This window comes from Nicotiana sylvestris, chromosome 1 (genome assembly GCF_000393655.2).
Source record: "Nicotiana sylvestris chromosome 1, ASM39365v2, whole genome shotgun sequence".
In the NCBI taxonomy this organism is placed as follows: domain Eukaryota; kingdom Viridiplantae; phylum Streptophyta; class Magnoliopsida; order Solanales; family Solanaceae; genus Nicotiana; species Nicotiana sylvestris.
This window is the reverse complement of record NC_091057.1, coordinates 148704092-148776180: the sequence shown is the minus strand read 5'-3', so window position 1 is coordinate 148776180 and position 72089 is coordinate 148704092. Positions and strand designations below refer to the sequence as shown.

The 72089-nt window shown below is 37.9% G+C and overlaps 3 protein-coding genes, 3 long non-coding RNA genes and 1 other non-coding gene across 7 annotated transcripts; 2 read left to right on the top strand and 5 right to left on the bottom strand.

Annotated features, from left to right (window-relative positions):
• Positions 1-17522: 17522 nt before the first annotated feature.
• LOC138882008 (small nucleolar RNA R71) lies at positions 17523-17629 on the bottom strand. Its single transcript, XR_011403465.1, has one exon. It is a non-coding gene; the product is annotated as a small nucleolar RNA R71 (small nucleolar RNA).
• A 10481-nt stretch (positions 17630-28110) lies between these two features.
• LOC104229173 (proline-rich receptor-like protein kinase PERK1) lies at positions 28111-30354 on the bottom strand. Its single transcript, XM_009781757.2, has 5 exons — positions 29955-30354; positions 29679-29827; positions 29174-29395; positions 28788-28937; positions 28111-28440 (listed from the first exon to the last, which is right to left on the bottom strand). The coding sequence occupies exons 1-5, from the start codon at positions 30352-30354 to the stop codon at positions 28111-28113; spliced, it is 1251 nt and encodes a 416-aa protein (XP_009780059.2).
• A 1347-nt stretch (positions 30355-31701) lies between these two features.
• LOC138880459 (uncharacterized) lies at positions 31702-35567 on the bottom strand. Its single transcript, XR_011403121.1, has 3 exons — positions 35490-35567; positions 35254-35372; positions 31702-31845 (listed from the first exon to the last, which is right to left on the bottom strand). It is a non-coding gene; the product is annotated as an uncharacterized lncRNA (long non-coding RNA).
• A 2353-nt stretch (positions 35568-37920) lies between these two features.
• On the bottom strand, positions 37921-42170 carry LOC104229171 (uncharacterized). Its single transcript, XM_009781755.2, has 2 exons — positions 42017-42170; positions 37921-40226 (listed from the first exon to the last, which is right to left on the bottom strand). Exon 2 carries the CDS (start codon positions 40123-40125, stop codon positions 38176-38178), a length of 1950 nt encoding a protein of 649 aa, XP_009780057.1. The 5' UTR covers positions 40126-40226; positions 42017-42170; the 3' UTR covers positions 37921-38175.
• A 3463-nt stretch (positions 42171-45633) lies between these two features.
• LOC138880456 (uncharacterized) lies at positions 45634-47510 on the top strand. Its single transcript, XR_011403117.1, has 3 exons — positions 45634-45743; positions 46677-46735; positions 47181-47510. It is a non-coding gene; the product is annotated as an uncharacterized lncRNA (long non-coding RNA).
• A 4796-nt stretch (positions 47511-52306) lies between these two features.
• LOC138880455 (uncharacterized) lies at positions 52307-54493 on the top strand. Its single transcript, XR_011403114.1, has 2 exons — positions 52307-52415; positions 54074-54493. It is a non-coding gene; the product is annotated as an uncharacterized lncRNA (long non-coding RNA).
• A 1835-nt stretch (positions 54494-56328) lies between these two features.
• On the bottom strand, positions 56329-64459 carry LOC104229170 (uncharacterized). Its single transcript, XM_009781754.2, has 6 exons — positions 64230-64459; positions 61867-61939; positions 61689-61782; positions 59462-59569; positions 59281-59338; positions 56329-57072 (listed from the first exon to the last, which is right to left on the bottom strand). Exons 1-6 carry the CDS (start codon positions 64260-64262, stop codon positions 56605-56607), a joined length of 834 nt encoding a protein of 277 aa, XP_009780056.1. The 5' UTR covers positions 64263-64459; the 3' UTR covers positions 56329-56604.
• Between the last annotated feature and the right edge of the window lie 7630 nt (positions 64460-72089).

Sequence of the window (72089 nt, the reverse complement as noted above, 5' to 3'; positions counted from 1 at the left end):
TAAAAAAAAAAGTCACTATTATTTAGTGAACTGCGTTTGACCTGATTCCTCAAAGAAGGATACGTAGGCGCCTCACGACTCGGTCATAGGGTGCACAATATGATTAATGTGTACAAAAGAAACATCAAGAGACCCCAATCAAGAAAACTGGGGCAGGAGTTGTATTGGAAATAAGAAAAAGATTCCAAGAGTTGTAATTTTAAACCCATACCAAAACTGTTTAGTTTTTGATACCTTTCCATTTCCCACCACATACCAAAAAGACCTTTCGACCAATCTTAGAAAAATGCTGAGTCAAACAAATGAAGATGGTTCATAACACTCTGGTACAAACAAGAAAAGAAAGTAAAAATGAGAGATTCTTATAGGTGAAAACCCACACGGGCACCATAAGGCGATGGAAGTTGAGAGAAAGTAAAAATGAGAGAGTCTTATAGGTGAAAACCCACACGGGCACCATAAGGCGATGGAAGTTGAGAGAAAGTAAAATGAGAGAGTCTTATTGGTGAAAACCTTCGTAGGCACCATAAGGCGAAAAAGAAGTAAGAAATGAACAAATGAGGAAGGTTTATCAGTGAAAACTCTTTGAGATATTGCAAGTCCAACAGGTCTGTAAAATGAAAAATGAAGTTGGATTACAGAAATTTTGGGGAAAACAAAAATGAGACAATTGAAAGGAGATTGATTAAAAGACTGGGTTGATTAATCCAAATTGAATACCATGATCATTGGCGTCAGTGACGCCAATCAGATAAGTCCTTTATTCCTTCGTCAACGATCATCCAAATTTGGATTTTTCTTTTTCATTCTATAATTGTCGAAATCAGCGTGTTTCGTCACTAATAATCTTACTTTTCTAAAGCTTTGAGATAAGTTTTATTCCAAACAAATAAGAAGGAAAGTCAAGGTATACTACCAAGATTCAAGGTTACATGATGCAAAATACGGCCATGAAAGGCGGGAGATAAAAATAATAAGATATGGGTGTAAGAAAAATGGAATCAAAAGCGGATCAGCAATGTCAGGAGAACATATGATTACGGTTAAAAGGGTTTGAAGGAAAACATACAGAGGGGAATCCTATAGTTAAGGAATCAATTACAAGGACAAACAGTCTTTCAACCATTTCAAGGCAACAAAACAAGACAGAGAAGCCCCACCGTCGGCGAGAATGCCCAGTTAACCCTCCTGTTTTAAAACTAACAAAGTTTTCTTTGATTTTAAAACAGGGGCAAAAACAACATTTGTGTCAGGAAAAACCCTATGAGAAGAATTAAAGAAGTCAGGCGTCCACCTGGAGAATGAGGACAAAGAGTTGAAGAAGTCAGGTGTCCACCTGGAGAATGAGGATAAGAATTGAAGAAATCAGGCGTCCACCTGGAGAATGAGGACAAAGAATTGAAGAAATCAGGTGTCCACCTGGAGAATGAGGATATAAAGAAGATATCAGGCGTCCACCTGGAGAATGAGGACAAAGAATTGAAGAAGTCAGGCGTCCACCTGGAGAATGAGGATGAAGAAGTTAAAAAGAAATCAGGCGTCCACCTGGAGAATGAGGATGAGAGTTAAAGAAATCAGGCGTCCACCTGGAGAATGAGGATGATAATTAAAGAAGTCAGGCGTCCACCTGGAGAATGAGGATGAGAATTGAAGAAGTCAGGCGTCCACCTGGAGAATGAGGATGAGAATTAAAGAAGTCAGGCGTCCACCTGGAGAATGAGGATGAGAATTGAAGAAGTCAGGCGTCCACCTGGAGAATGAGGACAAAGAGTTGAAGAAGCCAGGCGTCCACCTGGAGAATGAGGATAAGAATTGAAGAAATCAGGCGTCCACATGGAGAATGAGGACAAAGAATTGAAGAAATCAGGCGTCCACCTGGAGAATGAGGATATAAAGAAGAAATCAGGCGTCCACCTGGAGAATGAGGACAAAGAATTGAAGAAGTCAGGCGTCCACCTGGAGAATGAGGATGAAGAAGTTAAAAAGAAATCAGGCGTCCACCTGGAGAATGAGGATGAGAGTTAAAGAAATCAGGCGTTCACCTGGAGAATGAGGATGAGAATTAAAGAAGTCAGGCGTCCACCTGGAGAATGAGGATAAGAATTGAAGAAGTCAGGCGTCCACCTGGAGAATGAGGATGAGAATTAAATAAGTCAGGCGTCAACCTGGAGAATGAGGATGAGAATTGAAGAAGTCAGGCGTCCACCTGGAGAATGAGGATGAGAATTAAAAAAGTCAGGCATCCACCTGGAGAATGAGAATGAGAATTAAAGAAATCAGGCGTCCACCTGGAGAATGAGGACAAAGAATTGAAGGAATCAGGCGTCCACCTGGAGAATGAGGATGAAGAATTAAAGAAGGAATCGGGCGTCCACCTGGAGAATGAGGATGAGAATTAAAGAAGTCAGGCGTCCACCTGAAAAATGAGGATGAGAATTAAAGAAGTCAGGCGTCTACCTGGAGAATGAGGACAAAGAATTAAAGAAATCAGGCATCCACCTGGAGAATGAGGACAAAGAATTGAAGGAATCAGACGTCCACCTGGAGAATGAGGATAAGAATTGAAGAAATCAGGCGTCCACCTGGAGAATAAGGATGAAGAAGTTAAGAAGAAATCAGGCGTCCACCTGGAGAATGAGGATGAAAAAAATTAAAGAAGAAATCAGGCGTCCACCTGGAGAATGAGGACAAAGAATTGAAGAAATCAGGCGTCCACCTGGAGAATGAGGACAAAGAATTGAAGAAGTCAGGCGTCCACCTGGAGAATGAGGACAAAGAAAAGAAGCAGTCAGGCGCCCACCTGGAGAACAAGGGAATACAATTGAAGTGTTGAAATCAAAAACCCGCTCATATGAGAAAGGAGCACATTTAGAGTCAATAAAGCAGAGGAGTCCAACAAAGTCCCCAGCAGGAAACAACAAGAATCCCAAACAGATAAAGAAAATACGGGACACAATGAAAAGGAATACGGAATAAGCCAAATGCCCAAGAGTCACCAAGATATCAAGACAACAAGAAACGCAAGGGCATGATCTAGATAAGATTTTATAATTCATGTACCATAGTCTAGTTTAGCTTTTTGTATTACCTTTGAAGTAAGGTGTAATAAGGAGGTCAGCAAGCAGTAAAAACAGCACGAAGCAGCAGTAACATCACAGTCCCATGGTAGTCCCAGCTACCCAAAACTTCCCGAACTACATTGACCTGATTCCTTTATAGCCAAGGATATGTAGGAAACCTTTGAAGCAGAGGTTCGGTCAAATCTTTCAAAAAATGCTTCCCACGGAGTATTTGAACGGGCAAAAATCGCTCGTATCCGCTCACTTTATCTTTGCACGAAAACTCTTCGAGTTTCCGCACAAAGAGGGGCAGCTGTGAGCACGTGATTTTTGCCTTACGAAAACTACTCCAAAATAAATCAAAAATAAAATAAATTTCTTTTACTGTGCAATTTTTGAATTTGCGTGGTGTTTGTTAAATATTTGTCTTATATCCGTAAATGTTTACTTTGTCATAACAAAATGAAAATAAAAATAAAAATATATGTTTCATGCATATCTAGGATTTAATTATGCATTTAATAATTGATTCAAAATAAAATCACAAAATATGCATTTGTTCTATTTCACTGTGTGATAATGTTTGGTCTGTGTGTTAAATAATTGTTAAAAGGTAATTAATATCTTTGGAAGGGTAATTTTTGTTTTTATAATTTTAATTAAGATTTTAATGATTAATAATAAAATTAGAAAATAAAAAATATAAGTTGTAAAAAGAAAATCGGACCTGGACCTAAATCCAGGCCCAAACAAAATGAGCCCCATAAGCCCAGTCCAAACAAGCCTGTCCGGTCCAATTTACATGAGCCAAAACGACAGCGTTTGGTCACGCTTCATCAAGGACCGTTGGATTGAATCAATCCAACGGCGGAGATCTCACCCCCTTACCCGTAACCCTTTACCCGACCCTTTGACCCGATCCAGCCTGACCCCGAATTTCAACCAAACGACAACGTTTGGTTAAGTGGATTGATCTCAACCGTGCATCTTAATTGATCCAACGGATGAGATCAATCCACCCCACCCCTATATAAGGCCCAAACCCCTACCCCGGCCCCTAACTGAACACCCCCCCTCCTCTCTACTGTTCATCATCCCTTCCGAAACCAAACCCCTAACCCTAGCCGCCCTTATTCCCCACTGCCTGAAACCCGGCGGCATCAACGCCGCCGGTCACCACCTTAACACCCCAGAACCCCCTGAACACCCTCTATCCGAATATGTTAGCCGCTTGTCTCGAATCTTCCTGAGGGTTCTCGAATCTTCATTTGAAGATTCGAGCCAAACTCAGATCTAAACCAAACAGCCCCTAGTTAACACCATAGCACCCCCTAGCATGCCTCGTTATGGATCCGGTGTTTGTTTGGCTCGAATCACTTCAGAGCTTCTCGAATCTTCATTTGAAGATTCGAGCCAAACATGAACTCACCCAGATCTATTCTAAACTAACACCAAATCACCCCTAGGCTTCCCTCACCCTTGTGTCGTCTTTGGTTCCCTTCGAATCTACCCAGAAATGTTCGGATTTAAAATCCAAGATCTGAAACCCTAAATTTCCAATCTTGGAATCTTTTTCAATACAAATGAAGGATTGAGGTTTAATCGACCTTAGTCAAAGTATTTTCAGTTGAAAATATTTCGACTAAGGTCTGTTTGATTTCAAAAAGTCAAGTAGAATTCTAGTCTGAATAAATTTGAAGGATTCAGAGGTATTTTTCTATTTTTTTGGTGTATTCTACGTGTATTTTTGTTTGTTTTAATAACCTGTTAATTTTTCATATTTTTGTTTGATTAATTCTGTCATTTCTGTCTCTTACCAGTCTACTTAATCAAATAAATGAATTGTTTCTGTTGGTTATGTTTGTTCACAATGTGTGTAATCGACTCGATTAAATTCGTCGATTAGTTATATTATGAATTCCCATTTGTGATAATACTGATTGAAATAATCTGTTTCTATAGACTGTTTGTTGACAATTGTTGTAAATAATCAGCTTAAGTTAATACTCGTCAGTGAAATCACCCTTGTTTGTAAATCAATAAGTCTGTCAGAATAATTGTTGTATGTATATTGTTTCCTGAACATTAAGTTTCAGGGCATTGTCAGCATATTGACAATGCTCCTGTTTGTTTGATCTTAGTTCAAAAGCTGAAGTTCAGTTTGAATTATTGTACTGAGTTCAGTGTAATGTTATTGTGATGCTAGGTTTAAACTCCGTTTCACAAGTGTTGATTAGATACCATTGTATTAGAAAGAGTATATTCTCAGTTAAGATTCAATTCAGAACTTAAGAGAATTAGTTGTAGCTGTCTTAAATCAGATTAATAATCAGGTTTGAACAGATTTTAAAATCTGTATTGTTAGTTTCTGATTTTAAGTTTGAAAGCAGTAATAACAGTAATTACAGTAGGATTTCTGGGGGCATTTCTGGGACAGAACAGTAAGGGTAATGTGATAGTATAGTGGTTTGAAAGTGGAATGTTAATGGCTATAGTTTAATATGATAATGGGAAACAAAGGGTAATGGGGCTGCTTAAAATCAGGATAAGATCATTTAAAGTATTCAAAAGCAGTTTTTAATGGAACTTTCTGATTTTTAAAAAGAAGAAGGGGGTCCAAGAAGCACAAAAAGGAAATAGGGCAGACCTGTATAAATACAGGGACTGGAATTTTGAAGGGGAGGCAGTTTTTCAGAGAGTTTTTAAGAGAGGCTGATTTTTAAAGCATTAGGGAATACACACAGAAATACATATACATTTGAGAAAAACAGAAAGAATGAAATAGAAATAGAATCAGAAACAGAAATCTGAGAGGAAGGAAGAAAAATAGCAAAAGAAACAGAAAATAGAACACTCGTATACACACAGAATCTGAAACAGATAATAGAAAAGAAAGAAGGAAAAGCTGAAACAGTGTTTCTGGAATCTGTCCTGGTTTGTTTGTCAACATTGTTTGGTTTAAATTTGGAATTCTTCTTAAATTTCTGTTACTGCTCGTCTGGTTTCACGGGTTTTATTATTGCTCAAATCTGGGGAAATACTGCTATTCTGCTGATTTGGTTATTGCTGCTACTGCTAAAATCTACTTCTTCTACCTTCATTTCCAGGTACATATTTTTAAGATTCATTTTGTGAAAAGAACATTGGAAGGAAAAATGAAGTTTGGGATGATAATTATGTTTTCTTTTTTACTCATTCAAAGTTCAGTCTAAATTTCAGCTTTGTTTTATGTTGATTAACTAGTAGTAAGTTCAATACGATGGCTATAAGTTAATTGTCTTATTTTTGAAATTCGTATAAAAGTTTTGTAATACTGTTATCCATTTTGAAATCTCATTAGTATAGTTATATTTGAATTGCCAAGATAGGAAAATATGGCATAAAGATTGGCCATTAACTAAGCCTTGTGGCGTTGTTAGTTGAATAAAGAGTAGTATGAAAATGTCAAAAACCATATTGCTAGTTTATTCTAATACCTGATTTAGTTGTGGATTGAATGATGTAAGTTGTACGTTCATATATGGCATGATAACAGGTATATATAGAACCATTAATGGATGGTGAGTTGATATATCTCATTACGATGTTAAAGTGCTATGAATGTTTCAGACGTACAACTATGTTGCATGTAAGGCAATATTATTAATCGATTTGTATAATAATTCCCTTTCTTATCAATTTGATGCCTATTTACCATCGTAAATAAATTAATTTAATTCCGCCTATTAGATTAAAAACAAGTATATGAGAATGAGATGAGATGTATAAGCACGAATCGCAACATTTTATATCAAGGGTAAGTAGAAATAGAATTTGCATTAAATAAAATAATGAAAATTCTTCAAAAATATCTCTTCCCTTTATAAATCATTTTTTTAGTTTCACATGCAATTCATTTTTGGGTATACACATATATATATTGTATTTACGAGAAAATGGTATTCTTAATCACACTTTGTTTATTTTACTCCTAAAATTTGAATGGCTCGAAAGAATATAATTCATATGTGGAAATATAATCAGCTGTAAACATTTAATAAATTGTGAATTCTTTTCAAGAATTCAAGGGTATCTTAAATGGAGATTTCTCATGATATAATAAACAATTGGGGGAAAATCCATAATACCATTAAAAATATTCCACGTAATTAGGGATACGTTCGCGTAACCTGATTATATCTCTAAAAGAATATTCGGATTATGCGTCCGCGCAACTTCGAACAACACTTGATAAAAATGAATTTCTTCGAAAAATATTAAATTAATTTCATAAAACCCGAGATGTGCGGTTCACTATTTAAGAAATACGAATATTCTTGATTCGGCACAATTTCGAAATAATTGTTTTAATAAATATATTATCAAGATTATCGTGTACACGTGCGCGTGACACAATTCCGCATTTTTTAATTTATAACACGAATATACGTACGCGTGATTCGATTCAAAGAAGGGCCCTTAATCACAAGCAGTATAAATAAAAGCGGTAATAAAATTGGGCAATAAATATGCATTTAGATCAAAGTCAAATATATGACGGTTAAGTGACCGTGCTAGAACCACGGAATTCGGAAATGCCTAACACCTTCTTCCGGATTAACAGAATTCCTTACTCAGGATTTTTGGTTCGCAGAATAACAAATAGAGTCATATTCTCCTCGATTCAGGGATTAAAATTGGTGACTTGGGACGCCTTAAAATTCCCAGGTGGCGACTCTGAAACAAAAAATAAATAAATCCCGTTTCGACTGTCCTTAAATTGGAGAAAACTCCCTACTTCACACTTGAATTCTTTATCTCCTTGAAGGCTCATACCATTGTGCTGCTTTACAGCAACTCTTTGCCCATTCTTTAAAACTCCTCTATAAACAGAACTAAATCCACCTTCCGATAGAAAGTTCTCATTGGAAAACCATTATGTTGCTTTTTCAAGCTCCATATAGCTGAAGTCTTTATGTCATCCCATCTTTGGCCTTTTGTTCCCATAAATTGAACATTCAAGTGTTTTGAATATTGCACCACAAAAATATTGATCAGTAATCATCTCCACTTTCTTTGTCAACGGTTTGATGCTTTTCGGTTTGGTCATTGGAGACGTGGGAAGGTGACTTTTCAGTTATTTTTGCTTTTTGTTGAGAAGAACTTGAGGAACTACTAGGATTTTCCAAGCTTGAACTTGAATTTACTAGGTCACTTGCTGAAGATTTTTTTACCAAGTTTTCACAAAACTCTGAGGAGGGCTTTCCTAGAATACTGCTTGATTGTTCTTTGCTTGAGGTTGTTACACGAGAAATTACTTCCGAGTCTACAATTCATCAACAAAAAAATGGTGTTAGAGCACCGTCAAACATAAGTAAAAATGTATTGACAGAAGAATATATTACTTTGATAGAAATTTCAGTTATATAGAGGTAATTATACGTATTACTTACCTTGCTGAGGAGAAGTAAGTTCATATGATGAGTCATCGTCGCCTGGAATCATTTTATCATAAGAAAATTTATTTCTGGTAAGGGAGACATTGGTGTTCTCCATTAATGTTAGTGACCCTCTTACATCTTCTATGGAGTTGTCACTTTTCAATTTTGATATTCCACATGATAGCTTATCCATAAAGTACCTATTCTCCTTTTTCATTTCCCTACAAACATTAAATACCAAGTTATAAGATCTAAAGTCAGTTAAAAAAGAAAGAAATCCTCAAAGCAATAATGTTTTATCCTATGAGCTTCACGTAGGTTCAAGCAGTGGTGAAAACAAGAATTTCGTCAAGGGATTCAAACAAATGGGCTTTTGTGTCTACAGGATTCAACAATTTATACATATACAAACATTAGAAAAACTACCTATATGCATAGTACAATTTTTCGATGAAGATGATTTAGTTGAACCACTTTTGCAAGCGTGGCTCTGCCACTAGGTTCAAGCTGACGATACCTTAGCCATTAACCCAACAATACAGATAGTAATGCTCCTTCCGCCATTTACACAACCCTTTTTTCTATTTTCGGATGTTTTAAAATATTTGACTCATTTTGATCGATACTATTAGTTTGTACAACTTTCAGTAAGTTCAATAATTCAAGATTTAACTATTCAAATTCGACTTTGCTGTTGTTTCTCATCAAACTAACTTTTCAATTATTACTTTATATTCCATTCTACTCCCTCTAACACTTGCATTAGAGTAAACTACCTACATAACACCTAAGAATATGGCACTACTCCGGACCTTGCGTGAACGCGAGATGCTTTGTGCACCGTTCTGCTCATTCAATTACAGGTGTAGTCAAACAGAGTTATACAAAACGGGATATAGGAGTAATAAATATCAAATTCTGTAAAACTCTAAATGGTAGTACTAATTGGAATCGTGCATTTCAACTACCTAATTTGGGTTTCGGTGAATTTTGTAAACTTCCTGATGTTATCACTAACCTATCTAGAATGATCCAAGTTGCGTCCAACTTCTTGATTGCAATCACATCTACCACCTTTCGTGAATTTCCAGCTTGAACTTCTATGTGAAACTTCACCTGCAACACCAAAAATATTCAAAGAATTAAGATCCCAATTTTCCACACTTGAAATTATTTTGAGACTATCAATTCCAAGACTTAAGATTCTATGTGTGAAACTTTCTTAATTTACTTCTTCTTAGGTACAGTTTCCTGTGCAGAAATTCTGGCTTCCATTGATCAGAAACAAAATGCTTTCTCTTCTTTTCCCACCATTAAAACAAATTGGTTTTGTCAAGAAGATGTATAGCTTTCCATTCGACTCGATAGTCTGTGTACGGAATTCTCTCACTGGGTAAGAGTGAAGAAGCTCTACAGGGAAAAATGTTTAAATATGTCAATGTATTATCCCGCAATTGCTCAATTTTGTTCTTTCTTACATTTTTTTTGTCCATTCATATTTTTGAACAAATTGACCAAATTCACCCATCAATTTTGTTTTACAGTTTATTGGTATTTAGTTAGTTATTGATCACGTAGCTCAATGGCTGCTATGTTACCCTTAAGTAAAAATATCCTAACTTTTCGTAAGGATATTTAGATGACAAACGGTTTAATTACTTAAGGTGTCATAATTTTCTTCTTAATGATAAAAAAATTTTTGGACCAAAAGCTTAACAGAAGACAAAAATTATTTAATTTCAATAATAAAAAGAGCATAACTATGATTATGGTTAGTTTGATGTCCGCATTCACCTCATATTTCCATTTACAAATCCTAAGTAATAAAAGAGCGAATGGAAAATGGACAATGAAAAGTATGGACTATTCTTACAATAGTAATCATTTGCCGTATGACCTTTTAGGCGACTCTTTAAGTTATACATCCATAATAGGTTAACTTCCGCCCTTAAGAGTAGTTGGATGGATTCTTTTTTTTTTCATTTGTAGAAATGACACCAGATAGCCATTCTAAAGGACTTCTATTTAAAAATTAGACAGTGCTTCCTGAATTTTAATTTTTGAATCCTCTAACGGTCAAGCCGAATCCTCTAACAAAATAATATTGAATATATTGAAGAAAAAGCTCGAGGACACCAAAGGATTATGGCCATAATTTCTACCAGAGGTACTATGGGCCTATCGCACTACGCCAAAAACGAGCACAGGTGAAACGTCATATTCACTAGTCTACAGGACTAACGCCATGATACCTGTCGATGTCGGGGAACCTAGCCTAAGATACTCCAATGAAAGCAGACAAAACAATGCCGAGAACAGAAAACAAGACCTCGACGAGGCAGAAGAATGAAGAGATATGACTTACGTAAGAATGGTAGCCCAAAAACAACAAGCAGAATGGTACTACAACAAAAAAGCCAAAATACGACCACTCAAAGTTGGAGAATATGTTCTCAAGGCCAAAACACAAGCGAGCAAAGACCCGAAAGAAGGTAAACTAGGAAACAATTGGGACGGGCCATACAAAATCACAACAGCAGCAAGCAAATGATCATTCCAACTAGAAACATTGGAAGGAAAACTACTACAAAACAATTGTAATGTCGCTCACCTCAAATACTTCAACTTCTGAAAAAGGACGCCCCTCAAGTCGTATTCTTTTTCCCTCACATGGGTTTTGTCCCAACTGGGTTTTCTCGGGGAGGTTTTTAACGAGGCAACGAAGGGGTCGTATCGAAGTTCAAGTATGGTTTAACGCTCCGCCTACTGATTTCTTCTCTGGGCCGAACGATAAAGGGACTAGGTACACTAGAACTTCTCTAGTATGTGTATGGAACAAACAAAAACATGTAACACTCTCCAATGAATGAAATAAAGCAACATCTTCGCACATCTCCACCAAAGTCGTTCTACATTTTACATTCGACCTTGCTCGAATTACTTTACATTCGACCTCGCTTGAATTACTCGACATTCGACCTCGTTCGAATTAATTTATATTCGACCTCTTCCGAATTACTTTAGATTCGACCTCATCCAAATTACTTTACATTTGACCTCGCTCGAATTACTCTACATTCGACCTCGCTCGAATTACTGTACATTCGAACTCGCTCGAATTACTTTACATTCGACCTCGCTCGAATTACTCTACATTCGACCTCGCTCGAATTACTCTACATTCGACCTCGCTCCAATTACTGTACACTCGACCTCACTCGAATTACTTTGCATTCGACCTCGCTCGAATTACTTTACATCGACCTCGCTCAAATTACTTTACATCTGACCTCGCTCGAATTACTTTACATTCGACCTCGCTCGAATTACTTTACATTAGACCTCGCTCGAACTACTTTATATTCAAACTCGTTCAAATTACTTTACATTTGACCTCGTTCGAATTACTTTACATTCGACCTTGCTCGAATTACTTTACATTCGACCCGTTCGATTCACTTTACATTCAACTTAGCTCAAACTACTTTATGATCTACGACCGACTACGCCAAAACATTACTCGCAAGCAGCCAAAAAAGTCAGGAACTTAACCGTATAGCAAACAAAAAGATAACGACAACCCGAAAATATACAATAAAAAGGCAATCATTCCATTTCAACTGTTCAAACTACATTTACAAAGGGGTTCGAGAACTCCCTCACAAAAATAGTAAAACAAAACATAAACAACTAAGTATGATGTCTTTATGCTGCGTCATCACCATCAACGTACTCGTCATCATACCAAGAATCGCAGGTGAACATGTTCGCATCATCATCAACCTCATCCCCGCCAGGCGTACTAGGGGGTAACCACAAGATTCACGGGTCGCATGTGCTTTAATACGGACACCCTCGAGTCTCGCTTCAGAAACTTTCCCATCGACCTTCAGGGACTTATACACATCAAGCTGAGCCTCAGCATAAACCCAGATCTCATACAATTCCCGTGGCACCACGGGGTTGGCAACATTATGAGATGTAGATGGGTGCGAGTATCGTCGCACTTCCTCAGCCTTAAAGCCACAACCTGCTCGTTCAATCTGGACAACTCCGCCTCCAGATCTTAGATCCACTCTTTTAACCTCGCCACCTTGAGCGCCGACGTCTCCACCTCATTATCCCGCTCGAACCTACAAACACGGAAGACATCATCTAAGGCCGCTACTTTAGACAGGGCAACCATTCTACTTTTCTCAGCACGAGTCAATTCCTCGACCTTAATGCTCAACTCGCCCCTTAGATTGATAGCATCCGCTTCTCTCCTCCCAAGCTCGGTAGTTAAAGAGGCCACAATGCTTAAAGGTCGGCATTCTCAACCATCTTCCCCTTGCTTACCTCGAGCTCATCTTCCTTGTCCTTAAAAGTTACCTCAAGCTCGCTGCACCGACTAATGGTTTTCACTAGCTCATCGTCCCACTCCTTTAGCTCATCAACCTTTCTCATCAACTCCTCCTCCTTCTGTTTGAGCCCGTCACGAAAAAGTTAAAATTCGCTATCTTGGTTAAAGATGTCGGCAACCGTTCAGTGCTTGGTACGGTACTCTCTTTACTTAGAGGACACCTTCGTTAAAATGGCCATCCTTCGCTCCTTACGCCGATCACGCCCCATCCCTATGATGAGAGTCTGACAGCCAAAAAAATTCAGAATAAGCATATTACGCATGCAAAACAAATCCTAACATTAAAAACACTTACTCGCAAAGCCATGCCAGAAATACTAAGCGATAACTTCGCATTGATCATCGCTTATAGCACCGTGTTCTCAGAAGTTGTGCACAAGGGAGCGAAAGATGGCACCGCTCGTTCAGAGTTAGCCAAAAGGTCATAACCCACGAGAATGATCACGTTCCGGTTAGGACCCTCCTTCCTCACCTCCACGCGAGTATTCCTCTCTAAGAATACAATTACCTCTTCAGGGTCGATGTTCGAGCCAAAGACATCATCCCCTGCAGGTACCGCCCTATCCGTCTTCGCCGCTGATGATGCGCCACCTTCTGTTGTCCGTACAAGCTCCTCGCCATCATGCACCCCCTCGGCCCCAGAGGACCTCCCCTTCACAATAGTATCCATCGTGAACATGGCCCCTACGTCTGGCGTACGTGCAGACGCCACTTCCGGAATAGTGAGTTTCTCCGGTTCAATATCAGTGACGATGGCCTTTCTGAGTTCCAACCTTCCCATTTTACTCGATGGTGACTCCTCTCCATTGGACGACTCATATACAAGATGGTAGACCGGCCAGGAAGAGATCTCATTCCGCATAACAGCCTGAGGGGCGGAATCCCCTATCGATGGAGTTTGAGCACGACCTCCACAAATGGATTCGGCCAAAGTAAACTGCATCACAGCCGATGCGACAGCTTGGCGAAATGCCGGCACTGAAGCCTTCTTCTTGGAGACTCATCGACCTAGCATCAAAAGGAGATCGCGTCAACGAATAATGGTAAACGACGGAAGGATGAAGCAAAATAATACTTAATAGATAGGACCTTAGGCCCGAAATGCTTTTAGAAATCCACCCAGTCACGAATCCCTACCATGTGAGCCAGCACACGAGACACCCAATCTTCAATATCTAGGACAGGAGAGGGCGCGCGCCTTTCAGCTGAAGAAATAAAAAACCACAATTGAGCTAAAAATGAAAGGACAATAGAAGACAACAAGCGCATAACAGAAATATTTACGATTGTGATTCCACTGCTTAGGAAACCAAGTCGGGTCCGTCACCAAATGCTCGATCTTGATAAAGAAGTATTTGTGCCAGAACTTTTGATTCATTCTATCATCCATTCCAACCACCAACCCTCTGGTCCCACGATGCCACAGGTGTATCATGGTGCCTCTATAAAAACTAGGCGTAAATAATTGCAGCAAGCGACGAATATTAACCTCACAACCAGCTAATTCCGCATACTTCGTCAACATCTAGAAAGCTTTATACAAGAAAGGAGAGAGTTGCGCCGGGCAGACGCTGTAAAATCAGCAAAATTCCTCCGCTATAGGAAGGAGAGGAAAAGTATAACCGATCAAGAGCGAGTAGACATAAAGGCAAAATACCCGAGTCGATGAAACTCCACGATGTCGCCATCGGCTGGAATTATCTCAACATGTGGGGAATGCGGTATTTGGACCGAAGCTCGGCTTTATAAGATGGTCCAGTTTCTGAGAGCATATGAGTGGGGAAAGGAGCAGGCTCCTTTATTAAATCGTTCCTAGCCAAAGGATTTCTAGGAACTACCTCCTCCGCAGTAGGAAAGCTATCATCTTCTTCAGCCACGAATTCCTCACCACCGAGAGGAGCGGCCACCGATAACGAAGTGGTATCAAAAACGTCATCATAAATGTGAGAGGACTGTGACATATTTTTATAGTAAGATGTACGCTACCAAACCCAGAGAAGAATATAATGGTTGGGTAAGGAGGAAAAGATGAAATCGGAGTAGCAGAATTTTAGTACAGGGATCGGGGAAGAAGATCGAAGAACAATGTTCATGCAAAGTAGAGAATAGTGGAAACTTCCGAAAAATTAAGCCTCCATCTATTTATAAGGCTCGCTGGCACCAAAATTGAAGAAACAAACTGACGCTGGCACCAAAATCGAAACGACAGAAGCACAGGCATTGCCTCGGGAAGACATGTAATGATGACGCGCGTGGCTGTGATGTCATCCCGCACGAGTCACACCAATTGCAGCCTTGCCGGTTACGCCTCCTCTCCTAGACCTCGGTTGCTTCAACCTTATCTTGACGACCAAATTTCTTCTTAAACAAACAACAATCAAGTCCGCTTCTCGAGGGTGTGCAAGATCACGACCCCAACAAGCAGAGGAACTAACTGTATTGGTCAAAATTTGGCAACTTGGTAACTGAAGATAAGTCTTGCCAAGAACGGGGTCGACCACGACATTATAGTGAAGCGTTCACTCTCGTAAGGGTCATTGCCAAGGATGAGTAATCGGAGTTGTAATTGTAACGGTAAGATTGGCTTAGAAAAGGATACCAGGAATATTCCCTTGAATATTCCTTATATTGTACTTTTTAGGGTTTCTTGGGAACACCCCTGATAATAGGTGAATTGGACTATAATTAGGCCCTAAAGAACCACCTTCTTGTATAGTTTTGTGGTAAAAAGTAATAACAAAATGCTCTGATTAGTGTTTTTCATGCTTTGCAGGCTATATACAATAAAAGAAGTCTATGTAGTACTTTTGGGATCAATTATGGAGAAAAAGAGGCCAATCGTACAATATCCGCTAAGTGCACCACGCAAAGACAGCAAAACCAGAACTGGAGATGGACTACCGCGATCCCGGCGTAACCGTGGTCGGACCGCGACAGAAGGCTATTGTGGATTCTGAGAGGCTAGTTGGCCGCGGTCCTGGCATAACCGCGGTAGGACTATGATAAGAAGCGAAAAATTGAGGGACTGAAGTGCAAAACACGGGATTTTTAGCCCAAAACCCTATATTAAACAATAGAACTCTTCCAAAGGAGGCAAGGGAATGTTTTATAAAGTACTTTGGCAAGAGAAACAAGTGTGAGAGATCACCCAAAACATCATATTTTCTTCTTCTCTTTATTGTTTCTTGCAATTTTGATCATGAATATTTTCATAGTTTATTTACCCATTGTCATGAGTAGCTAAATCCTTTGTCTAGGGTTTTGATGGAACCTATTGAAGGATGAACTTCTTGATTATGTTAATATAGTTTGCCAGTTTAATCTCTATTTGTTCAACTACGTGTTTGTTGTAGTTAATTGACATGATCCTCAATTAGCTGTGCCTATTTAGTATGCATAACTCGGGAGAGAGTGCATATTTAGGTAATTGTTGAACAACATCACTCCCAAAGTATAAGTGGGATCTATAACTGCGGGTTTAAAGGCGAGATTAGGGATAACAAAGTCTTGGGTGCAATCTAAAGTGAACTGTAATAAACAAAGCCAGCTAGCGTATCTCGGGAGAGTGCGTCTAGTAAATTATCGTGATTACTCTGGAGAGATTCACGGTAAAAAGAGTACTCATGGTTGATAGAGATGTGTTGGTAAATCTATATGAAACATAAACAGAAGGGACATCAATAGGGGAAATCACTACCTTAGAACCTTCTCATTATTGTTCACAACTCAAGCTTATTTAGTTTACAACTGTTTATTGACTTTCAATCTTAGTTATTAAATATACCATCAACTGTTATTCATAACGTTTGGGGATGTTGATTCTAAAGAATTTAGTAAGTCCAACGAAAGTAACTGATAGGTTAATTCTCTATGGATTCGACTCCGGGCATAAATACTCAGGTTATATTTGCAACGTCCGCATTGTCCTTTTATAAGGCATAGTTGGGCGTGATCAAATTTTGGCGTCGTTGCCGGGGAATTAACGGTGTTATCAATTACAATTGAAAGAAGTACAAAAATTCTCATTGTAGTCATATTTTCTCTATACCCAATTTTTACATTGAAATTTTAACGTTTGTTGACTTGGTTGCACAGGTGCATGCCTAGAAACTCATCGAGATCTGGTGAAGTATTTGAAGCATTATCAGATCCCGAGAAAGTTTTCAAGGCCTTGAATCAGGCTAATCGAATAAAAAACAACAACCAATAACTGCACAATTCGAAATAGTCATGGGGGATCACGAGGAAAACCCAGCGGTACCAATAGTGCCAGAGGCTGCTCTCTATGACTGGGCATAACCCACAGCTGAAAATCTGTCCACAACCATTATAGTTCCGCAGATACAGGCTGAGTCATTCCAAATTACGAATAACATGTTGCACTTGTTGCAGAATAAGGGACTATTTTTGGGGTCGCAAGTCGAAGAACCTCAGCAGCACTTGAAGAACTTCCTCTCTATATGCAAAACCCAAAGGCAGACCAACGTAACTCCTGAAGCAATCAAGCTGTTATTTTTTTCATTCTCAGTGACAGGAGCTGCCCAGACTTAGCTCAACTCACTTCCCATAAATTCTATAACAATATGGGATGAGTTAGTCAGACAATTCCATAACAAGTTCCACCCACCCAATAAGACTGTTCAACAAATTGATGAAATTTTGAGTTTTAAGCAGAGACCAATGGAGACACTGCATGAAACATGGGAGAGCTTTAAAGGGATGCTGGTTATATGCCCGCACCATGGTATTCCAAATCTGATGTTGGGGCAGCGGTTTTAAATAGGATTGTCAGATAGCGTGAAGAACATTGTTGATGCTTCAGCTGGTGGAGCATTTTTGAGCAAAACATGGAGAGAAGGCCAGAGTCTGCTTGACAAGATGGCACAAAATTCGGGATGGACAACCAGGAATGCACCTATTACTCCAGTGGTTCACTCAGTGCCCTTAGATCCATCTAACTCTATGGCTGAAAATATGGCCACCTTATTGGCACAAATGAGTATACTCACCAAAAGGTGGAAGAGTCAGGGCAGAAGCAGCAGGTACACATCGTAGATACTACCAATGGGGGCTTGTGCGCATCTTGTATTAGTCAGCTAATCGGTAACCAATGGAATGTAGAACATGATCATCACCACTACCCTAAAGACATGAATTATGTATCTAATTATGGAGGCCAGAGACAGGGTGGTCAGAATTGGGGCCAGCAAAATCAGCAATACAGGCCAGTCCATCCACAGTTCAACAATGGAAACATGGGAGGTATGAGACCCCCTAACAATATGGCACCTTACCCAAGGCCACATGGATATAATAATCAGAATAAGTAGCAGGGGTATCACCCTCCTCAGCAGCAGCATGGTGGAAGGCAGGAAGATGGATTTGCTAGACTTGAGGCAATGATGTAGCAGGTTATTGGGTCTAATGCAAAGATTAATGAGAGAGTGGATGCACATGATGCAGCAATCAAGAATATTGAAGTGCAGGTGGGCCAAATTTCTATGTCTCTGAACAATCGTCCTCATGGGATACTACCTGCAGACACCCAGATAAATCCAAAAGATCAAGGCCCAAAGCAGCTGATGGCGGTAAGTCTACGTAATGGCAGAGATCTGGATGTAGAGCAAGAGAGGGCTCGAGAATCTAGACAAGCTGAGGCACTTATACCAGTGCCCATTGAGTTGGATGAGTCAACGAAACTGATGGAGGCGCCAGTCTAGCGTGCCCAGGAAGAAAATAACATCCAGAATGCGACCGAAAAAGAAGCTGAGACAGTCCAGGAACCAGTAGTTGATGTAGCAGATGATAAGGATCAATCCTAGTTGATTGGGAAGAAGAGAACTCCTGCACCTTTCCCTTAGAGTCTGGCTAAGTATCAAAAGGAGGAACAATACAAGAAGTTCTTCGAAATGCTGAAACAAATCCAGGTAAACATACCATTGATTGAAGCTTTGAAGGAGATGCCTGGGTATGCAAAAATGATGAAGGACTTGATGTCCCGAAAGTTTGATTTCCAAGACTTGGCCACAGTTACTCTTACTCAGACATGTAGTGCAGTGGTGACTAGACCAATTGCAGAAAAGCTGTCTGACCCAGGGAGCTTTACAAATCCATGCACTATTGGTAATTTTGCTTTTGCTAAAGCACTGTGTGATCTAGGGGCCAGCATCAATCTTATGCCCCTGGCGATTTATAAGAGGCTGGGCATTGGAAGAGCTAGACCCACCTCTATGTTGTTGCAGCTGGCTGACAGGACAGTGAAACGATCCTCTAGTATACTGGATGATGTGCTAGTTCAGGTAGGGAAATTTGTGTTACCTGTAGATTTTGTGATCTTAGACTGCAGAGTGGATGAAGAGATTCCCATAATTTTGGGAAGACCATTATTGGCCACAGGGAGAGCTCTCATTGATTGTGAAACCAGGGAGCTCAAGATGAGATTGAACGATGAGGAGATAACATTCAATGTGCAGAAATCTATGAGGTGACCAAGTGAATTCGCCAATTGTTCTCTTATTGATGTTGTGGATGTAATCGTGGAGACTGATGATGAGGTGCTAACCATTGAGGACCCCCTTGCTACATGTTTAATGAATTTGGATGAGGTGAATGGAGAGGAACTGGCGGAATGGGTGTTGGCATTAGAGGGTAGAGGGTTTTGGGATAGAACTCTAGAATTTGAGCCCTTACACTTGGAAAATCGAGAGACTCCTCCAGCCAAGCCATCTATCGAAGAACCACCAAAGCTGGAGTTAAAGCCATTGCTCAACCATCTCAGGTATGAATTCCTTGGACCTAACTCCACATTACCTGTTATTATCTCATCTAGTTTGTTAGATGCTCATGCGCAACAACTCTTGTAGGTACTTAAGGAGTGCAAGACTGCCATTGGGTGGACCATGGCAGACATAAAGGGGATCAGCCTCGCCTACTGTATGCACAAAATTCTACTAGAAAAGGGACACAAACCTTCCAGGGAACACCAAAGAAGGCTGAACCCTAACATGAAGGAAGTGGTGAAGAAGGAAGTAATAAAATGGTTAGACGCGGGAATTATCTTCCCAATCTCTGACAGCAGCTGGGTTAGCCCAGTTCAATGTGTACCTAAAAAGGGTGGCATGACGGTAGTTAAGAATGATAACAATTAATTGATCTCTACAAGAACAGTCACGAGCTGGAGAATTTGCATGGATTATAGAAAGCTAAATCTAGCCACCCAGAAAGACCACTTCCCACTTCCCTTCATTGATTAAATGTTAGACATACTGGCAGGGAGGTCACACTTCTATTTTCTGGACGGGTACTCAGGATACAACCAGATTTCCATTGCACCAGAGGACAGAGAGAAGACCTCTTTCACTTGTCCTTATGGCACTTATGCCTTTCGGAGGATGCCCTTTGGCCTATGCAACGCACCCGCCACATTCCAACGATGCATGATAGCCATATTCACTGACATGGTAGAGGACATAATGGAGGTGTTCATGGATGACTTCTCAGTGGTGGGGAATTCATTTGATGAGTGCCTGATAAATCTGACGCGTGTGCTGAAACGGTGTATCGAGACTAACCTGTTTCTGAACTGGGAGAAGTGCCACTTCATGATACAAAAAGGCATAGTCTTGGGGCACCGGGTGTCAAGCAAAGGAATTGAGGTAGATCGTGCTAAAGTGGATGTAATAGCAAAGCTACCTCCTCCAACTTCAATCAAAGCAATCAGAATCTTCCTTGGGCATGCCGGTTTCTACCGGAGATTCATAAAAGACTTCTCAAAAATTGCCAACCCTCTCTGTAAGTTGTTAGAAAAAGATCACCCTTTCTTATTTTCTGATAATTGCAGGGTAGCATTCGAGGAGCTGAAAAAGAGACTGGTCATAGCACCTATCATTGTTGCCCCCAATTGGGAGCAGCCATTCGAACTCATGTGTGATGCCAGTGACTACGCAGTGGGGGCAGTACTAGGACAGCGGAAGGACAAGCTAATGCATTCAATCTACTATGCTAGTAGAACGCTAAGTGGAGCCCAGCTGAACTATACTGTGACTGAGAAGGAGATGTTGGTTGTGGTGTTTGCTTTCGACAAGTTCAGATCATATCTGATTGGTTCTAAGGTAATTGTATACGCTGATCATGCAGCTCTCAGGTACTTGATTGAGAAGAAGGAGTCTAAGCAGCACCTGATTCATTGGGTGTTGCTGCTGCAAGAATTCGACCTTGAAATTCACGACCATAAGGGCATAGAGAACCAAGTCGCTGATCATCTATCACGACTAGAGGGAGCTGAAAATGCAGTTGAGGTTGAAGATATTCTAGAAACCTTTCCAGACGAGCAGTTGCTCGCTACTAATCTTGAGAAAGTGCCATGGTATGCAGATTTTGCAAATTACTTGGCCTGCGGTATAGTTCCCTATGACCTTTCATCTGTACAAAAGAAAAAGTTTTATCGTGACTGTCGCATGTATTATTAGGATGAGCCTTACTTGTTTAGAATTTGTGTTGACAATATGATCCGGAGGTGTGTCCCCGAGATAGAACAATCTTTTGTTTTGCAGGCTTGTCACGCATCGGCTTATGGAGGACATTTTGGAAGGGTCAGGACAGCTGCGAAAGTGCTTGAGGCCGGATTCTTTTGGCCAACAGTGTTTAAAGATACACACCAATGGGTGAAGGGCTGCAATGAATGTCAGCGGACCGGGAACATTTCCCGTCGCCATGAGATGCCCATGAACCCAATTCAAGAGGTGGAAGCGTTTGATGTCTGGGGGATTAACTTCATGGGTCCCTTCGTCAGCTCCTATGGCAAGTACATACTTGTTGTTGTGGATTACGTGTCCAAATGGGTAGAAGCTGCAGCGTTGCCCACTAATGATGCAAGAGTGGTGGTGGGATTTTTGAAGAAGGACATATTCACCAGATTTGGGACACCAAGAGAAATTATAAGTGACGAAGACACTCACTTCTGTAATACAGCTTTCGAGAAGTTGCTTGCAAAGAATGATGTACGCCACAAGGTGGCTACCCCTTATCACCCGCAAACTAGTGGGCAGGTTGAAGTGTCCAACAGAGAGATAAAGAGTGTACTAACCAAGACTGTGAACGCTACAAGAACTGATTGGGCGAAAAAGTTAGATGATGCACTTTGGGCCTATAGAACTGCTTTTAAAACACCGATTGGTATGTCACCATATAAGTTGGTGTTCGGGAAGGCCTGCCATTTGCTAGTGGAACTTGAACATAGAGCGTGGTGGGCATTGAAATAGCTGAATCTAGACATCGAGGCTGCGGGCATAACGAGGATCACAGAATTGCATGAGCTCGACGAGTTTAGACATCTTGCTTTTGAGAGCACAAGGTTGTACAAGGAAAGAATGAAGAGGTTGCACGACAAGAACATTGTGGAGCAAAATTTCAATCCTGGAGATATGGTGTTGCTTTATAACTCACAATTAAGGCTATTTCCGGGTAAACTCAGGTCACGATGGTCTGGACCATTTAGAGTGGTTGTGATTTTCCCTTCAGGTGCTGTCGAGATTGCCACAGAGAAAGACTCTCATACATTTAGAGTCAATGGGCAGAGATTGAAACTATATGTGGGCATGAACGAACAAAAGGAAGTGTCTGAGCTACACATGACTGAACCAAAGAGGTCGAGCGAGACTTAAATGCACTCATCTGCGTCGTGTCGCGACGTTAAATTAGGCGCTGCATGGGAGGCAACCCACGAATGTGTTGTAAGTGTAATGCATAACTTCATAAATAAATAAAAAAGTAAAAAAAAGTAGCAGGAACACGCCCAGACCGCGGTCCCAGTGTAATCGCGGTCGGACCGCGGTCAAGGCCCTGTTCTAAAAGAAGTCTACCACGGTCCCAGCGTAACCGCGGTCGGACCGCGTTCAAATACCCCCTCTGAAAGAGGTCTACCGCGGTCCCAGCGTAACCGCGGTAGGACCGCGGCAGCCCAGCGCGGGCCAGGTAAGTGCAGATTTACATATATATATATATATATTTTCCTTTTTCCCCCCTTTTAATAAACCTAACCCCCCACTATTCCCCCGAACCCTTCTTTTCTTCAAACCACCCACATCCCCCATCCCATTCTCTCTTCTCTTCTCTCTTTCACACCATCTCCCATCCTTCAAACCCCCATTGTTGCCCCTTCTTTCTTCTCCATCTCTCTCTTTCCACAACCTATCCCTTCCATTCCTTCTCAAGGTAAGCTTCTCTATTCTTTTCTCTTTCTTTTACATAACTTAGTGTAGTGTTTTAGTGTAATTTTTTTTTCTTTCTTTCTTTCCTTTCCTTTTATCCATTATTTGCTTCTTTTGGCCATGATTGATGTTTAAATGGTTGGATTTTCATTGTGCTGAACTTGGGGGCGATTTTTAGAAGGTTTTGAGGCCTAAGCAAATTTGTTAGGGTGAAGCTTGGTAGAGGGGTCTAAATGGCCGAAAATTGGGGGGTGTTGTAAAATTTTGGACCACTTTGTGCCCTTCTTAGTTTGTGGTGGTGGTAGCATTTGACATGATTCACTTGTGGGAGATTATGTGGGGTATTATATGGCAGAATTGTAGAATTAATAGTGGTATGAGGGCAATAGTGGAGGTTGTCAACTTTGGGCACCTTACTAATTGGGTATATTGGCATTGTTTGACAAAAGGAAACTGTTTGGTACCATCGGGTGGCGAAGTTTGAGTACCCATCCGACTGGCACATGTTAGGATGCATCTGATTGTTACCCTGAATTGTCTGCAGGTAATATGGCCCGAAAAAGGCGAAAGAGCTCGGCAAGCACTTCCCAAAGGCCAACATATGATGCCACCAGGTTCCAGTCGCAGGAGGCCGAGGACGCGTTTCATGCTAAGGCCACCAAAAGCTTTATCCCTGAGATTCTTATTGACAGGGATGCCCTCCGTATGGAAAAAGCAGACATGTATGAGGAAATCAGACGGAGGGAGATGGAGTTCTTGTTTGATGAACCTGAGACGACAAACCCGATGATAGTCCGGGAGTTCTATGCGAACTGCCGGGAAAATTTGTGCCGGTCTGTGATTGTGCGGGGCAGGGTGGTGGATGCCTCAATTCTGAAGATTCGCCAGGTCTTGCAGCTGCCCCAGTTCACTGGTGACATTGATCATTACCACGACGTCCAAGGGGTCACTTGGGACACCATGATTGCGACAATCTGCGTAGGGGGTCGACCAATCTGGCTACAGGAAAACATTACCCTTCACTCCAAGTCATTCACACATGAGGCTAAGTGCTGGTTCACCATTATTTGCAGCCGGTTATTGCTCACGGGCAACACGACAGATGTGAACCACTTACGGGCTTTATTGGTATGGTGCTTCGTCACTATGAAAGACTTTGATGTGGAGAGAATTATTGGAGATGAAATGATCCTTCGGTCACCTCTGCTATCTAAGGAGTTTTACTTCCCCTCACTTGTGATGAGGTTGTGTCTGCTGGATGGTGTCCCCACCAATCCTACAGATGGAGCTTTGCCCACAAAAGCGGCATTCAGAGCTTCAAAGATCACAGTGGGCAGAGATGCACCCACAACCATTGAGCTTGATGATGAGGATGATGCCCCAGCACCCATGGCACTATCCAGGAGATCCTATGATGGAGCCGGATCCTCTCGACGACCCCATACTGGGGCAGGGTTCTCTAGATCACAGTCCAGCCGACCCATGTTGCATTCTTTGGAGGAAGAGGTGGCAGATCTTCGCTCCTCGGTGGATGGCCTGCATGTGCGTATAGATGCCATGTCCCAACGGCATGCCAAGTCTGAGAGCCAGATGATAGCTTGGTTCCGTGCTTTGGGGAGGGCTTTTCATGTGGATCCCAGCACCGTCTCCGACTCCGAGTGACGCTCAGGGAAGTCTTCTTACCCTTCTGCACTTTATTTGTGTTATGACATGGGGACATGCCATATTCTTTTTGTGTGGGGTGGGAGACTTGCTTTAGTGGTGTATTGTTAGTGTACATATACATTGATTGTAAAATAAATAAATGTAGGAGACTCTTCTTGAGGACGGACCACTTGGACAATACTCTTGAGGGAAGTAGTCCATTCAGATTTTTTTCTTTTTAGGTAGTGTAGTAATTCCTCCTTGGTTTTTCTTTTGACCACGGTTCTTTTCCAAGGGCTTTTCTTGAACCGGGTTAGGTAGATTTTTCTTTAATAATTTTAGGACCCTTAGGACTCTATTGGACCAAGATGGGTGAAGGCAAGAATGCAACCCGTAATGTACACACCTGCAAATAACTAAAACGAACTTGAGGGTGCGACGTCTAGGCTCGTTTGTAGACTCGTAATTTTATGCCTTAATTCTGCACACCTTGTCTTTCTTGAACGCTCACGTGAGTGTGTTGACAAACTAATTCGGAATGAGTTACATGCCAAGTGTGTGTGAGATAATACTTGTATTCTGTGCTTGCATGCGATACCTAGAACTTGCCCTGTGTGTTTGCAAAACGAAATAGAAGTTGTTTGGTCTTAGAGATGATTGAGGCATTTCCTTGTGTAGCATGTATAATTATGAATCCACATGTACGTATTGCCATAGTTAACCCCTTCGAGCCTGAAGCCTGTTCTTTGATAACCTTACAACAACCTACATCCTTGTGTTTGAATAGTTTGACTATTTGAACATGTACCTCCTAGAAGCACTTGAATCGTTAAAGAGCATATAAAAGTCAAAGTGTGGGGTAGTAATGGAGTGGGAAAAGGAAAATCAGAAAAATACTTGAATGGTGCAATGGCTATGAAAAAAAAAAGGCTAGTTGCACCTAAAGAAAAGTAGGGGTAGCCTATGAAACAAGTGTGGAAAAATGATTGGGTTGAACAGGGAAATTGGAATAAAGGGAACGATTGTATTAAAAGTGCTTAGGGAGGTTAGTCACTATATCCAAATATATCATACCCGTCCCTTAGCCTACATTATAACCAAATAAAGACCTCTTGATCTTGGACTGAACAACTCGATTAGTAGAGTATTACACTAAGGGCAAGCTTATGGTGTATCTGTGTGGCATTTGAATGTTCTTTGCTGAGAGTGAGTGGATTCGTTCTATCTATAGTTCCTTGTTGCTTGATTTTATGTGTGGAACTTCTCTCAGAAATGTTATGTGAGGGCATGTGACTCAGGAACAAAAAGCAAGTTTTCACCTCTGTTTAGAGTAACTAGAGTAAGCACGAGTATGGCATGGCATTAGAGTCTTCATCTGAGGTGTGGTTGTTGCACTGCTTAGGTTATTCTTTCATAATGGCGGGTGTGACATAAACTGGGTAATGCATCGAACGATTAGGCCTAGAAGTGTAGTTCAACTTGCTCGAGGACGAGCAAAGATTTAAGTGTGGGGTATTGATAATAGGTGAATTGGACTATAATTAGGCCCTAAAGAACCACCTTCTTGTATAGTTTTTGTGGTAAAAAGTGATAACAAAATGCTCTAATTAGTTCTTTTCATGTTTTGCAGGCTATATACAATAAAAGAAGTCTATAGAGTATTTTTGGGATCAATCACGGAGAAAAAGAGGCCAATTGTACAATATCCGCTAAGTGCACCACGCGAAGGCAGCAAAACCAGAACTGGAGATGGACTGCCGCGGTCCCGGCGTAACCGCGGTCGGACCACGGCAGAAGGCTGTTGCAGATTCTGAGAGGCTAGTTGGCCGCGGTCCTGGCGTAACTGTGGTAGGACCGCGATATGAAGCGAAAAATTGAGGGACTGAAGTGCAAAACACGAGATTTTTAGCCCAAAACCCTATATTAAACAATAGAACTCTTCCAAGGGAGGCAAGGGAATGTTTTAGAAAATACTTTGGATGAGAAACAAGTGTGAGAGATCACCCAAAACATCATATTTTCTTCTTCTCTTTATTTTTCTTGCAATTTTGATCATGAATATTTTCATAGTTTATTTACCCATTGTCATGAGTAGCTAAATCCTTTGTCTAGGGTTTTGATGGAACCTATTGAAGGATGAACTTCTTGATTATGTTAATATAGTTTGCCAGTTTAATCTCTATTTGTTCAACTACGTGTTTGTTGTAGTTAATTGACAGGATCCTCAATTAGTTGTGCCTATTTAGTATGCATAACTTGGGAGAGAGTGCATATTTAGGTAATTGTTGAACAACATCACTCCCAAAGTATAAGAGGGATCTATAACTGCGGGTTTAAAGGTGTGATTAGGGATAACGAAGTCTTGGGTGCAATCTAAAGTGAACTGTAATAAACAAAGCCAGCTAGCCTGTCTCGGGAGAGCGCGTCTAGTAAATTATCGTGATTACTCGAGAGAGATTCACAGTAAAAAGAGTACTCATGGTTGATAGAGATGTGTTGGTAAATCTATATGAAACATAAACAGAAGGGATTCCATCAATAGGGGAAATCACTACCTTAGAACCTTCTCATTATTGTTCATAACTTAAGCTTATTTAGTTTACAACTGTTTATTGACTTTCAATCTTAGTTATTAAATATACCATCAACTGTTATTCACAATGTTTGGGGAAGTTGATTCTAAAGAATTTAGTAAGTCCAACGAAATGAACTGATAGGTTAATTCTCTGTGGATTCGACTCCGGGCATAAATACTCAGGTTATATTTGCAACGTCCGCATTGTCTTTTTATAAGGCATAGTTGGGCGTGATCAACCCCTTATAAGTAGCAAGAGATAGAGAGCAAGGGGGAACTAGATTTTTCTGAGAAAAAATACATTGTAAAAGTTGACTTAAGAGAATATACAAAAGTTGTCTTGTTCACTGATTATATTATTCACGCACACATTGTTCAATCTTTATTCATAAGATCCAAAGATTCCTTATCCATCTTCACTTCTCACTTTCCGCATCGCTGGCAGAAGAAGGGAATATTCCAATCATACAATAATTGGGTGGTAGATCCTTTCTTATTACACTTATTGCCATTATATACATTTACTACATATTCATGTTATCATATTCATTATCAATCATTGAGTATTAAATCTATTATTTAATGCTCTTACGCACTATTTATCTCGCAAGTATCATATTATATTTAATTTAGAATTTATTAAGTTCAACTAAAACTCGCCCTTTAATTCATCATTAATTGGTTTAAGTAAAAAGATTAACACTTTTTTGCTCAAACAGGTGTCACTTAAGCAGATAACTTAATCAGAAAATAATAGTAAGTAAATAACTTTACACATGTAACAAAACACATCAAAACAAAGTTAATGAATCATCTCTTCATAAAGTAGTTTCCCTTTGTTTGGAGATGGTCCTTTATGTTTGAGATGAATCTTCTTTCTTTCATATCCTTCTTGAGTATTGGATGATGAAGGACTCCAACTTTTTGATGAAGATGTTCTGTAAGTTGAACATGAAGATGTTGCTTCTGTTCCAAGGATTTTATCATCTTCTTTACCTTTGACATCCTCTTGTTTACTGTAGTTACTATTATTATTGTCACCTATATTAACATATGAACTCGATTCTATCGGGTTGAAATCTATAGAATTATCAGTACTTCCTTCCATTATATGGCCCAAAGTTTTAGCTACCTGCATTAACAAAATATATCGATCAGTAAGTTAAGAAACTACAATACCAACAAAAAAAATGAGTCAACAGTGCGGGAAAAACCATAAAGTAAAGAGTGTCATATATGATGGACGAAGGGAGTACCTTACAAACAACAACATACCACATGTAATCCCACAAGGGGTCCGGGGAGGGTAGTGTGTCGGGATACTCAAATTAAATGACGGGATTTTAAGATCATATTAATGAAGATTATAATAGTTTAAGAAAAAAGAATGATGGATCTACTAATCATATCTTATAGAATCAGAAAAATTCAAGAGAAAAATAAGTCTCATTTTAGTCTGACGCTACAAGCAAAACTTACCCATTCCATAGTATGCCTCTTATTAGGATCCTTTTTGAGACATTTTTCTGCTATTTCAACCATCCAAAATAGCTGATGGAAATCATGGGAATCCCCAATCCTCTTGTCCACTAGACGAGGATAATTTCTTTGCTCCAAAAGAGGCATTGCCTGCACTTAAAAGGGATGTTCTATTATGTAATACATTTTACATTTTCGTAACTAAATGACTTTGGGGATTTTCATTTCACACCTAGCTACTTTATATATTCCTTGTAATTTTGCTTAATAGAAACAGAAGGAGAAAAGAGTAAATACTTCTCTCACGAGCTATACAGTATCATTTTTCAGAACGAAACAAGCACGCGTTATATGGTAAAATGTAAGAGACGGTCTTTTAAATTTACCCATTCAACAAGACTTTTATCTTCAGGATGATTATTTGTGGTCTTCAGCCCAGTGATCAGCTGCAGTAGGACAACCCCAAAAGCATAAACATCTGTTTTAGTTGAGAACTTCCCATTTGCTGCATATTCTGGTGCCATATATCCAAGAGTGCCAACCACATCGTTACCAGAAGAATTTTGTGATTCATCATACCCAGCTTTTGCAAGTCCAAAATCTCCTAGCTACGTGATCGATGTTATATAGTTAGATAAAAATATATGTCTAGTTAACACCTAAGCTAAATGAATGTCAATTATCTATGCATTTTATGATCATGTCCATTTTAATCGCTCCACATTTCACAGAGCGTTTCACCTTAATTTACTTGAACCAAACTAAGGTTATAACTAAGCTTACTAATTAGTGCATCTTACATAATCATGAATAGCAGCGTATGTTAACATTCTGAGGTAACATAGTATTTGTTAATATACTATGGATATAATTAATCCATGGAAAACATACCAGTGATTCATGATCATGTGTGATGAGGATGTTATTAGGTCTGATATCTCTGTGGATGATGTTATGTTTGTGAAGATATTCTAATCCTCTGGCAGCACCCAAAGCTATTTTCATCCTCCTCTCCCAATTGCGAGGCATTCTTATATCTCCTGCAAAGTATAAAACAATTATGTGTCAGCATATATAGATGTTCCAACTTGGACGGATTAGGTGTATTAGTGGGTCATTCGATCCTCCGAGTTTTACTATTCTGATACTAATGCATTATCAATTTACCTGACAAGAATTGGTCTAGTGAACCATTGCAAACATACTCATAGACAAGCAACTTTTGGTTTCCTTCAGAGCAAGACCCTAACAACATTACCAAATTTGGATGCCGAGCCTTGCTAAGAACCTCAACTTCACACTTGAATTCTTTATCTCCTTGAAGGCTCATACCATTGTGCTGCTTTACAGCAACTCTTTGCCCATTCTTTAAAACTCCTCTATAAACAGAACCAAATCCACCTTTCGATAGAAAGTTCTCATTGGAAAACCATTCTGTTGCTTTTTCAAGCTCCATATAACTGAAGTCTTTATGCCATCCCATCTTTGGCCTTTTGTTCCCACAAATTGAACATTCAGGTGTTTTGAATATTGCACCACAAAAATATTGATCAATAATCATCTCCATTTTTTCTTTGTCAATAGTTTGATGCTTTTCGGTTTGGTTGTTGGAGATGTGGGAAAGTGACTTTTCAGTTATTTTTGCTTTCTGTTGAGAAGAACTTGAGGAACTACTAGGATTTTCCAAGCTTGAACTTGAATTTACTAGGTCACTTGCTGAAGATTTTTTTACCAAGTTTTCACAAAACTCTGAGGAGGGCTTTCCTAGAATACTGCTTGCTTGTTCTTTGCTTGAGGTTGTCACACGAGAAATAACTTCCGAGTCTACAATTCATCAATAAAGAAATGGTGTTAGAGCACCGTTAAACATAAGTAAAAATGTATTGACAGGAGAATATATTACTTTGATATAAATTTCAGTTATATAGAGGTAATTATACATATTACTTACCTTGCTGAGGAGAAGTAAGTTCATCTGATGAGTCATCGTCGCCTGGAATCATTTCATCATAAGAAAATTTATTTATGGTAAGGGAGACATCAGTGTTCTCCATTAATATTAGTGACCCTCTTACATCTTCTATGGAGTTGTCACTTTTCAATTTTGATATTCCACATGATAGCTTCTCCATAAAGTACCTCTTCTCCTTTTTCATTTCCCTACAAACATTAAATACCAAGTTATAAGATCTAAAGTTAGTTAAAAAAGAAAGAAATCCTCAAAGCAATAATGTTTTATCCTATGAGCTTCACGTAGGTTCAAGCAGTGGTGAAACAAAAATTTCGTCAAAGGGATTCAAACAAATGGGATTTTGTGTCTATAGGATTCAACAATTTATACATATACAAACATTAGAAAAACTACCTATATGCCTAGTACAATTTTTCGATGAAGATGATTTAGTTGAACCACTTTGGCAAGCGTGGCTCCGCCACTAGGTTCAAACTGACGATACCTTAACCAGTAACCCAACAATACAGATAGTAATACTCCTTCCGCCATTTACACAACCCTTTTTTCTATTTTCGGACGTTTTAAAATATTTGACTCATTTTGATAGATACTATTAGTTTGTACAACTTCTTCAGTAAGTTCAATCATTCAAGATTTAACTATTCAAATTCTACTTTGCTGTTGTTTCTCATCAAACTAACTTTTCAATTATTACTTTATATTCCATTCTACTCCCACTAACACTTGCATTAGAGTAAACTGCCTACATAACACCTAAGAATGTGGCCCTACTCCGGACCTTGCGTGAACGCGAGATGCTTTGTGCACCGTTCTGCTCAATTCAATTACAGGTGTAGTCAAACAGAGTTATACAAAACGGGATATAGGAGTAATAAATATCAAATTTTGTAAAACTCTAAATGGTAGTACTAATTAGAATCGTGCATTTCAGCTACCTAATTTGGGTTTCGGTGAATTTTGTAAACTTCCTGATGTTATCACTAACCTATCTAGAATGATCCAAGTTGCGTCCAACCTCTTGATTGCAATCACAGCTACCACCTTTCGTGAATTTCCAGCTTGAACTTCTATGTGAAACTTCACCTGCAACACCAAAAATATTCAAAGAATTAAGATCCCAATTTTCCACACTTGAAATTATTTTGAGACTATCAATTCCAAGACTTAAGATTCTATGTGTGAAACTTTCTTAATTTACTTCTTCGTAGGTACAATTTCCTGTGCAGAAATTTTGGCTTCCATTGATCAGAGACAAAATGCTTTCTCTTCTTTTCCCACCATTAAAACAGATTGGTTTTGTCAAGAAGATGTATAGCTTTCCATTCGACTCGATAGTCTGTGTACGAAATTCTTTCACTGGGTAAGAGTGAAGAAGCTCTACAGGGAAAAATGTTTAAATATGTCAATGTATTATCCCGCAATTGCTCAATTTAGTTCTTTCTTACATTTTTTTTGTCCATTCATATTGTCGAACAAATTGATCCAAATTCACCCATTAATTTTTTTTTACAGTTTATTGGTATTTAGTTAGTTATTGATCACGTAGCTCAATGGCTACTATGTTACCCTTAAGTAAAAATATCATAACTTTTCGTAAGGATATTTAGATGACAAACGGTTTAATTAATTAAGGTGTCATAATTTTCTTCTTAACGACAAAAAAAATTTTGGACCAAAAGCTTAACAGAAGACAAAAATTATTTATTTTCAATAATAAAAGAGCATAACTATGATTATGGTTAGTTTTATGTCTGCATTCACCTCATATTTTCATTTACAAATCCTAAGTAATAAAAGAGCGAATGGAAAATGGACAATGAAAAGTATGGACTATTCTTACAATAGTAATCATTTGCCGTATGACCTTTTAGGCGACTCTTTAAGTTATACATCCATAATAGGCTAACTTCCGCCCTTAAGAGTAGTTGGATGGATTCTTTTTTTTTTTTCATTTGTAGAAATGACACCAGATAGCCATTTTAAAGGACTTCTATTTAAAAATTAGACAGTGCGTCCTGAATTTTAATTTTTCAGTTTAATTTTTAAGACAAAAATGTCTTGAATTGTCCTGATTGAGACTTTTAGTTTAAAATTTTAGGACAAAATAAATACTGTCTAATCTCTAAATAGCATCCCTTAAAATGACTATCTATGCACATGTCCCATTTTTTTTTTTTTGCAAACAAATTGAGCTCATTGGGCTAATGAGATCGGAATTTAGATAAGGCTGAGCACATATAGAGACACTTAAAGTTGACACAATTTTTCATTTAGACACCTAAATTTAAGGGTGTTCGTATTAAGCACTTGCACTACGTGAAAGTTGTTCCAGTAAGGCTCTTCTTGCTGAGTTGGCACATAGAGTGAGTTTAACCCACTATTAGCGCGTGAGGAGCCCAAAAAACATATTTATTTTATGAGTTTTTTACATTGTCAGTTACTTCTTTTATAATATTTAAATAAAGATCATTACTTTTGTTTTATTCCAAAAGAGCACATTCATTTACAATTACAGCATTTTCCCGAAATCATGTACGTTTAGTACTCTTCAAAATTTTAAACATAGTCCACAATTTAAGGAATTAATTTTGAACCATATTAATCTCTCCATATTTCTCTCCCATCATTATTCTATACTTACTATCTTTATGAAAGTTCCCACTTTTAGAATCCCCTTTTTCATTATTGTATCAAACACAGTCTTAGTAAATTCATATTTTTATTCCATGTTTGAAGGTGTATATATACATATAATTTTTTACAATGTAATTTTAAATATATACATATGTAATGAATATATTATGTATATTTGCCTATACCGAACATGTTTATGTCTATTTAACATATAATTTTGCATGCACAACGTATAAACAAATATACATATTCAATATATGTATTATGTATATTTAGTGTATAATTACATATACTTGATGAGATCAATATATAGTTTAAGTATATTTGACATTTGAAATATATACTCCGTATATGTGATATAGTTTAAATTTATATTTGATGTACATTATGTACAAACAATAACATATATGTGTATAAATATACTATATTGAAACACACATTTACTATGGAAATAATTTAAAGTTTACAAATTCATAAAATACTTATAATATTTCACTCATATAATTATATTTTTATTACTATATGTGAAAATAACAATTAAAAAAATTAAAATAAGTGATACTTTCCTTTGGAGGATTCGTACATATATGCCTTTTGGTTTGTGGCATTAATGTTAGAAAAGAGATGTGTGTTGAAGGTAATTAAATGGGTTGTATAATCTTATCAAACATTTTGGTAGAGATGAGTATTAATATGACTAATTTTCGGTAATTAATAGGGCTGATTTTGGGTCCTTTGTTTAATTAGAATCTGTTCAAGGAAACTTGATTTTTGGTCCCGCATTATATGTTTTGGTCAGGACTTTAATTAATTAGGTGCTAGTTTGTTAATTACTAATTCCTGCTAGGAATCTGAAATTTTTTCTTGAATATTGGCTAATTTCTTCTTCTTTTTTCTCTCCACCATAAACTTCCACCGTTGCCTCTCCCACTTCCAATGATGTTGTGCCTCCACTATCGAGTTAGCTCGAAAGTTTGAACCAACAATCATCCCAGTTGATTGAACCCGAAGTGAGACCGTATTCTTCATTTGAAATCGAATCACCATTAATGGGTTTTTAAGAAAGCTTGAAGGTTTCAAAAGAGGTTACTTGATTTGATGAAAATTTGAGAAATTAATATTGGGGTTGTCTTTGGATCTTCGTGGGGAATCTTTAGCTGAAGTTATAACAAATTTGGAGGAGTTTCTCTTGAAATTTTGGATTAGAATCGTGGCTGGAACAAGAACACAGATGAAGATAGTGAAAAACACCAAGAACACTAATTTCCAGAATAATGTTTTCTTTTTTTGTTAATAATTTGTCCTTTTCTGATTGGGTGTAAATTAAGGATTTTTTTTTCTATTTGATAATGTTACTTTTATTTTGTTTACTAAATAGATTTTAAAATAGTTTTTTATTTTACACGCAAAATGATATATGTCCTTTCTTTTATTCTTCATGTACCCCATCAGCAGCAAGTACATTGCAAACACTTTATAAGTATGGTCAATTGTCAAAGAAGTGCCTAATTAGAACAAGTTCTGAATAGCATAAATGCTTAATAGGAATATCCTCAAGTTTAAATATCTAAATAACAAATTGTGCCAACTTTAAATGTCTCTATATGTATTCAACCTTTGGATGGATAATGGCTTAAAAAGGGCCATTCGAGCAAATGCCCCCTTACAAGAGTGACTAAAATATGGAGTACATAATTGCCTATCCTACATCAGTAAGGTAAGATCTTGTTGTCCTTATTCGTATTTTTTCTTTTGAATATTAATAAACGTGTAGAGGTCCATGCTAAATTCCGTACTTGGGTGGATGGATTAATTAAAGAAATATGAAGTGACTAGTGAAAGTTTTAAGAGACTAACCTTTTGAACTTCACATTGTTTCAACAGCATTAGCATCTCCAAGCTCTTATTATACTCCTCCATCCTTTTAACTAGTTCTTCTTCCACCAGTTTATGGTCTACTCTATTCCGTTGACCCACTACAAAATAAACAAGTTGAAACTAATGAGATACTATAACATATTTTTGTATTTAACCAAAAAAATAATAATTTTGTACTACATAATTAGTTCTAACAGAAAGTATAGAAGACTTACGAAGTTTTACAGTGACCAAGAAAGCTGACGAAGTAGTTGAGTTGTTAAATTGGTGAACAACTCCAAGTAATATGAGCTCATCTCCAGCCTTCAGACATAAATTATGAAGTACCCCTCTAATGGCAGCCCAGTTTACCTCTTTTGATGTATCATGGACCACCACCACTCTCTTGCTTCCCATGAAAAAAATTCCTTTTCTTTCAAAAATATTTTCACGGAAATTATAAGGCGAATGGTTGCAATGTGGATGGTTTATTCGGGGCTGATATCTCCAAAAAAAAAATACGATCTAAGGTAAAATTCTGCTCGTGAGCTTAACGGTATAAACTTGTTGTCTAAATGTGAGACCAACTAGTTAAATAGTCAGCCATAAAGGAAAAGGAAAATAGATTGCTGGTATAAGGAAGTTGTAGATTGGTAATTCCAATGCTAAGCTGTACGAAAGAAAACACAAGAGCTGATGTAGTAGTTCTGATCATTACAAGGTATCAAATTTGTTGCAAGTGAATTGTTTATTTTTATGGAAAGATTCATTTCCATGCGGTGATAAAGACTTGGGCTGTTATAATTTATTATGCTACTTATAGGGGGTTTATTATCTCTAGTTTTGTAATATAAAAGTATTGATATCGTCTTTTGTAAAATCAAAAGTTTTCATTAGCTTTTCGCTTGTATATTATGGCGTAATTTTTTATTATTTTTTTAAAAAAGAATACTGTATTCAAAATTATTTATTATTTATTATGCTAAAAATATTTTTCTTGAGAAACGCAATTTTCATATATGAAGCCAAGTTCATCTTGTCTATCGGAAACAACCTCTCTGCCTTTCAGGGTAGGGGTAAAGTTTGCGTACACATATCCTCCCAGATCTATTCACTGGGTTTGGGTTTGTTGTTTTTGTTGAAGCCGAGTCATGTATAATTTCCAGCAGTACTACTCTCTATTCCAGTAGGGACATTGACAGATTTCTATAAAATAAGGAGCCGATGAATTCCATACCTTGCATTTGAAGATATAGAATCTCTAACGTAGGCAGATTCCTGTTATTGTCGTTTATTTTTAGAGTTTGGACAAGTTAGACCTACATATCAGTTGACTTCCCACATATTCTCTCCTTTGGGACGCATCGCATACATGCCGAGTACAAATACAATGGTAATGAAAATTCATTGCAGTGAAAAGACATAAAAGGTGTTTGGCTAAGTTTATAAGCACATTTTGACTTATCTACGCGTTTGATAAATAACTAAAGTGTTTATAAGTCAAGTGCGTATAAGCTAAAATCAGCCATAAAGTTGGTCAACCCCAACTTATGGCTTTTCAGTTTATAAGCTCTTTTAGTTTGACCATGACTTTAACTAGTTTATCCTTAATGATATTTTTTAGTTCACAAAATATATTTCTCAAATAAATTTTCTAACTTTATCTTCATTCCATATTAAATCAGCGCTTGTACCCAAACGCGTAACTACTTATTTATTAAATCAGCTCCAACACTTAAAAGTGCTTTTCAGCACCTAATGCTTAACAGCTATTTCAAATCAACTAATCCAAACGGGCTTATAGATCATCGAGTTTGTTTTCTCTAGAAGTTCACTGTTCTTTGGAATGAAGAGGACTAGAGGGGTGACCGATCCCAATGGATAATTTGGGAGCAAAAATGAAAATAGAAGCTATGGAGAAAATCGATCACATAAAAGGGGCTTATTGTCCTGAAATCAAGTGATGATCCAAAATTAGTTGGCCAAGTATTCTCTGCTTCAGAGACTAGGAAAGACTCTATTGGCCAAGTCTCGTGTTTTTCTTTTGAAGAAGGAAGAGCTTTTGGAGAGAAAATTAAAAGAATAAGGATGAGCAACAGGCTCTGTTAGAAATGGAAAACTTACCAGAAAACTTGAGGGATTTCTCTGTTAAGTGAAATATTAGGACGGTGGTAATTAAAGTTCAGGACCGGGATGACTTGGCCAAAACTCTATTAATATTTAAGGACACAGGCACGAATGAAGTAGAAATTAACCTGATACAATCAAAAAGAGAAAACGCAAAGCTTAACATCAAGGTTTTTGTCCTTAAAATAGGCCATTTCCCCCTTGAATCCATCATAAAGTGGAGTCCACTTCTGTAGAAAGAGATATTTCATTTCTGCATCTACTCAACAAGTTCCATGGGACTCATTTTTACTCCTTTTCATCACAATTTTTCATCACAATGATGTGGCTCGAGCCCACAATGGGTCATTCCAAAGCAGTTACCAAACACGCCCAGATTTATAAAAGCCCCCAAAGCAGTTACCAAACACGCCCAGATTTATAAAAGCCCCCATGCAGGGTCAAAGAAACTCAACTCAAATTGGGGGGGGGGGGGACGAAAACAAGCAATTATTTTATGAAGGAAAGAGAGAATCTAAATTACGAGGCCAACAATCAAAATAAATATAAAGATGCACAACTTTAGGTATCATCGGTATTTCCCAATAAATATTAATGTATTCCAGTATAGTAACTTCACAATGCCGTACTGATAGTAAGATATGTAAATGCTACTGCTTAATGACAAAAATGGCCGCGAAAGTGGATTGGGGTATGTTGTCACATTTCACATGTGAGCTTGTTGCGGCTGCTCCTGAACAATAAAAAGATAGAAATCGGAAAAACTAGACTCAGAAGTTTCAACCACCACTAACCTCACACTGCACCTTTCTTGTTCCTGAAGTTCTCTTTGAGTAATGCAAACTTCTTTTTACACTGGTTCATGGTCTTCCCAGGGACTGCAGTTGCAACTCGTTCCCACCGCTGGCTGGTTTCCTTGGGGAAGGTTTTCAGAGCTTGAACTAAAGCTTTTTCTTGAACAGCAGACCATATGTCTGAATCGGAGCTCGAGGAAACCCCGTTGGCAGCAGGTTCATCCTCAGTGTTCTGGCTGTATGTGTTTTGACTGGGGGACTCCTGAGAATCAGCCTTAGCACTTTCACTTTCAGGCTTGCTACTGTTTTCTACCCCCTCTACTTCTGCTCTTGTGGAAAGAGGAGATGCAATAGTCGGTGCGGGCTTTCTCTTCTCGAGAAAGGAGTCAAAGGCTTTAGCAGAGTCAGGCTTCTGGAGCAGAACTGTTTTTGTAGCCTTCAGGATCTCTTCAACTGTCCTTCCGGTACCAATATACTCGGAAATAACTTCCCATCTTCGAGATGTTCCTTTAGGATATTTCAGCATTCCCTTTCTCAAAAGATCAATTTCTTCCTTGCTCCAAGGTTTCTCCCTTTTCTCACTGCTCATCAGAGGAACTTGTCTTTTACCCTCCAGAGAACCATTTTGATGTGACTTAATCTTTTCGCACTTATTCTCATATTTTGAGTTGTGGTCATGCCCAAGTGCCTCCCTGAGAAGTTCAGCTATCATAAGCTCATCCTTTCCATCAGCATTGTCACACAAGTTCCTCAGTTGCTCAATGTCAAGTGACATACATAGACCTTCTACATCATCATCAGCTAGCCCAAGCAAATGCTGGGACAAAACAGGAGCTGCAAGGGTTCTTAAACGGCTCCGCTCTTTTCGCAACAATTTCTTTTCTTTCTCCTTCAACTTCTTCTGCTGCAAAGCAACTTCGGCAGCTCTTTTTCCCTCCTCCTCCTTCTTACGCTTTTCCTCTTCAGCAATCCTAGCTGCTTCTTCCTCCTGTAATTTCTTTGCCAGTAGTTTAGCTTCCTTCTTTTTCTGCTTCTCTGCTTTCTCTGCTTCTTTTCTTCCCAGGATTCTAGGGTCTCTCTTATAGGCATTGTCAACAAGTGTGCGTACCCTAGCTATTTCTTCTTTTCTAGCCTTCTCTGACAGTTTCGCATTCTGCCTCTCCATCCACCTCTTATGATCACGAGATTCAGCTTGTTCAAGGTCAAACTCATCAGCATGTGGGAACTCTCTCCAGCTTTTGAAGCTGTACCAGAAATTATAAAAGCTATCCACTTCTTTAATTGGAGTATTCTCATCACCCAATGAAGGGACAGGTTGGGTGACAGACCAACGTCCATTCCTCAAAAATGCAGGTCCAAAGACCTTAAAAAAATCTTGTGGAGCACATTCAGTTGGAATTTCATCATCAAATTCATCTGTGGAATCATAAATCCTTCTTCTAACAGGGTCAATAAGAACCTCATATGCTTCCTGAATAGCTTTGAAGTGGTTTTCTATTTCCTCCTTCTTAGCTTGTTTAGCAGCTTCAGTTTCCTCGGCTAGAAGAAGAGAAGCCAGCTTGTCAGGATGATGCCTCAATGCAGCATCACGATAGCTCTTCCTTATCTGATCCTCAGAAGCAAGATATCTTAAATGGCTCAACCCTAACAATGCATAATGATCTTGTACCTTTTCCCCAGTTGAAGATTTCTTTTTACCCTTAGAGCTGTATGATTCTGATGAATATGTAAATGACTGTTCCTTTTCAGTAGGAACATCTTCTTTACTGTCTTTGGAGTCTTCTTTCTCAACATGCCCACTCAGTCTAAGAGCAGCAGAGTGAAAAGCAAGCCCAGCAGGCTCATATTTGAGAGCTTTAATAGGAAAGCAGTTTGAGGAAATATAGATTGGTTCACCATTTATAAGCTCTTCTGAGTATGAAATAAGACGGATGCTACTCCTGGAAGCCATAGAGAAAGTTTAGCCCTCAAGTTTAGAAGATGAATATGAACACATCTACCAACTACTACACTTGGGGCAGGAGATGAGAGCAGCCTTTTACAGTCTCCAACCTGCAATAATGAGGAAAAATAATTATGACACATCAAATAATAAGTCAACGACAATGTGGAGACTGGGAATAATAGTCAGTGATCATCACAAAATAAGTGCATGTCTTACTGCATGCAGCAGCTTGAAAAAATACTAAGAAAAGAATACTTTATGGCTATACCAGGTATTTGGCATTCAGGCTTAGTTGGGTTGTTACATACATTAGATGCATGAGTCTTTTTTTTCTTCTGGTTAAAACTTGTATGGGTCCGCAGTTGTGACATTTACAAAGGGTCAACCTCCAATTTTTTACTTACTACTGGCCTCTATTTACACAACATTATATGCTTGTGTGGATAGCTACTGAAAGGTTGTTGGCTGTCCGTGTAGGCATAAGTCTGATATTTAAAGAACATCCAGTTGTAAAAAGCTCCTAATTTGTCTAGTAGTATTGAATTGAAATGACCATAAATAGAACAAAAAGACACAGGATGGCATTCAGGTGTAGTTGGTTGATATATTTCATGAAAGTGTTAAGGCACAAAAACAAAGTGGAGTCAGATTAGTACAACATCTTCAGAGGCAAAAAGTTGGAATATGAAAATAGAGGAGATGCTTGCATCAGGGTAGGCTGCCTGCATCACACCCTTTGGGACAAGGTCGTTCCCCAAACCTGCGGGGTGCATGAGGTCTGCCTTTTTTTAAGAAAGTAGAGGGGACCATGTTGCTTTGATATCTTGATATACTTTATCACAGTTTGAAAGCAGCAAGAAAATAAAATGATTATAACGACCACCACTTTCCATCAAAAAACAATCTGGGCAATCAAAAACTTATCACATGTCAAATGATTCAAGACTGCCAAAATCACACAGCTTTCCTTAAAAAATACGTTTCAAAACCTGAGTTGAATAGGTTCCAAAAATTTGGTCTGGAACATAATTGCATGTATCGAAACTGAAGCTTATAATTAACTCCAAGGAAAATATGAAAACGTCAATCTTTCTCCATGGAAAAATGCAGCTGATAAAGCTATTGAAACTATAGAGCATCAATAAATCATTTTGCCAAGCTACAATCAAAAGAATTCATCATAATACTTAATCCATGACCTTGATCATATCCTCAGATACATGCAAAGTAACTATGTACATTCGGTACCAATGAAATCAGCTTTCCTTATATAAACACACACAATTACTTCGTCCAAACAGTGTCGATAAATCCATTCCACTTTCTTAAAAAATATACAACATTACTCTCGACCCCAAAATCATAGACATCAATTTAACAGATATTTTGGTCTAAAAGCGGACATGTACCAATCCATTTGGAAACAAAATTAGAAATTCAGAAACTTCCCGAGCAGTACTATGAGTAACCTTTTCTCCAAAGTCTTAGTCAAAATTTTCTTCATATTAATAAAATGAGAATAACACATAAACATACATAGACACAGGTATAAGTTTCAGGAATAAGCTAACAAAATAGAACCAAAAAAATCAGCATTTAAACATTTGATTCCCTTTTCATAACAAGGCGACCAAATAGGGAGGAAAAACACCAACACAGACGCAAATAGAAGAAATTACAAGTATCTATTAAACAGGAACCAAAATCAGCAGTTTTAAAAAGGTAAAAATATAAAATAAAAATAACGTTGTATAGATTCGAGAGAAGCTATATTGAGCACATCGCATTACATCGTTTCTTCTCTGTTCAAAATAAGCGCATAACTTTAGAAATGATAAAAAGCAAAAGCAAAAGCAAAAAAAAAAAAAAAAAAAAAAAACAGAGGGACGGATATTACCTTTTCTGATAATCTAATTTTGATGCCGATCTTAAAAATAGGTTAAGTTGTGTGTTAGTGGAGAGAGAAGAGAAAGTGGAAGAAGGAGGAGGGCGGAGGAGCTAGGGTTTAGTTTGCGGAGCTCAGCTGCCTCAACCAGCTGAAGAGAAAAAGGAAGATGCATGTGATGGATTGCTGAGATTTATACCTAATTGTGTCTGCGGAAAAAGTCTATGGGCTGGGTTAGTAAGAACCTAGACATCTATACCGTGGGCCTGGACCAGTAAAAAGTGTAGAGATGGGCTCTATCAATTCCTACAAGTGATTTGAATACGGTCATATTTTTTTGAGAAATTTTCATAAAATCCTATTTTTTGAGAAAATCTCACTTTGTACCTATTAATCCTAAACTATTTACTCTTTAATGCTCGGGCCCAACTATTTACTACTCCTACCCATAGGGTCCAAACTATTTACCCATTTTTTCCCTAAAACATGTTATTTCTGAATTCATTATACCCATTAAAGGGTAAACATGTTACCCCAATTCATATCAAAATTATTTCCGTTTCATCCATAAAAGGCTGAATTCATTGTACCTATCCAGTTCAATTTTTTTCTTATAACAGATGCATAAGTGTTTATACATAAAAAAATGGTGAAGTGGGTATTAATCACAAAGACGAATCAGCCCTTAGAAATCTGATCATCCATTCAGCTGTGAAACCCCTTCCCCAACTCATGTTTTTCTTTGTCACTTTCTTGTTTTTTTTCCTCAATTTAAATCCACCATTGAAGGACCTTGAAACTTAAAACTCATAACTTGATTTGTTTGAGTTTTTAATTGTTTTGATCTGATCCTGTGTGGGTTTGTTTGGAAAGTTGATTGGAGGTTGTAGCTAAACTTTAGTCAATTTTGTGGAAAATTTGTAGTATATTTTAGAAATTTGGGTTGAAATATAGTTGAACCAGAGAAGAAGACGAATTTGTATTGTATACCCAAATAGTATACAAATATACCATTTTAGTATTCAATTCATTCCAACTATATATCCTATTAGTATAGCTATATACTATATTGGTATCATATGCTAGTTGAATCATTTTTTGGTTGTATTAGCTGTATTTAATTGGTATAATATTTGATTTTCTTTTAATAATAGTAATATAGTACAATATCTTGAAATACCTTATTATATTAATATGTGGTACACTATTTGTTTATTTTTCTCTTTATGCATGTGTGTTATGTAATAGTAGTATAGTCATATAGTTGCCGGAATTAACTAGTAAAACTGTATACCATATTGGTATAGTTATATGCCATATTGGTATCATATGATAGTTGAACATTGTTTTGGTTGTTTTAGCTGCATTTTAAGTGAATTCTATTATGAAATTATTTATATGAACAAGAGTTGCAATGCTGGAATTTTTGTGTGCCGATGGACATAAATTATGTGTATTATGTAATAGTTTTTATAGTTATAGGCAATTGTTGGAACGACCCCATACAACTATATACCCTCTTAGTATACGAAATGAGCAAGTTGTTTTGCGAATATTTAGCTTGAAATACGAGAATATAATTTTCTCATACTTTTATTGCTTCCTTTAATGTTTTGGTACAGTAGTATAGTCGCAAATAGTTGTAGCAATATTCTAGAGAAATCATATGTTGTGTTGATATACATATATACCATATTGGTATCACATGGTACTAGAAGTCTTTTTTTCTACTTATACTTTTGTTGCATTTTTTAATATTTTATTATCATTTTTATTCTAACTAGTATATATGGAGATTTGGTTGTCGGAGATTATATTTTCTTGCTCTATAACTGGTTGTATTACTGCTAATGGTAGAGTGTGTACTGATATTTATAGGGAAGGAGATCAAGGTTTGCATGGCAATTACGTGTTGATTCTTAGAATCTAATTATGTAATTTATGGTGCTCCGCAACAATCAATCTGATATTCAATGAATTAGATCAAGTGACAACTGATATTATTTCAGTTTAATAATTGAATTTAAAAAATGAGAAAGAAAAAAAACAAAAGGTATATTGTACTAGTTATATTTAAAAAGGTGAACAAATATTTACTATATCAGTTATTTTTTCTTATGGTATACAAAAATATAGTGAAAACGCTAAATAAAATTAGATTATGAAGAGATAAAGAATATAAAAAAAAAGTTAAATGAAATTAGAAAAGGAAAAAAGAAAAAAATAAGAAGAAAATGAGAAAAAAGAAAAGGAGAAAAGAAAAAAAAGAAATAAAAGAAGAAAAGAAGCATAGAAATAAAAAAAAATTGGAGAATAAAGAACAAATTCTCCACAAAAACTATTATGGATAGGAAATGTAATTAGTTTATGGGTAGAAAAACAAATGGGTAGACAAGAGTAAATAATTTTGTTTTTATGGGTAACTGTGTCAAAAACCCCTATCTTTTTAGTGGTAATTAGCTATCTATAGATACCATTTACTATATTACGGATTGTAGATACGTTTTTTGTTGTTATAAGATGTATTAGATGTATTTAAGCTACTGTATTCATGAATACAATAGAAAAAATAGGCGTGAATCAGGGAAGTCCAGCTAATCAGTTGTTGTATTCGAGTGTATTCGACTGTATTCATGGCGTGAAACATGGAATTACAGCTGGACAGATTATTGTATTCGACTGTATTCACGGCGTGAAACAGGGGATTACACTGTTTTTAAATGGAAAGTGAATCAATTAACATAATAGACTCCTAATATAACTCAACAAACTCAATTATAACACATAAATTTTGTATTTCCAGTTATAAAAAAATTTCTCAACCGAAAAATACCCCAAAACATAACAATCTTTTGAGAAATTATATAATACATCTGAATACATAAATTATATTAATTAAAAAAATATATGAATACATTCATGGAATACAACGAGACAGTGAATACAATGAAATACATGGAATACAACGAGATTCATTGAAATACAATGGAAAAAAGACAATGAATACAATGAAATACATGGAAATACAGCGAGATACATTGAAATATATTAACAGAAAATTCAAGTTGCTCAGCCCCAAACTTCGTCGTCTTTGTTCAAGAACAAACCCTAATTGTTATAACCCATGTTTTTGTACCTGAAAGTACGTCGTGAGTCAATTGATGTAAGCTCGAAAAGGATGAAATCCTTCTATAAGGATAAGAAAGGTTTGCCGAAGTGTTAAGCAAGTTAAGATCAATATGAGACTTGTTAATCATGATTTAAATGAGTTTAAAGCCATGATATGACTATATATGATGTTTGTATATGAAGTATAAAGTTTGAGAAAAATCGGATTTAAGTTGCGGAAAAACCGACTAAGGATTTACCTTGTAGTGGAGCTTTTTGAGTAATAAATTTCGTGTGCCATATGATATCTTTTTGGGACATATTAAATACCAAATTGAAGGTCTTGGAATTTAGTTTCCAATGCTCTTAACCGTTCATTCATACGACATCCGGATAAAAAGATATAAGTATTTGAAAAAGGGCCAATGAGATGGTGCCAAGTAGCACCTTTTGACTTTTCAACCAAAATGAATATTTATCTTCCTATGTCGTCTCTTTCTTCATAATTCCAGAGAGCTCGACCAAATAAGACCCCTAACCTTACCCTTAAGCTGTCCACAAGGTTATCCAACAAGATTATCGTCCGAGGCACGAAATCACGAAGCAATAACACTAGAATGATCCCTACGACGTAAGTATCGCTATATAGTCTCTCTTTTTCTTTGTAGTTTGAGTTTTGGAAGGTATTTTGAAGTTAATAAAAATGCCTAATTTCTGGTTTCAAGCTCTTAAACATCAAGGAAGATTGATTAATTTATTTCATAATAGTTAGAACTCACGGGACGGTGATCGGAAGCCGTGAGTTCGAGTTATTTGATTTGTAATGGACTGTTTTGTGGGATGTTTCGTGTAACTTTTGGGCTGTATATTTTTCTGCTATTTAATGGAGTTTTTGGAAGATAAATTATATGGATAAACACCACCTAATGACAAAATGATGGATTAGTCATTCTTTGTAATATTTTCGGGGCGTTGGACACTACTATAGTCGTCGTTTTTGGTATGAATTGATTGGGGTGTGTTGGGTTGTTGTAATCTAAATATAATATGGATTTTGACTTGCATCCACTATAGGATGTAATTATATTGTGTTCCTACAGGCGCTTAAGGTTATCTTGGCATTGGTTAAGTTAAATGGATGAACTAGACATGAACTAGTGTATAAAGTTGCTAATTAAGAATAATTGAAGTTGTGGATCATTTTCTTTGTTATGGATATATGGTATAAGGCTGGAATTATTGATGAATGACTTCATTATCATGTTAATAATACTATTAAGTTTAAGTAAAAAGTCTATGAGGGATAATATGGGGTATACGAATTCCAATTGGAGCTTGTCGCTAGTCGTAAAATAGTTATGACTTGTTATTGTTTTATAGTATCTTGTTATTGATAATTATGTATTGCTGGATTTCTTTGGTAATTGTTGTTGGTATATGGTATTGGAGGAGGCTCTTGTTTTAGGGGAGATGCTGCCCGAATTTATATAAACGAGCTACAAGTTTAAGTTGCAGACTTAGCCTTTATTCAACACTGATTTTGAATCTCCTAATGCAATGGTAGATTGAGTTGAGTTATTTGAAGAGTAGCTTGGGAGGTATTAAGGACTCACCATGGTTAAGGTATGTTAAGGCACTTCCCTCTTTCTTTTGGCATGATCTAAAATGAAATGAATACGCTATTTCATAACGGATCTACTCCTAGAAACTAAGGTTGCTCATGTTGTTCTTTGCTTATAAAGTTATTCTAAGCAAGTATGTATGATCCTTGAATCCTACAAAAGCTCATATTGATGGTATGATGTCCATAATGTTAATCGAAGGTGCAACGACCTTAAGTCACTATGATGATGCCCACAAAGGTGTATGTTTTTAAAAGTTTATGTATATATATCTATTATGCATTTCATGTTAGTATCCCCCAGAGGCACTCAGATGTTACAAGTTGTATCTCCTCTATCTCTCTTTATATTACTGTTCTTGTTTATGCTTTCCTGCCTTACATACTCGGTACTTTATTATTACTGACATCCCTTTTGCCTGAGGATGCTGCATTTCATGCCCGCAGGTCCCAATTGATAGGTTGGCATTCCTCCTAGTAGGCTATCATCTCAGTGGAGGTGTTGGTGCACTCTATTTGCTCCGTAGTTGCCTATTTGGTCAATATGCTTTTGATATGTATTGATTGATATGGCGGGGCCCTATCCCAACCTTTATGATTTTATGTACTCTTAGAGGCTTGTAGACAAATGTCAGGTTTATGGATACTTAAATGGCCTTGTTAGCCTATGTGTTGAGTTTACACATGGTCATGTCGGCCTTATAGACCCTTATGTCATATGTATAAGTTTATATATCATGTTGGATCGTCATATATTGAGTATTCCCTTATGTTTTATTCTTGTTATCTCATGACGGGTTTCTGGCTCATTTACTCAAGATAGTATAATAAGAAAGATATATTATGTTGGTACTCGATTGAGTAAGGCATCGGGTACCCATCACGGCTCTTCAGTTTGGGTCATGACAGAAGTGGTATCAGAGCAGTTCTATCCTAGGGAGTCTACAAGTCGTGTTTAGTAGAGTCTTGTTTATTGGTGTGTTGTGCACCACACTTATACGCAGGAGGCTACATGGCATTTAGGACTGTCAATCTTTCTTCTTACTCTAGATCGTGTTGTAAAGCTCAATTATAAGAATTCAAACTTCTAAAGTCTATTGTGTTCGTAATACAACGATACCTCATCAAAATAAACAGTTGGTATGAGATTGAATATGGTTGTGGAAGAGTTGAGTCAGAGGAACTCAATTTTGCATCATGCTTATGATGAGCAAATGTGGGGTCTTCAGCAGATCATGTGTGTTTTAAGATGTGTAAGCTTTTTGGTAAGGAGCCTTAAGGCAAGAATATCTATACACTCGTATAGGAAAAAGGAATAAGTGAATCAGAAAGTAGACACAAGTTTCAGCAAGTAAAACAAGCAAGATGACTAAGGGTATGAGGTACCTAGTTAAAGAAGATTATCAGTATTTACAATTCAGGCAGAGAAATGTAAGTATTGATGTTACCTTCAATATTAACGGTGATATATACAATTGACCACACCCATCTCACGTGTGCCCTATGGGAGCTAACAAATATAGTTTAAAAGAAGAAGGTGATATCAAGATTCAATTCGGGTTAGAGTAACCAAAAATTATGGATGGATTGTTATCATTAACTAATGTATCCGAAGGATAGTGCAAATGTGGTAATAGATCTCCTTGCGAGACACCTAGATGATGAACTTTAGAATAGTACAATCAGATATGAATACTGGAATATTCAGAAATTTCAAAAGATAGGCAGCGGGATCCTAGAAGGGATGAATATTTACCTTAGTATGACTCCAGCCCCGAGTAAAAAAAAGGACAATGTTAGGCATTTCGAAGAGCCAGTGAGATGAAGCAAGGGGAGTTAAAAGGGAAAGAACATTTTGTCAGAGTTTTCAGAATAAAGTGATAGATAAAGATATTATCCGGAGAATAAGAAGAGAGTAAATGAAGCATCCTGAGTAAGATGTAATATATGGATGATAACATTAAATCAAAGTATGACACGATGACAGAGTCTATAGTCAAATGAAGGAAAATACAAGAGGTGACAGGCCTTGAGGCAATAAAAGAGTATAAGTCATAAAGTCATATCCTTATTTCGAGAAATGAGTTGGTGACTTCAACGTGATTACCAGGAGGAAAGGTTAGACCCCAGAGTAATAAAAATCAGTATGGAGTGGTGAAGAAGATAAACTGAACATAAATTAGGGACTGAAGGATTTTAGAATGGTTGATATCATGAGAATTTCAGAGATAACATTCCGACAATAATAGAATGGACAAAAAAAATAATAACCTCTAAGGTTCATCCAGAAAGATGCTTCCCTAAAGCAAACATGTGGAGCAGAGTTAAGCTTAAGAGAGTAAGTGTGCCAATTACACTAAGTGTCACCCTTGTGCTTAATAAATTCAATTATTCCCGGTGTAGAGAGGTTACCGCAAGGCGAGTAAGATGTTAGTGAAGATGTGAAAAAAAAATGGCAAGATGAAGAGGTAACTATGGAATAGTAAAGGAGGAATGCGGTAAAGGGTGAAAGGAATGAGATAGCATCTATTCAGATCCTATAGATATGATATGACTCCAAAACATTATGCAAGCATGACGCCGAAGAGAAGCGGTAAGGGTTGCGCACCCGATGATATTGATAAATAAGTGCAAATGAACACTTGATACATAATGAGCCAATGCGAGAGGTAACTTAAGACAAAGTAAATAACTAAAGAGAGATTATTCGAAATATAGATATGGGAATGGACCAACGAGTAGTTTGTAGTTGATTCAAGAAGAGCCAAGTTATGGCTATACAAGAGGTTATAAGCAAATTAGCAGATCATGCAAGATAAACGTAGTGAATCCTAATCTAGTAAATTCAGTCTCGCAGATATGATGTCGTAACCTTGAGAAATATTCAGATAGGAGTTGGGTTACTAAAGGTACTGTATAAGTGTTACGGAAATAATGGAGTGCCACTAAGGAGACAATCAAAATCTGAGTTTAGAAGTAACCCTACGAGCACAAGGGGACGAAGGTATGTAACTAAGGATGTCTGTAGGCGAGTAAGAACATCGAAAATTCCTTCGGGTATACAGTATAACAAGATCGTAACTTTACAAGATCCAAAATGTCTCCTTAAGTACTACAAAGAAAGACTAGTTGAGAAAATAAGGAAGAAGGCTTCAACTTAAGCATAACGATATAAAGAAGAAATGGTTTTGTAACAACAGTCTCACTACAATATGGTATACACTCCATAAGAAAGTGGCACCTATCGTGACTAATGAACGGGAAGTCAAAAGTGATATTTGAGATCATATGAGTTATAGAAAATTCAAGTATTGGTGGGAAATAAGATAAGCCAAGTATTCATGCAACAAATGGCATAACGACCATGAAAAGTGATTGCTTGTATTTAAGAACGATGAGAAGGCACGAAAGGAATTATTCAATCAATGATCCAGAATTAATTACGTTGTGAATGCACTTAAGACTTCAGAGTTATATCCATGCAGCATATATATTGACATTCATATAGCCATAGGAGACTCTGGTATAAGTTAAAAGAAAAAATTAAGTTCACGTCACCTATAAAGGCTTGAATTGTTAGAAGATTATATCATGGATGCTACATAGAGTCCATGAAAGGCTAATGCAATAGCTAATACCCTAAGCTGAAGATTGGAAGATAGCCTAAGCTTAATTAAAGGCTGAGAAGGAAGAGAAAGCTCGAAAGTTACATCATGAGTCTGATTGTTAGACCTAGATGATTATAGAAATCGTGACTCAAACCATATCAGGAACACTTTTAATAGCAGAGGTATAAAAAAGATAGTACAACAAACATATTCTATAAAATCTCTACGATAAAGCAATTAGAAGAGTACCAGCCTCATAAGACGTTAATACGAAGTTCCCACCAGATTGTGTATGCACCAGGGTTGCAAGTAATATAGTAGAGCTTTAAGGTATGGATGTGAATTCCACCAATGTAGAAGGGAGGTTATGAAATCGATAGAAGATACGGTGTGAGATTTATGAAAATGCAGTTATTGAAATATAGTATCGTCCCTAGGTGCATCAAGAAAATCACTTCAGATGTTCCCCGATGAGACGCGAGCCTTAGTGACAATGTATTACATCCGAGGCGATGGTTGGAGTTAGTGAAAGACTATGATGTTTATATTTTATATCATCTAGGGAAGGAGAATGTAGTATTCAACGCCCTCAATCTTAGATCTATGTTTAGCCTATCATATTTACAAGCATAGAAAAATGAGATAGCTTGTGAGATTCATCTGCTAGCTAATCTTGGAATTCGATTACTAGATGCATGTGGTACCAGAGTTACTACTTAGGACATGGAAACCTCCTCTTTAGTAACTGAAGTGAAAGAATGCTAGTATGAAGATCATGTGCTAGATCATTAAAGAGATACAACCCCTCAAAAGGAAAAGACACTATTTGAGATTACAGGAGATGAAGTCCTCAGATATCGAGGTCAATTATATATTCCTAATGTGGCAGGGTGAGATTGAGTCCTCAGATATCAAGGTCGATTATATGTTCCTAATGTGGCAGGGTTGCGCCGACAGGTTATGGGACAAGCAATGAGAAAGTAACCTAGAGTTATGTAGCACACCTCGGTAATAATACCAAGGCTATAAAATAAAATATAGCAATAGTCATACATTCAGCAAAGTACCAAGCAAAGAGCTTAAGTATACCTATATATGCACAGAGGGACATCTTGTCATAGTTCTATATATGTATTCACAAAGTGAAACCAAGAGATTGGCAAAAAGCTGGAGGAAAAAAAGAGAGACGAGTCGTGCATAAAAAGACATAGTCATATAGGATACATCATAGAAGGTAGTCGAAGTTACGAGATTGGAAGAACTCCGGCCATAATTTGCGAGGTGATAATAGGCCTAAAGGGGGGAATTCCATAGTTTTTAAATTTATTCACAGAACAATTACCTAGATGACAAAGGACAATATTAAAGTATTCATAAGAGCCATATGGTATGAGAATGAGAAGCGCATCAGTCAACATTCGAGGATGAATGTTCCAAAGGGGGGAATAATGTTACAACCCATGTTTTTGTACCTGAAAGTACGTCGTGAGTCAATTGATGTAAGCTCAAAAAGGATGAAATCCTTCTACAAAGATAAGAAAGGTTTCCGAAGTATTAAGCAAGTTAAGATCAATATGAGACTTTTTAATCATGATTTAAATGAGTTTAAAGCCATTATATGACTATATATGATGTTTGTATATGAAGTATAAAGTTTGAGAAAAATCGGATTTAAGTTGCGGAAAAACCGACTAAAGATTTGCCTTGTAGTGAAGCTTTTTGAGTAATAAATTTCGTGTGCCATATGAGGTCTTTTTGGGACATATTATATACCAAATTGAAGGACTTGGAATTTAGTTTTCAATGCTCTTAACCGTTCATTCATGCGACATCCGGATAAAAAGATATAAGTATTTGAAAAAAGGCCAATGAGATGGTGCCAAGTAGCACCTTTTGACTTTTCAACCAAAATGGATATTTATCTTCCTATGTCATCTCTTTCTTCATAATTCCAGAGAGCTCGACCAAATAAGACCCCTAACCTCACCCTTAAGCTGTCCACAAGGTTATCCAACAAGATTATCGTCCGAGGCACGAAATCACGAAGCAATAACACTAGAACGATCCCCACGATGTAAGTATCGCTATATATCCTCTCTTTTTCTTTGTAGTTTGAGTTTTGGAAAGTATTTTGAAGTTAATAAAAATGCCTAATTTCCGGTTTCAAGCTCTTAAACATCAAGGAAGATTGATTAATTTATTTCATAATAGTTAGAACTCACGGGACGGTGATCGAAAGCCGTGAGTTCGAGTTATTTGATTTGTAATAGATTGTTGTGTGGGCTGTTTCGTATAGCTTTTGGGCTGTATATTTTGCTGCTATTTAATGGAGTTTTTGAAAGATAAATTGTGTGGAGAAACACCATCTAATGGCAAAATGATGGATTAGTCATTCTTTGTAATATTTTCGGGGCGTTGGACACTACTATAGTCGTCGTTTTTGGATGAATTGATTAGGGTGTGTTGGGTTGTAGTAATCTAAATATAACATGGATTTCGACTTGCATCCACTGTAGGAGGTAATTATATTGTGTTCCTACAGGCGCTTAAGGTTATCTTGGCATTGGTTAAGTTAAATGGATGAACTAGACATGAACTAGTGTATAAAGTTGCTAATTAAGAATAATTGAAATTGTGGATCATTTTCTTTGTTATGGATATATGGTATAAGGCTGGAATTATTAATGAATGACTTCATTATTTTGTTAATGATACTATTAAGTTAAAGTAAAAAGTCTATAAGGGATGATATGGGGTATACGAATTCCAATTGGAGCTTGTCACTCGTCGTAAAATAGTTATGACTTGTTGTTGTTTTATGGTGTCTTGTTATTGATAATTATGTATTGCTGGATTTCTTTGGTAATTCTTGTTGGTATATGGTATTGGAGGGGGCTTTTGTTTTAGGGGAGATGCTTCCCGAATTTATATAAACGAACTACAAGTTTGAGTTGCAGACTTAGCCTTTATTCAACACCGATTTTGAATCTCCTTATGCAATGGTAGATTGAGTTGAGTTGTTTGAAGGGTATCTTGGGAGGTATTAAGGACTCACCATGGTTAAGGTATGTTAAGGCACTTCCCTCTTTCTTTTGGCATGATCTAAAGTGAAATGAATACGCTATTTCATAACGGATCTACTCCTAGAAACTAAGGTTGCCCATGTTGTTCTTTCCTTATAAAGTTATTCTAAGCAAGTATGTATGATCCTTGAATCCTATAGAAGCTCATATTGATGGTATGATGCCCATAATGTTAATCGAAGGTGCAACGACCTTAAGTCACTCCAAAAGGTTTAGAACGTGATTCCATGAGTCTAGTATGCATTATATATAGTATCTATTTTACTCTACCGAGCCGCGCTATAGTAGGCCGGGTACGACACCTATTGTGCAACCACTAATTAGTTGGATTTACTGAGCTCCACATGGTCGGGTATGATTCTACCGAGCCTTATGATGGCCGGGTACATTTTTACCGAGTCCTCTTTGAGGTCGGGTACGATATGATGATGATGATGCCCACAGAGGCGTATGTTTTTAAAAGTTTATGTATATATATGTATTATGCATTTCATGTTAGTATCCCCAGAGGCACTCAGATGTTACAGGTTATATCTCATCTATCTCTCTTTATATTACTGTTCTTGTTTATGTTTTCCTGCCTTACATACTCGGTACTTTATTTGTACTGACGTCCCTTTTGCCTGGGGACGCTGTTTCATGCCCGCAGGTCCCAATTGATAGGTTGTCATTCCTCCTAGTAGGCTATCAGCTCAGCGGAGGTGTTGGTGCACTCCACTTGCTCCGGAGTTGCCTATTTGGTCAGTATGCTTTGGATATGTATTGATTGATATGGCGGGGCTCTGTCCCAACCTTTATGATTTTATGTACTCTTAGAGGCTTGTAGACAAATGTCAGGTTTATGGATACTTGTATGGCCTTGTTGGCCTATGTGTTGAATTTACACATGGTCATGTCGGCCTTATAGGCCCGTATGTCACATGTATAAGTTTGTATATCATGTTGGGTCATCATATGTTGAGTATTCCCGTATGTTTTATTTTTGTTATCTCATGACGGGTTTCTGGCTCATTTACTCAAGATAGTATAATAAGAAAGATATGGCGGGGCTCTGTCCCAACCTTTATGATTTTATGTACTCTTAGAGGCTTGTAGACAGATGTCAGGTTTATGGATACTTGTATGGCCTTATTGGCCTATGTGTTGAATTTACACATGGTCATGTCGGCCTTGTAGGCCCGTATGTCACATGTATAAGTTTGTATATCATGTTGGGTCATCATATGTTGAGTATTCCCTTATGTTTTATTTTTGTTATCTCATGACGGGTTTCTGGCTCATTTACTCAAGATAGTATAATAAGAAAGATATGTTATATTTGTACTCGGTTGAGTAAGGCACCGGGTGCCCGTCGTGGCCCTTCAGTTTGGGTCGTGACACTAATTTTCGGCGAATTCGCCGTCGAGCAATGGTGGCAGAATAAGGACTCTGCTAAAGAGATGTAAAAAGCCATCCGTTGAATTTTGTTGTTTTTACTTACAACATACATCATTTACTATCAAGCTTCATGATTTCCCAAGAATTATAACTTTCTAAATGACATGGCTTCACTTCTGTTTATTCGTCAATATGAAGATCAAGACATTCGTCTGTCACTCCAATTCATTGGTAATTGGGATCCGCACTTGAAGCTAGGCCTTGATTGGCAGCATAATCTAGACCAAGAGTAATCTGGCAAGAGACAAGACTTGTCCGATTGTAAACTTCAAAATCGTAAAATGAGGAGGCATTATGGAAAGTGAATCAATTACAATGGCGAAGAAGAGCCAAAGCAACGTCCGATGGGATTGGAGAAATTGGGATCGGAGAGAACGTAGGTGATGTGGGTGAGAGGAATTTTGAGATTGAGCATCGTATTTTCAGGGAATGGGGGAAGAGAATGACATGTATCAAAGTAGAGAGAGAAAGAAAAAAATGTAACTGAATATCGTATTTAGTGGCTTAGGGGTAGGAGGTAACCAAAATTAGATATTTTGCTATAAACATTAAAAGATATCTATAGAATATAATTTTTTTTGAATGGTATTTATTTAAAATAAATAAGATGTTAACCTTTGCTATAGGAGGTAAAAATTTCTATTTTTTTAAAATCAAATAACTAAGGTTTAGTCATGCATTACAAAAAAAGAAAGTCCGGTGCACTAAGCTCCCGTTATGTGCGAAGATGCATAGAAAAAGAAAAAACCTTTGACATCAAGGAAGAGGGCTTCTGAATAACAACATCCTTTGGTCATGCATTTCAAAAAAAAAGGAAAAAAAAAAAAGAAGGAATTATTGTAAATAAATAAACGAAAGAAAATATTATGCTTTGTGTCTTTATATATATAACTTCTTTTGTCCCAGTTATATCTTATTGGGAACGAGAGTTAGGTACTGTTGACCCAGTGTAGTATTACTTGGCGTCTTGTCATATTACTTATTACTATACTAATCAGTCTTGCCTGGAGCGCTTAGGATTGCTTAGTTAAATGACAGCTACAAACCTTTTGACATCAAGGAAGAGGGTTTCTGGATAACAACAGTGTAATTCCACAAAGTGAGATCGGGGAATGGTAGTGTGTACGCAGAACTTACCACAGGTAGAGAGGCACAATAGACCTATCGATCATCAAAGTGGATTTCCAGTAAAGTTTTTCTTTAAGCTGATAGAAAAGATTAACCAAAAAACTGGGCATACATTTGAGAGAGAGAACTAGTTAGGGTAAACAGCAGAATGGTGAAAGCTAAGCATCAAAATGTGTGTAGAACAAGAGACCAGCACAACTCTGGTATTATGCATGCTGGAGTAGGCAATAAGAAAATAGTAGGGGCAATTCAAGTGGCACTTTAACCCCTTCTAGTTTTTGAAAATTTTATGGCACCCTTTTTCAGCAGAAGTCGAGGACTAATATTATGTAAATCGAATAAAGATACAAACTAGTTCTCCCTTGCTATTTCATACAGTAACTGGTACATGGAGTGCTGGTTGGAGCAATACACACTTCCTACTTATTTCTACTGGGAAAAGAGAAAATGGTTAGAGGCCATTACAAGACTGGAGTCACAAAGACAACTAAGAAATACATATACTGCAACAAATCACAAAGGGAGGCAGAGGGATTCATGCCCTTTATGTTAGGGCCCATAGGAACTTGCTACCAAATAAATAGCATATGCCGAATAGGCCATTTGTTTGTTATTTTATCTGTCTAACTCTTCATCATAATCTTCTTCCTCCTCCGCCAAACTTGAATTCAGTTGTGACATATGGGCAGGGTCAATAACCATTCTCTCCATTTCGAGAGACCATTGGGGGCCTTCCTCCACTTTCTCATTGGCAGGCCTTGGCGATGGATTGCAGGCTGCTATATCTGGTGCAGCTGATTTATCAACGCTTTCATCTAGGTTGACCTTCAGATTAGGAGTTGTTACAACTGAACTTTCTCTGTCACAAGCACTGGAATCCTGTTTAGGTGATCCCTTCGGTTCAGTGCAGTTGTCTGTGTGAGTTCCAGGGTTTGGATTCTGCAGACCACTCTGCTGAACAGAGGTGCAAGATTCAAGTTGCATATCAGGCCGCGAAAGCTCCCTATCAGCACGTCCGCGGCCACGACCTCTTCCTCTACCCCTACCTCTTCCCCTACCACTACTGCTAGCATGACACGTCTCCTGCAGGAAAAAATGCCATTCACGTCATGACTTGATAACAGAAAATATAAAGTGATCACTGTACACTGTAAGTTGATTACTATGTGAAAACATCATGGTTTCACAACTCTCATGACAACCACAGATGATTGTGCTATCACATTATACAAAAAACACCAGATCTGTGATATGCGACATTGCCTTATCACATTGCATCTTCCTCCGAATTTAATTATGCCATATAAAAACGCTAACTAACTGAGAGAAACAATAACATACACCTCAATGTCAAGGTAGTTGGTTCAGTGATATGAATCCTTTATCTGTTTTGCTCCATTTAGAACCAACTTAATTCCAATATCCCATAATTTGAGTCATTTAACACTAAGTTATTTTCATTTTCTATTGACATAAAAATCTTTAACAGAATAAAAGTAAACAAAAAAACGAGTGCAGCCTTAGTTTAATCTACATCTCTCTTGGAGAAAACTCAACTGCAATGAGTGAAAGTTTTGGTGCAACTCCAAATAAATTCTCGATTCATATAAGGAAGGGAAAAGGGTCAAATTTATCCCTGAACTTTCAAAATTGTCTACATTTGTCCTCCGTAAATAGTTGGGGTCATCCGTACCCCTGCCGTTACAAAAGTGGCACAAATTTGCCCTTCTGAGTTCTGACTAACGGTCAACTATTAAAAGATTAATTAGTCACTAAATATCTTATTTGCACCAGCAAGTGACATGTGGCATAAAATTAACCCACCCCCTTTTCCTGCTAAAATAATCAACGTCTTCCACCTTTCTACTCTCACCAGACTCGCTCTCGGCCGATCCCGCCTCTCTTTCACTTTAACATACTTGGAGGCCTCAGAAACAAAATAACCTAACAGGTTCGAGCTTTTATCAAGCTTCTAGACTCTAGTCCAAAAAAGCAAGAAAGTTCAAATCTTTGGCAAGTATGGCGTAGATGCTCCCTTTCTTCACAATAAGGAAAGAAAACTCCAACTATTATCAAATCTAAAAAGCTATATGGAAGGTAGTTGACAAAGTAATAAAAGCCAACTTACAACTTCTGCAATAAAGTGAACGAGTAAGCACATGGGTGGATAAAACGTATGGCAGGTTTAATGGGGCTTTTCAGATTCAGAAAGAAACAACCAATTAAACTTAAAAACTTTATATGAATTACAGAAATCCCATAACATAAATTAAGATCAAGCGCCAAAAATAACAATTTCCAAGATATAGAAATTCCCTTCTTCACCTTACGAACCAGAAATTACTAGAGACTGGAATTGATGACATCCCATAGAACAAAAATATGGCAAGTATTTTGTCTCGGCAGACCGATGACAACTGCTGCAAGCGGCGGCAGCGAAAACGATAACCAAATCGGAGAGGTTGGGGAACAGCATAGTTTCTTTGAAATAGGCGACGATGCTGATATCAGCGATGAAAATTGTAAATGTTTGAAGAACAATCTTTTGCTGCAAACAAGAATACATTGTTTGGTCCTTCCTCAACCAATGAAAGAGAGAGAAGGGATGGCTGGAAGGGGGGATAGGAGCGGGTCTAGAAAGAGACGAAGAAGACGATGACAATACTTTTAGATGGAAAATGGGAGGGGGTTAAGGGTGAGGGTTAATTTTTAAGCCACGTGTCACTTGCTGGTGCAAATAAGATATTTAGTGACTAATTAATCTTTTAATAGTTGACTTTTAGTCAAAAGGGCAAATTTGTGCCACTTCTGTCACAGCAGGAGTACGAACGACCCCAACTATTAACGGAGGGCAAGACCATCTCGCAAAGTTCAGGAGCAAATTTGACCCTTTTTCCTATAATGAAACCCATAAGATGGTCAAAAGTAAACAGTTGATGTCCGTTCTAAAAAACCTTATCTCCATAAAAAAAAAAAAGTTATCACTAACTAATGGATAGAACATTATTTCTAACTAAAAGATAAAGATTAAGAGAATCAAAGATATTGATAGTGCAATGTTTTCTTGAGCTAAATCAGTTTGTCCCGCGAAAACTTCATCTCAGAAAATGAATCAGCAATTACTTGTTTATACTATTACTACATTCAGAGCATTTTTTATTCTTTGAGAGAACTAAACGTTTTTTCATTAGCAATAATTAAATGCTTTACAATAAATAAGTTCTTTTTCAGTTTTTAGCCTCAGCAATTACGAGGAATCTAAACTAGAAGAGTCAACAAAGGGTTTCTCACCGTCCTACTCCTTTTGAACTCATCCTCACTGTCATGATGTTCTTCCATTGCAACTTTCCTGATAAAACAGTATATGATTTTGCAAAGTTTGTCATCTTGGAAGTGTAAGTCAAATAATCAACTGAATAGAAGAAAAACTACCAACTTTAACGTTATAAGACAAACAAGAAATGATCCTAACCTTCTTTTTGGCATTTCACCAGCAGCATCAGAATGGCCATAATCAGGAACCTTGCTGACAACTTCCCGAAGGAAGTCAAACACGTTGTAGCTTTGTACACAATGCTTTCTACAAATAGATGTTAGATGCAATCAGTATGCATGTAATAGGATAAATGAACCAACAAGCCCATTATTTCCGAATTGACAAGTGAGTGAGAAAGGCAGCATCATCCTACTTAACCTGCACAGAAAGACGTGTTCTGGTAGAAGGAGTGGGATCTTTCAGCACATTGCAGAAGAAAAAAATGATGCATTAGCTAACACAGATTAAAGATGACATGAACATTAAAAGAGGATCTGTGGAATGCATTGAATTCTAAATTCTATGCATAACATTCTTTAGAGTACTATTTTCAATTTGTTAGACAATTTCAAGGTGTATTAGTAATGTTGAAGTTTAATTGCTTTATGTTGCAGCAGCTAGCCTTCAAGGAATGCTCAGGAAGCAAGTCCATTACAGCTGCCAGCTGGTTTGACAGAGAGTTGTTGCTTGATTTGGCAGTTGTTCTTCCCTTAGCCCCCAAATTTTCAGGAGGCAGACAGTTGGCTTGTTCTAATGCCAAACTGTTTCCCTTTGTGTAACTATTTTGTGTGCTTAAAGCTTGAACAGTTTCAGCAGGCAGAATTCCTTAAAGTTTCTTAGAATTTCATTTTTTAATAAAGAATCTTGAAATATCATATGTGACTGTTTCCCCTAATCCTCCTAGCATTTGAGGTTAGGATTTACAGAACATAAACAGTGTGGCAATTCAAGTCGTTCTGCAGCCTTTCGCTCTTAACTAAGTCTTTTAACTCTAACAGCTAGTAATCAGTCCACCTATTAATTACAAGATAACCTGATAACTGATTTTGATCAGTAGTGTCTCTCAAGCTACAAGAAGATCAAAAACAACCCAAGCATAAGACTGTCAGGATATCAATACACAGCAAAATTTTGTAATCTGTACATGTTCGCACTCACAAATAAAGCATTTTTTACATAAGGTCCCATGAGTATCAACAAAAAGGAAGAAATTTTTTAAGAAATAACTCAAATAAGTTGAAGTAGAGCAATGGAATAAAGTATATTCACTGGCATTTGATGTATTTGCAAAAGATAACGAAACTCTTGATTTGAACTGCACAGCTGAAGTGGAGACAAACACTAACTTCTGCTGTACTGTTAGAAAATGCACTTATCCCTCATTGGTTGCATAAGGGTTTCGAAAATACAAGGAATTATAATGTCTTTGGGCCACTCCACCCATTGTCTTAAGGTTTTGAGTTGGATGCTTTGATTCCATGTGAAAGAATCTGAGCATCCAATCCAAAACCTTAAGGTAACAGGTTGATAAGAATTTAAATCTTCAACTCCCGTGTAAACCCTAGAACTGGGTTACACGTGCTGTTGGAGAATAAACTTGTTCCTCATTGGTTGCGTGATTGTTTCCAAAAGGGTTTAAATGTCCTAGACCACTCCACCTATTGCATAAAGGTTTTGGGCAGGTAGCTTGGATTCTTTCAGACATAAGATACTGCACCATGTTAAGAGGAAGCCATGATACTCCACTATTGTCAAAAAGACATCATGATTTCTAGATCCTCTCAGTTGGCTTGCAGTAGAGATTGGCAGACTTGGAGAGAGCATGTAAGAAATGAACAGCAATAGCCAAACAAGTTTCCAATGACAGAAACAGATGAGAAAAAATAGCACTGCGGTGGCAGATATTTTCAGAGAAAAGAAGCAAAAAGACTGAACAGGTTTTCACCAAAAGCACCACAACTATGAAGACTAGTGTTCTCTCATCAACCAAACATGTTAAAAACAATAATGGCACCGAGATGAAGCACTTTGCAGAAATAAATTCATCAAATGTAAAAAACGTGCACTAGCAGACCTATATGCAAGGCAAGTGCATTTCTTGAAACAAGCCTAGAACTTAGCAAACAACCAAGATAACGTGTGCATATAAAAATCAAATTACCATCCTAGTAAAGCCATAAAGATTTTGTGTTTCATCTATGCAATATAATAAGTCTGAAGCACTACTCAACACAGCCAAGTCGATTATCAGGATTAAGTTACCATACACAACACGAATTAACCAGATCAGAAATCAGTGACGAGATTGAATAGATAACGGCTCATTATTAGCTTCCAGATCTGATCTATACGGATGAATGGAGATTTTCGAAAAGTCACTCACAAATGCAGTGAATTAACAGTCTTTGCTCCTCTTCTAAGAGTTATGTCATATGTCCGATCACAAAGGTCTTGCAAGAATAACTCCAACGCTTTTGCTGCATTTAATGCCAAGAGGAGAAGGGTTAGAGAAAGATACCAACGAGTAAATTGACGATCGACAAACATTATATGGGACTTACACACTAGAACAGGCACGGCCATTGCAATCTTACCAACATCCTCATCAGCTTGCATAATCTTCTTGATCCGGGCCTAAACGTTTTTCATGAAGAAAAGGAGATAATCTCAGATATTCCACCTTTGATAGAACTAAAAGCTGAGAAGCAAATAATAATGACGAATACAGCAATAAGAACATCAACAACAACAACAACAACGACCCAGTATAATCCCACAAGTGGGGTCTGGGGAGGGTAATATGTACGCAGACCTTACCCCTACCCCGAAGGGTAGAGAGGCTGTTTCCAGGAGACCCTCGGCTCAAAAAAGCAATAGGAGATGATATATTAGTACCATAAAAATGCGTAATAAAAATAACAACAATATATAAGAGATATGAAATATGAATACGAAATACGATTTCGAAATACGAAATAGATGGCTGGTATAGCACAACTAGAAGGTAAAGCGCTGCATCAATAGACGACCAATGACATTCCTAGTCTAACTCCTAACTGGATAGTCTCACTCTATTGTGCTGTAGAAATATTCACACTCTCCCCTAACCTACAACCTTAATGCTCGACCTCCATAATTCCCTACCAATGACCTCCTTAATGCAATAAGAACATCAATGATAACAAATAAAAAAAGACTTGAAACTGATTAGACGTTCTTCTACGTGTTTTCCATGTTAATCCTCCAAGTCCATCCTTATCTTTCTTAATCGAATAAAGAGTTATTCACTGAAACAGAGACCCTACTTGAATCAGAAATGTAGAACTCAGATCCTATAGAGGACCAGCATACCTGCTCATTTAAAACACAGTTTTTTTTTTTTGTTTTGTTGATAAGGTCATTTAACACAGAGATAAGAGAGAGATCCCACTTCTTGCCACAAAATGCACCTCCTATGGGCAGACAAACTGGCACAAGGATAATCCACCCTTGATATGATTGATCTGTTCCCAAAGTAACTCGGACATAAAACTGTACTTAATGTGTCATCACAGAACTCCCCCAAAAAAAGAATAAGATGAATGGTTGGCTGTGGCAGAACCAATTAAGAAGAGTGACTAAGAGGTTAGCACACTTGATATGATTGATTTGAGGTAATCTCCCATCATGATAATGCCACTTCTGGAATATAGAACTATTTTCCCCTTTGTTGACTGCTAGAACAATGCTAACACAGCCATCATTATTAGGCCATTGCACATTTTCACTAGGTGTGTTTTTCATTGCTCTTGGCAATAGACACATCCCAACAATTACTTCTTTGAAATACGGCCTCAATGTCCACAACAGCCATTTTTTGTCAAGTTTGAATGAGTTGGCTTTCAATGCTTGCCCTGCACTAGTTAAGGTTAATAGGTTCACGACTTCAACGAAAACATACAACCCATTTCGTTCAAACAGTCAGCTCCAAACGACAAACCCCACCTATCATTCGCATGTCCAATGCGACAATACTCATGAAACTTCCTTCTATTTCTAACCAAAGCAACATAAAGAATTAATATAAGCTGAAAAAGTTCCAAATGCTTCCAAGATATTACACTGTAAAACAATTCACAGCAAAATGTAACTTGCTGATTTGTCTTTCTGTATCCAACAATATCCACGTTAACTACCACAGATGACATGCCACATCACGGCACTGCCTCACTTAAGTCATTTCAAGGACCAAAATACAGCGACAAAAACTCTACTACTATACCTCAGTCCCAGATAAGCCGGAGTCGGCAATACTAATCCTCACTGACCATGTTACTCCATATAAACTCATCAGAGACCAACATTATCCAAAATAAATATAATAATATAATATATTAAATTAAAAAGCACTAGAGTTCATTACATTTTCTAGTGATGTACAAATCTTTGAAAGTTTAAACAACTCCTAGGAAAAACATAGTTAGGTAAAGTAAAAGCAAGTATAAAGCCAGTATGACTACCAGCAAAATAATTTCTTTTTAATTGACCAATAGATTGGAGCAATTACTTTAACCCACAATACAAAATCCTAGCTCTTATACTTTTTCTTTGGCTACACTAAGCTTAGCCAAGTCTGACTAGTAGTTCAACCAAAAATTACCATGTCCCTAATTTCAACTTGAAGTTACCATATACGTAATATTTTCACTGCGAGTTTTATGACGAGCCACTGTAGAAGTGAAGTCAAAATTCAAGTTATCCGTTGAGCAACAACCCTAGAAACCCGACCCACTAAGCAAAATGGGTCCAGCTAAATAGCTTAGAAAATACCAGATTCGTTGAAATTAGCAGATGCCATAGGCAGATCAAGGCGATATAAGTAAAAAAGAAAAAAAGAAAAACAAATGCATTAGAGAGGAAAGAGGGAAAAAGTAAAGCAGCTCACCGCAGGGAAGCGAGTGTCGAGTTTTTTCCTCATGACAAAAAATCAGATTCTGGACATTCAGAAATTGGGAGAATCTGAGGGATATTAAAATAAATTAGAGAATCTTAGAGATGTAAATTTGTGAAATTGGGAAGAATCAGAAGAACGCAATCATTGCGAGTGAGAGAGTGGGCAAATCGAAGGTATTTTTCAATTGAAAAGAAAAGGGAATTTTTTCGGACTTGACGTACAGGTCCTTTTACCACACGACATTTCAATTTGAGACCCATTTTGCTTTGTGTTTTCTTCTATTTAACTTTTATTTTATTTTAGAAAAAAAAATGTACGAGGTTGATTAATAAGTTATGTAAAAATAGTTAAGAAATAGCTCAAAGTAACAATATAAAATAAGAATATAAGTAATAGAATAAGAGAAGAACAGATAACTTTCTTATTTTGCCAAGTGTTTAAGTGTATTTTATCTCATGTTTCATGCCTCTATTTATACTATCACATATGAAGGTTATAAAATGATTGTCTTAAACATGACATTAACAATTGAGATCATGAAGGAAGATCATGGGGAGAGGTTATGGAGGTGTGAGAGTTACAATCATAATAATGATGAGTAGTGGGAGGTTATTTACATCATGGGTGAAAATAGTGGGAGTAGTGGATATCCATATTAACTATAGGTTTTACAACACTCCCCCTTGGATGTCCAAAAATAGATAATATGCCTCGTTAAAACCTTACTAAGAAACAACCCTGTGAAAAAAAATCTTAGCGAAGGAAAAAGAATACACATATCTGTATAGGCTTTATTTGCTGCCTCGTTAAAAACCTTACTAGAAAAACCTAATGGGACAAAACCTAGGCTAAGGAAAAAAGACTACATCGCGTATCTTACTCCCATTCATGAAAACATCATTTTATTTCTCGATGACGCCGCATTTCGATCTTTTGTCTAAGCTTCTCAAATGTTGATGTTGGTAATGCCTTAGTGAATAGATTAGCCAAATTTTCACATGAACGAATATGTTGAAGTTGAACATTAATTTTACTATTTTGTTAAAGATCATGCGTGAAAAAGAACTTTGGTGAAATGTGCTTTGTTTTGTCTCCTTTGATGTATCCTCCTTTCAGTTGAGCGATGCAAGTAACATTGTCTTCATATAGTGTAGTTGGATTATCTTTTTTCAACCAAACACATTCCAAACTAGCTTCATAAATAGCTATTATCTCAGCATGATTTGAAGATGTGAAAGCTATTGTTTGTTTTATCGATCGCCATGATATAGCTATACCTCCATATGTAAACAAATAGCCTGTTTGAGATCGAGATTTATGTGGATCAGTCAAATAAGCTGCATCGTCATAGCCAATCATCTCTAACTTGAATTCATTAGAATTAAACAATCTCATATCTATAGTTTCCCGAATATATCTATATATATGCTTAACACCATTCCAATGTCTTCTTGTTGGGGAGGAGCTGAATCTTACTAATAAGCTTACTACAAAAGCAATATCTGGTCGGGTATTGTTGGCAAGCTATATTAGTGCCCCAATTGCACTAAGATATGGAGTTTCACCACCAACGAGCTCTTCATCATTTTCTTGAGACCGAAATGGATCTTTATTTATTTCAAGAGATCTCACAACCATTAGGGTACTCAGTGGATGTGCATTATCCATGTAAAATCGCTTTAAAACCTTTTTAGTGTATGTTGATTGATGGATAAAAATTCCATTTGTTATTGTGACGACCCGACCGATCGTCTTAAGAATTTATGCCCCGATACCCTATTAACTACTTTCTCCGTGTTTATTTTTATTATTTTGATTTGCCAGGATGTTCGATTTTGAGTTTCAGAGAGTTTTGGGACACTTAGTCCCTAAATGAGAGCTTAAGTGCTGGAAAGTTAACCGTAGTCAGAACAGTGAGAAAACGGCCTTGGAATGGAGTTCCGAAGGCCCCGTTAGCTTCGTTGGGTGATTCGGGCTTATGGGCGTGTTCGGATTGTGTTTTGGAGGTCCGCAGCTAATTTAGGCTTGAAATGCCGAAAGGTCGAATTTTGAAGTTTCCGGTTCGATAGTGAGATTTTGATCCGAGGGTCAGAAAGGAATTCCGAAAGTTGGAGTATCTCCATAGTGTTGAATGTGACATGTGTGCAAAATTTCAGGTCATTCGGACGAGGTTTGATAGACTTTTTGATCGAAAGCGTATTTTTAGAGTTTTGAAATTTTTAGGCTTGAATCTGTGGTTGATTCGTCATTTCGAAGTTGTTTTAGGTGTTTTAAGGATTGGTATAAGTTTGGACGGTGGTATTAGACTTGTTGGTGCTTTTGGTTGAAATCCCGGGGACCTCAGGATGATTTCAGATGGTTGACGGAAGGTTTTGGAAATGGTTTGAAGCAGCTGAAGCTGCTGATATCTGTCATAACCGCACCTGCGGTTTGGGTCCCGCAGGTGCAGAGCCGCAGAAGCGGCAGAGCAATCGCAGAAGCAGAATTGGGGAGGATCAACAGGTTCCGCAGATGCGGGAGACTTACTGCAGAAGCGGTACCGCATCTGCGAATGAGTAATCGCAGGTGCGGAAGCTGGTCTTTAAGTGAAAGGTCGCAGGTGCGACCATGTCCTCACAAAAGCGGGACCGCAGATGCGGAAGTCGCTGGGCAGAAACATATAAATACTTGCCTTCGCGAAATTTAGCTGTTTTTCACCATATTTCAAACGGGAAGAAGCTTGGGAAGCACTTTTCAAGAGGGATTTTTAGAGAAGTTCATTTGAGTAAGGTCTTTGGTCCCTAAACTCGTTATTGGAATGATTTTTTTATCAATTTAAGCATGAAAAATTAAGGAAAATCAGTGGTAATTTATGGGTTAGGGCTTGACTAATTAGAGGCCTTTGAGTGATGATTTAAGGGACCAATTGAGGTCCGATTTTGGTACTTTTGGTATGACTGAACTCGGAAGAGTGTGAGGATTCTGGAAATGTAAATTTTACCTGATTCCGAGACGTGGGCCCGAGGGGCGGTTTGGTCATTTTACCTAATTTCGCGTATTAGCTTAGAATTTCTTTATAGAATCAGTTACTTGAAGTGTTATTTATATTATAAAATTGAATTGAATAGATTTGGACCATTTGGAGTCGAGTACGAGTGGCAAGAGCGTGGTTTCAGATTGATTTGAGCTGGTTCGAGGTAAATGGCTTGTCTAACCTTGTATGGGCGACCTTCCCCTTAGGATTTGGTATATTTGATAATTGAAATGCCTTGTACTTGAGATGACGAGTGCGTACTTGAGCTAATTGTTGAAAATCCAGTTTTCTTTAAGTAATTTCAATTGTGTTCCTTTTTCTATACTTGCAATTTAAACCTATTGTTAGCTTAGAAAAAGCATGTCTAATTGACTTAATTATTTATTTGCTTAAACTGCCTTAATTGAATTATGTGAAGCATGTTAAATTAGAATTACCTATTTTACTTGTTACGAAATTGATTAATTGAGTATTCTTGTGTTGCTGCTGTGTGTTTTACTTTGGGACTACGGGACGGCATTCCAAGAGATCCCCCTGTACGTATTTATAATGTGAACTGAGGTGAGGGATACCAAGAGATCCCTGGCACGTATATTAAGGATCCCAAGAGATCCTCGGGATACCAAGAGATCCCTAGCATATATTGAGGATACCTAGAGATCCTAGGGATACCAAGAGATCCCTTGTATACATTAAGGATACCAAGAGATCCTCGGGATATCAAGAGATCCTCGGGATACCAAGAGATCCCCGACATATATATTGAGGATACTGAGAGATCCCCGGTTATCATCCTTGTTATGAGTGGTATTTCCTTGTGCTTTGTCTTTATCTCTGTTTCAGTTATTGTATTCCTTATTATCCTGTATTAAATTCTTACTGTAGATTCTCAATTGTATTGTTTATCCTATTCTGTCATCTCTATATTGATTTAATCTCAGTATGGCTCTGACCTTCCTCGTCACTACCCGACCAAGGTTAGGCTTGGCACTTACTAAGTACTGCTGTGGTGTACTCATGCCCTTCCTGCACATGTTTTTCATGTGCAGATCCAGGTACTTCGACTCAGACTTACCATACTTGAGGCGAGGCGACCCCTCGGAGACTTCGAGGTATATCTGCTGCATCCGCAAACCGAGGAGTCTCTCTCCATTCTCTCTTGTAGTTATAGCCCTTCTGTATTTACTTTGTTTTAGACTATTCTGGAGTTAGAGCACTATGAAGTATCCTTAGCTTGTGATTCATGGGTTTCCGGGTTTTGGGAATATGTATTAGTTTTTTTAGAGTTAAATATTGTGTATGCCGAGCGGCACTTTTAAACGATGTTTTATTACTCTATTTCTTTTTTAAATTGTTTTTCTTTTCTTTTTGCAAATTTGGTTTATCTTCCACATTTTAGGCTTACCTAGTCGTAGAGATTAGGTGTCGTCACGATGGTTTACGGAGGGCGAACCGGGGTCGTGACAAGTTGGTATCAGAGCTCTAGGTTCATAGGAGTCATGAATAACAAGCCGGTTTATTAGAGTCTCGCTGATCGATACGGAGACGTATTTACTTATCTACGAGAGGCTATGTAACTGTTAGGAAAATTCCATTTCATTTGATTTCCTTGTCGTGCGAGATTTTGACATCACAATTCTAAACTTCTGTCTTCTATTCTCTCACATATGGTGAGGACACGCGCTACCCGAGATAATCAAGCACCCGCGCCCCCTACTATAGCCGTCAGAGGCCGGGGCCGAGGTAGAGGCCGATGACGCGCACGTGGTGCAGCCAGAGCACCTGCGCGAGCTACCGCCGAGGTACCACCAGCAGTTCCAGCCGGAGTCCAGCCACCTGATACGCTTACTGCTACTACTACTCCAGCACTTCGGGAGACTCTGGCACAGTTCATGAGCATGTACACCACTTTGGCTCAAGCAGGGTTGCTTCCCCTTGCTGCAGCTACGTTTCAGGTCGAGGGAGGAGCACAAACTCCCATCGCCCGCACTCCTAAGCAGTGAGTGCATGTCGAGCAGGTCCCTGAGATTATCCCTGTACAACCTGCAGTCTGAGATCAGCCCGAGGACAAGGAAGCAGCTTCCGAGGACGAGCAACTGAGGCTTGAGAGGTTCAAGAAGTACAAGCCTCCTGTATTCAGTAGTCTAGCATCGGATGATGCTCTGGGATTTCTTGATGAGTGTTACCATATTCTCCATACGATGGGTATATCAGGATCGAGCGGGGTTTCCTTCACTACTTTCCAGCTTCGAGGAGTCGTCTATGAGTGGTGGCGCACCTATGAGTTAGACAGTCCGGATGAGGCTGCCTCACTAACTTGGACTAAGTTTTCAGATCTGTTCCTGAGAGAGTACGTTCCTCAGAGCCTTAGTGTTAGTTTATGTGAGTCCACCAAACGATAGAGTACCTGGTCCTCTATAAGACTGATACATAGAATGCAATAAAGACTGAATGTAATGAAGGCAAGAGATTTTCTACGTGGGAAAATCCCACACAAGGGGATAAAAAAAGCACGACCTACTCTTATAGGCTTTTAACTCTACTAACTTGTAATCTACCTATTACAAGCCACTTTGCAAACACCCTTTTGCAAAGACTTCAAACTAACTTGTGATGCAACCACCACAAGCCACTCTATAACTCTCCTAGCTACAAAGGATTTGACTTATGACTATCCCTAATCACAACATAAACTCTGAAGTTTACGAATTTGGTTTGTTCCTATGACAACTCTTCTAAGAAAGCAAACTAAGAATTACAATGACGAACAAATAACAAGATTACAACTCAACTATGGATATACATAAAACTCGTTTAGAAACTGATCCTTAGTGGAGTTGTCTTCTTGTTCTTGACACACCAGTGACTTCAATGCCGGATGAATGCTTTTTTGCCTTGAGAGAATATCACTGAATGCACAAGTGAAGTATGTCTTGCACCAGTCTGTTTTATCACAAAAGATATCACAATAGATAGTGATGTCAACTCTTGGTGTACTTCTTCCCAATGAGAGGTGACTGTTGCACTATCTGCACAACCACTTCTGGGCAGTTGCATTCCAGCTGAATAGTGGACTTTGTACTTCTGTCAAGACACACCAACAGACCCGGTCCTAGTTGTGTTCCTCTTCTGTAACAGTTGCTAGATGGTCACTTTCTTCTGCTACGTTCCAACTGTGCACTTGACATGTACTTCTGTCAGAGAACCCTAAGGGGGCAAGTCCCTATTGTGTTTCTCTTTATATTGATTGTGTACAGTCACTGACTTGTGCTTTTGTCGGAGAAACCTAAGAGACTAGGGCATCGGATCCCTATTGTGTTGCTCCTTGTGGTCGTTCATCGATTCGCTGATTTTATGACTTTGACCAGTTCACATGAGATATGTATCCTGTGGGACAAGGTTCTCCATCTGATTCTTCACGACAAGTTTGTTAGATCATCAAAACATAAGAAGCATAAGGTTAAGACATCGAAAACCCATCAATTTCCCCCTTTTTGATAATGACAAACTTAGGAATGGAGGGGTACTTTAGATCACACTCCCAATAGAGTTATTTATTTTCTTAAAGCTCAGCATATGGTTGAGAAAGGGTGTGACACGTATTTAGCCTATGTGAGAGATGTCAGTATTGATACCCCTTCAGTTGATTCAGTTCCAGTAGTACGGGATTTTCCCGATGTGTTTCCAGCTGATTTTCCAGGCATGCCGCCTGATAAAGATATTAATTTTGGCATTGATCTGTTGCCGGGTACTCAGCCCATTTCTATTCCTCCGTATCGTATGGCTCCTCCTAAGTTGAAGGATCAGATACAGGAATTTCTTGATAATGGTTTTATTCAGCCCAGTGTATCACCTTGGGGTGAACCTATCTTTTTTGTGAAGAAAAAGGATGGTTCTCTGCGTATGTGTATTGATTATCGCCAGTTGAACATGGTTACAGTGAAAAACCGTTATTCCTTGCCTCGTACTAATGATCTGTTTGACCAACTTTAGGGCACATGAAGATGAGTTGCCACCAGAAGGGTTGAGTCACAACAAGGCGCTACATATCACTGTGCAATACGAGGATTATTTCATCACCAGAATCCTAATTGACGGTGGGTCCAGCCTCAATATTTGTCTGTTGGTAACACTCAGAACATTGGGAAAGGGGCTGCATGAGATCAAGGACGGGGCCATCAATGTCAAAGCTTTTGACGGTTCCCAAAGTTCCACTATTGGGGAAATTAGCTTGTGTTTGCAGATGGGGCCTACTTGGTTTGATGTTGAATTTCAAGTAATAAACGTGCTGACATCTTACAACTTGATTTTGGGACGACCTTGGATTCATGCCGCTGGGGCTGTAGCATCGACCCTACATCAGGCAGTGAAGTTTGAGTGTAATCACCAAGAGGTGATCATTCACGGCGACGGTAGCAATCCCATATACAACTAATTTAAATCTAGACTGCACTATTTAAGATTTCATCTATTGAACTTTTAAGCGCTTTTACTTTGATATGTGATCTGACCTCTTTGTTAATTGAAGTATCTGATAATGTTATGCACATGATCTATATTTTCTAAATGTAGTGCTGGTTGAGAACATTTCAATCTCTAGAGATTTGAACCCAATGCTAAGAACCTTTAAAGGTTGAATTCATAAGAGTTAAATACTGGATCAGCCCCGACATTGTGTTATGGGATAGATTTGTGGTTTTATTACATATCTATTACTCCATCTGTTCTAGTTTATGTGAACATATTTCCTTTTGGTCTGTTCCAAAACGAATGATCCCTTTCTAAATTTGGTAACAATTTAGCTTAAGCTTACAATTCCACCCTTAATGAGAAGCTTT

What these genes read in the sequence shown, in the direction of transcription:
- LOC104229173 (XM_009781757.2), bottom strand. Translation starts at nt 30,354, where the DNA reads ATGGAGATGATTATTGATCAATATTTTTGTGGTGCAATATTCAAAACA. An exon ending in ACTAGACCAATTCTTGTCAG is followed by an intron (nt 29,828 to 29,954) that starts GTAAATTGATAA and finishes TATACTTTGCAG; the next exon opens with GAGATATAAGAATGCCTCGC. An exon ending in ATAAAAGTCTTGTTGAATGG is followed by an intron (nt 28,938 to 29,173) that starts GTAAATTTAAAA and finishes TTTTAAGTGCAG; the next exon opens with GCAATGCCTCTTTTGGAGCA.
- LOC104229171 (XM_009781755.2), bottom strand. Translation starts at nt 40,125, where the DNA reads ATGGCTTCCAGGAGTAGCATCCGTCTTATTTCATACTCAGAAGAGCTT.
- LOC104229170 (XM_009781754.2), bottom strand. Translation starts at nt 64,262, where the DNA reads ATGAGGAAAAAACTCGACACTCGCTTCCCTGCG. An exon ending in GGCCGTGCCTGTTCTAGTGT is followed by an intron (nt 61,783 to 61,866) that starts GTAAGTCCCATA and finishes CATTAAATGCAG; the next exon opens with CAAAAGCGTTGGAGTTATTC. An exon ending in ACTGTTAATTCACTGCATTT is followed by an intron (nt 59,570 to 61,688) that starts GTGAGTGACTTT and finishes ATCTATTTGTAG; the next exon opens with AAAGCATTGTGTACAAAGCT.